The sequence below is a fragment of the Diadema setosum genome, chromosome 10 (assembly GCF_964275005.1).
Source record: "Diadema setosum chromosome 10, eeDiaSeto1, whole genome shotgun sequence".
Taxonomy (NCBI): Eukaryota; Metazoa; Echinodermata; class Echinoidea; order Diadematoida; family Diadematidae; genus Diadema; species Diadema setosum.
Window position 1 is genome coordinate 15022726 of NC_092694.1, and position 60948 is coordinate 15083673.

The following is a 60948-nucleotide window of genomic DNA, read 5'->3' on the forward strand; positions in this document are numbered from 1 at the left end:
GAAATGCACGGCTGAGAAGCCAACGATGCAGTCTCGGCAAATGTCTCGATATTTTACAATATTTCAGGTTTCCAGGTGTGACATTCCGTGCATGATACGATGTTTCGATTCAAGGTCACATCGCACATTTCTGTGCTGATTGTTAGGTAATACACTGTATTATCAATTCTCTACGACTACACAATGAATGATTCTGTCTCTCTGTCTACCTGTCTCTCTGTGTGTATGTCTTGTTTCTCTCCCTCTCAGGGTTTATCTTTTGCCATGCTATGATTTATTACATTAATTTTTGACATTGCAATAACATCTACAAAGAGTTGTTTTCGATTAGGAAAAAAAAAAACACGCACACTTTTTTCCAATACTCAAAGTCATTCTATTTTTGCTCCCCAACTTCACAGAATAGTGATTAATCAAAGTCCGGAACAATATCTGACATCATTCTATCACGAAGATCGGTTGATGTAAGTTCCGAATTATCTACGCAACTTATAGGTACAAAGTTAAATCATTGCATAGAAGGAATGAAAAGACACGGGAACTTGACCTCATGACCACTATAAAATAGAAAAAAAAATACCAGAAGTAGCATTAAACTTTGAAATGCGGTATTCCTAAAATCATGTTTTATTGAAATATCTGTCTCTCTATGCCTTTCAGACATGATTTGTTCCTGTCTCTAATTCCGCAAGGTAGAGAAAGAGAGAGAAAAAAAAAAATCAAGGGGGAAGTAATAGCGAGCATTTAGTTTACCATACATTAGATTGTCGTGTCTCTCCTTATACCTCGTGCGTTGATTGACCATGAAACTATACTCGGCCACTAATGACACTTTCTGCAGTATACGGTTAGCATATTCTGCGGACAGTCCACGTGTCACGTGATGGCCTTTCTGGGGTGCACGTGGCATTACTCTGCACTTTAACCTACTTTCTACTCGAAAACCTTCAATTCATGCGCGTGGTCCGATTCCTCCCTTGACCTTTCACGTCCTCCTGAATTGGCGATAACTTTTCTGCTCAGTAGGTAGAATATGTACGCCTCATTCTTGCACAAACTGTGCAAGACAGTCTTTTTTTTTTCTTTTGCCGTTTTACCTGCACTTTGAGTAATGCTCAAATAGACTTTTTATTGAGTGACCTTTCCAAATATACTATGTTTTTATGCTTGACCGGACGTAGGAAAGAAGTCATCAATGATATTATTCAATTACGATTTGACGAGGTTCACTCAGGTGACTGAACCCACGCTTAGCATTCTCGATTAGTCTTCGACATAGTTCTGTTGAGACAGAACGTACACTACCTGTAATCATAACATCCAGGAGAATTCCGCTTTCGAAAGAACAATATTTGTACCAGTGTGATGAATGCGGGTTTGACATGGAAAAAGATATCAGTGTGTGGTTTTTGACAGTTTTTCCTGTGATTGTCTTTTTCCCTCCTTTTTTTTTTTCATTATGATTATTTGAACTATTAAATTCCACGGCCCGAGTCATTTTCTACTTGAGAGTCTCTGAATCAAAGCCTACGTGTGCCGGACTGTTATTCGTCAATCGACACGAATAATCCCGCCTTTGGGCCGAGGCCTGATAAAAGCTTATCGAGCGACACGTTCACAAATTGTCATTGAACTATAGAGGGCGCACAACGTAATAAGCTGACTTCTTATCGAGGAAATGAAATAATCACCGGCCAGAGGCCAATTCTGCATCATCAACTTTTTTTTTCTCTCTCTCTCTTCACTTCAGTGATGTCATAATAGTTGAGAGGTGATGAATGGAAAACAAAAAGAGAAATGTTACCATTATCAACAACATGTTATTTTGTACATTTGTGCATTATTAGATAGAGAAATGCACTTTATGAAAATAATGCATACTTTTTTAACGAATTGATGCCGGGCTCTTGTCATACACACAGCTTTAAGCCAAGATTGATCACATTGTATTGGTAATGACGTCACTGATGTTGCTACGTCAGGTCGCCATTGGCTTAACACGTTTCGTCAACAAGTCTGGATTTGAATCGTACGGCAATGACACCACCCGTCGTGTTAGACTTTCTATGATTATTACTTTGACGGCACCATATTTTACTAACGTTCACTTCAGCGGCCGCTGCACAGACAGCTGCACGCAGATGACGTTCGAATATAAAAACCTTGCCCTTAGTCACGATTATTTCTTTGCTAATGGCGAAACACGTTCAACGCCCAAATTTCTCGGACAGGTCGGTAATTACGGAAGGAAGTCGAACGGAGAGTTGAGGGGAATTTCTGCGACTTTTCAGAGACCAGGGGGCGACTCTCGATTTTTGCCTTTAATCAGACCACGCAGGGGAGGGGCGCGAACGGGGGAGGTGACGGGATCGTCAATGACTAATTTGTGTTCCTTTCCCCGAGAGAGGAAATTGCACGCGTGACGACTTGAGAATTAAGCCTGTAAGCAATATGAACGGATGGAAGGGTGGGGGGCGGGGGGGGGGGGGAGGCAGTAATAAGTCTGTCATGTCTATGGTAGCTGACACTTTAACCATAACGCGTTCACTGTTTCCTTTAGTTGGCTTTATTTCTCTACTGCAATATAGATTTTTTTTTCCCCAACAATCACGTGAACCTTTAATGTTTAACATATTTAACATATTTTTGCACATTATATTCCAAAAGAGTTTGACATATTCTAGAAATACATTAACACCATCTTATATAAGGGGTAAATTGTATAGATATCAGATGATCTTATATATCGGTAGCGATCAGCAATGTATGTATTTGCCTCGGCAATTTGTTTCGCTGTTTTGCCAGTACCATTGGTTACAACATTGTATTTATGACACACTAGTCGTATACCTCAGAGGCTCAGGAATCTCGAAAGACATGATAGACTCTCAATAAGATCCCTTGGTCCAGTAGGCCTACCTAGCAAATGGAAATACGGAAAACGTACAGAAGTAATACAATGAGTGTTTGATGTGTTTCAGTAACCATTCTCTTTCTCACTCATACACACACAACCACACGCATACACAAAGACACACGCTCTCTATTTCTCGTCAATCTCTCTTCCTCTTTTCCCGTCATCATTTTTTCTTATCATCCTGTTGCAGGGGCGGATCCAGGAATTCCGTAAAGAGGGGGGGGGGGGGGGGGCGCCTTTACCAAATTAAAGGGGGCGCACGCGCTCCTCTATTTTCTTGGTATTTATTTTGTTTTAACAACAATTAAAGGGGCGCGCGCCCCTTGCACCACCCCCCCCCGTGTGGATCCGCCTCTGCTGTTGGGCAGACGGAAGACACTTGTGCTATAATTCTTTCGTATTTTGATGAGTTGTAACAGATGCTCATAATAAACACATTCCAAAACCAAATCTCCATAATCATGACTTTGACTTCAATGGCCTCACACGTTTCCCAACACTTCAAATCTTCCCTGTCCCAATATTATTCCCCCGCTCAGTCTCTGCATACCCCATCCATCCTTTACCCCCGGATGTCACGGCCCTTCAGTGCAGTAGGTAGAGACACACATTGTCTCAAGTAGAGTTAGTAATATGCCTGCTATCATGTGTAGATATGAATACCGTCACACATGTGTATCAAACATTTGACTTGTTCTAGGCCAATGCCTGTTTGTTCTATACCCTGTGGCCAAAACCGAACGCTAATTGCCGCTGAGACGGCTTTGGCCACACAACCGCAAAACCGCACACAAAGGTATGTGGCCGTTCTTTCCCTCTCTCCCTCCGCCTCTCCACCCCCCCCCCCGTCTCTCTCTCTCTTTCCTCTCACACTCTTTACCTCTTTCTCCATGTATCTTTCTCCATATATAATATTTCCTATACCCCTTTCAACAAGCATTCATTTGCAATTCTTTCCTCTTCTCTGAAAATGAATCTGCCATTTCCTTTTGTTTCGCTTTCTCGTTTTTCTTTTTTCCTTCGTTACAATCGTCATCACCATCTGCTCTTCTATACCTGCACTGCATTTTCTGTTCGTTGTTCCTTCTTTTTCGTATTCTGAGCAACCTGTCCTCATCAGCCTGTCCTCTGATTCCTCCTAAATAAACTTCATTTCCGATTCCCCGTTCCTGACCAGGGTTATACCGTAATTGATTTCGCTTACCCTGTGATTTCTCTTTCAGATTAATCTGATCTGATCACCAGTCCTAATCTAGCTTGAACGACAACTATGTGCTTGCAACTGATTGACAATTTGTCAATCAGTTGCAATGAACACATCTCGACGGGAGACTTTCATGAATTTGAATAACTATGTGTTTTTGTTTACTTTGTAGTGTGACTGAAGTTTGTCTTCCTCGGTTTCTAAGAATTTCAGGTATAGTTTGATATCCATCCGTAATAGAAGCTGCTCAGAGGAGTCATAAAGTAAACCAACCAACAAACCAACCAACCAATAAACAAACAAACAAACAAACAAACAAACAAACAAACAAACCAATCAATTAATCAATCAACCAACCAATAAGCAAACCAATCAATCAATCAACTAAGGCAGATAGTTACGGCCGATTATTACTCTTCAATACTTTTTTTTTTCTTTCTTGTGTTTTTGTGTGTCTATACTCTGCAGTCCTGCAGAACATGTCAGTAATTTTGTTTCAGTCACTCCTCTATGGTCAGTTACAGCACGTCACGCACCGATGCACCTCATCGTATACATCCCGTGTATACGATGTGCACTGCACTTCCCGTTGCACCATGATAGGCCCATATTGCGTAATGTCACTCATTGTAAATGGATTTTGATTTTGGAATAGATGACCACCAGCTAGTCAACCACACAAGCTAGTATTTCACTATCAATGAATTCAACAGTCAGTTTTTTTTTTAATAAGGCAAATCAGATTTGTGCTAATTTCAGTTTAATTCACCTTAATTCAAGAAGCTTAACTAAAAATTTTGATACGTTTGAATTATTTTTAAGTTCCCTCAATGATTTTCCATTCTCCGTTATAGGAGTCACCGAAACATGGTTGCACACCAATTCCCCGGACCTATTTGGCATTGAAAATTATAATTTTATTCGTAATGACAGAAAGCATGGCATAGGAGGTGGGGTTGCCATGTACGTTATTAATCAAATTAGATGTAAAATTCGAACTGATTTGGGTATTCAGGGAGCAGAAAGTTTATTTATTGAAATCTTAAATGATAATGAGAAAAATATTATAGTTGGTACCATTTACCGTCCTCCACAAAATGACGTTCAGTCTTTTATTGACAACTTCGACCAATGTGTTAACGAAATTTTTGGAGAAAGAAAATCCATTTTTTTGATGGGAGATTACAATATAGATTTATTACAACCCACCCATTTCCATGACATATTACTTTCCAACTCACTGCATCCCCACATCAATAAACCTACCAGAATAGATAACACCACCCATAGTAAAACAGTAATAGATAATATACTGTCTAATGTTATAACTGAAACCTGTACGAACGGTATTCTTTATTCAGATATATCTGATCATTTACCGATTTTTATGATTAATGATAAATCTGTAATAACTCCAATACGTTGTCAACCCAAACAATATTTGAAAATGTACCGAAATGAAACGCCACAAAATATTGATTCATTGAATCAAGATTTATTCGAAGAACAATGGAATGACGTCTTTGAACTCCAAGATGTTAATTCTTCCTACGAAACTTTTTTACAAAAACTATTAGATTATTATGATAAACACATTCCTTTAACTCCCAAAGTAAATGGGAGGAAAAGAGCTCGGCAACCGTGGATCACTCAAGGTCTTATACATTCCATTCTTAATCGAAACCGTCTTTATAAAATATCTCTGAGGAAACCTACTCCTGAAAACGTGAAAAGGTATAAAACATATAGAAATAGATTAACTTCTTTGATTCGAGTTTCACGTAAATCATATATTTCAAATAAACTCGAATCTAATAAGGATGATAAAAATGCTCTTTGGCGGATTGTTAATGAAATACTAAAAAAGAAACCTACGGAATGTCCTGATAGCATTACCCATAATGATAAAGTTATTACTAATCCTGATCAAATTGCAAATATTTTTAACAATTTTTTTGTTAATGTTGGTCCTTCTTTAGCTGCATCTATTCCCATAAATGATATCAAAAATTGTAAAGATTACTTACCTGAAAGTAATCAAAACTCCTTATTTTTTACTCCAATAAATGAATCAGAAATTATTGATATTGTTCGATCTCTGAAATGTAGTAATTCCTGTGGGCCTGACAACTTAAGGGTGAATTTTTTTGAAAAAAATAATTTACCCCTTAGCAGCCCCTCTCACCCATATATTTAATTTATCCTTACTTAACGGTGAGTTTCCAGACTCTTTTAAAATCGCCAAAGTTATCCCCATTTATAAAAGAGAAGATCCATCATTGGTGAAAAATTATAGACCCATCTCATTGTTACCTGCAATATCGAAAATTTTAGAAAAATTAGTTTATAAGCGTCTCTCCTCGTTCATGATTGAAAATGAAATATTAAATGTGAATCAGTTTGGTTTTAGGAAAGGATTTTCTACCGATTATGCTATAATCAAATCTGTTGATAATATTATTGATGCGCTTATCAAAAAGGAGCACATAATTGGAGTTTTTATGGATCTTAGTAAAGCATTCGACACTATTGATCATGACATTTTATTTGAAAAATTACATAATTATGGCGTGAGAGGGATTACTTTGTCATGGTTTAGAAGTTATCTAAGTCATCGAAAACAATATGTTGCATTTAAATCCAGTCATTCGTTCCATTTGAACGTGTCATGTGGTGTCCCTCAGGGATCTATCCTCGGGCCCCTACTTTTTTTGATTTATATTAATGATATCATTAATTCCTCTCCTTGTTTAAACTTCATTTTATTTGCAGATGACACCAACGTTTTTTATTCCCACAAGGATATTGTAACATTGGTTGATACATTCAACATGGAATTAAGTAATATTTCGAAATGGTTTAGAAGTAATAAGCTTTCATTGAATATTGATAAAACATGTTTTATACATTTTCATACGCTTCAATCCCAACCCACCCTTCCTCAAAGTATTTCTATTGATGATATAAACATTGCTGAGAAACATTCAACCAAGTTCCTAGGAGTGACCCTAGATAACAATCTAACTTGGAATACTCATGTCCAGAATATTATAACAGCAATATCTAAAGCAACTGGTGTGTTAAGGAGAATAAAATACTTAATTAATGATCAAACTTTAATGATGTTATATAACGCTTTATTTCTACCATATGTAATGTACTGTAATATTGTATGGGGCAACTGTAGCAAAACCAAATTGAACACAATTTTTCTTCTTCAGAAAAAGGCTCTTCGTATATGCACACATTCAAATTTTTTGGCTCACACTGATCCCATATTTTATCGCCTAAAAACTCTAAAGGCCCATGATATACATTCATACTTAACTGCTATATTTATGTATAAACATATTCGAAATTTATTACCATTTTTCCATAATGCCCTAGTAACTAATGATCACATTCACTTATACCCTACCCGTCGTTCCCATGATTTTCATTTAAGTAATCCAAAGCTTTTACTTGCTCAAAAGTCGATTAGACATCACGGTCCGGATACATGGAACACTCTTCCTCAGGAGTTGAAACAGTGTGCCTCCTTGTTTTCATTCAAAGCAAACTTAAAGAAGCATATTTTATCACAGTATACTTCAAATACGAATTAAGCACGAATAATTTATATGACTTATGTTGGTCTCCCGATAGTAGCAACATCGTAAGTCATTCCCTCTTCCAGCAAACCAATTTTATCACTCCAAATCCCAGCCTATCTGCCCCTGTGCACTCTCAAGCACTCGCACGCACATTCACCACCATCACACATCAGAGTTTATTTTCCCCTGCTATCTTCGCAGCAGAATTCGTATTGTTTACCAATTTACCTACCTACCTTTTCCTCGGGCCGGCCATCTTTTCAAGCAATGCTTACAATGGCGGCCCTCTGCATTATCATTTCTTAAATATAATATTGTTATTGTAATCCCAGCTGCATAGACAAGCATACTGTAATATCATTAATTTCCTTTTATATCGTTGTTTATGCAAGTCAAACGACTCTGTTTCAAATATACTTTGTATGTTTCCCATGTTCACGATTATTCAATTTATGTATATATTGATTTGCAGAAAATAAAGTATCTATCAAACAAACAAACCAACCAACCAACCAAACAACCCACCAACTAACAAACAAGCAAACCAATCAACCAACCAACCCACCAACCAACCCACCAACCAACCCACCAACCAACCCACCAACCAACCAACCAACAAACCAACAATTAAACAGACAAACAAACAAACAAGCAAACCAACAAACCAACCAACCAACCAACAAATAAACGAACAGATACACGAATAAACAGACAAACAAATAATCATATGCGAGCGTCCAGAGACCAATGACCTTTGTTTCACGTGTCAACAAACTTCTTTATCATTAGGCGAAGATTTTCTTCCAAGGCCAACGACTTTGAACTTTACCGACAGATAACAAGCAGTCCTTACACCGATCGAACTTGACCTTACTTTGTACTTGATTGTACATGGGTTGCAAGGGAGTATAAAGCACGAGGTGGTTTGCTATGGTTTATCATTTGCTGTTTATAATTCTCTCTCTTCCCCTTTCTCCTCCCTTCTTTCCTCCATCTCTTGCTTTTGCTCTTCTTTTCTTCCTTTCCTTTCTCTTTTCCCCTTTATAGTCTGTACTGCTAGTTCCATTCAAAGAATTACTTCATCTTTGTATCATTGCCTATAGGCCTACTTTCTTTCAGGTAGCATTCGCACACTCCACATCGGAGTGCTTCTATTAATTCTTTTTGTGTAGGGGGGGGGGGGGGGGCTTACCTGTACCTTTTGACAGAATGTTGATGATAATAGTCTTTAACGCACTTTCACACATAATAAACATTTCCGCGAGCATTGGATCACATATTTCCAAGTTCATATTCCAAAAAGTGTTTTTTTTTTTCCGCAAAATCTTCCTTTTTTTCCCTAAATATTTTCGTAAGTCGAGAGTCTATACTAGTTTGTATCAACAAAATAGATATTGTACTATACTTGCACTATCATGACTGTCTGTCAAGTTATTTTCCATTTTTCCTCTCCTTTCCACCTCCCAGCCCCCACCTCCCCTCCCATCCCCTCCCCCTCCCTCCCCCTTTCCCTCCCTCTCTAGCTCCCCCTCTCCCTCTCACTCTAGCTCCCCCTCTCCCTCTCACTATCTTACTGCTATGCACCTTTCCAGACAACACCACGGCAACAGACTATGTCTAGAATTTCCGCCGCCTTGCGAGCGCGCTGTTGGAGAAGGCGGTTCGCCGACACTCTGCCCGAAAAATGGGTAACGAGATAGAGAACCGAGCATTAACCCCCCTCCGAGAGCCTAGCGCCCCCACAGCGCCCTGCCGCCGTGACACACTTTGCTCGGCGCTTGGAACACCGCGAGCAGAATGTTTGTTATTGTTTGTTTAAAGAGTGAGAAGCTATCGGGAATACGCTCACACACTGTCGTTATCCTAAGTGGACTGGGCTATTGAAACACTACATGATACATTATTTAAAGCGAATAGAGAAACACATTATAAAAACACCTTACAAAGTGAAACAAAGGGCAGAATTAAGCTCGCGTTGTGCTTAAACTCAAAAGTAGGAAGCATAGCAAAGCAGACTGCACCTTTTCTTAAATGATTCTCCTTAAAGATATGTTTTCCAACAATGACTGTTTTTCATAGCTGTATAGCAACAATTACGCATTCTAATTCGTTGCACGTCTGTTGTTATAAAGCACACAAACATATAATTTTTCTTTGCAACTGATTGACAAATTGCTCTACATCAACGTAAATAAGTTGCAATGAAAACATCTCGACGGAAGAATTTCATGAATTTGAATATATTTTTCCTTTTATTGTATTAAATGCCCATGAAGACAAATCAATACAAAAGAACATTTTCCTCGATAAACTTTGTTAAAGCTTGGTTTTCTGGTTTTTTTTTCCATTTTCTTGCTTTCTCTTACATCTTTCCCGTTGTATTAAAACAAAATAATTCACTATGAAGACTAAAAGTGTAAACATCACAGTAGTAATCAAATATCTCATAATTGTCATCGCAGAATTTTCGTGATCGAACAGTCGAGTATTTTCTGGCGGCAGGAATGAAACAGAAACATGATCGGCGTATTGTTTAGACGAATTGATCTACTATTCTTCCAAAACTGGCTTTGATTTTCTGTGAGTCTACCGGATATAGTTCATCTTAACATTTGTGATAGCCACAGGAAATGTTACTGACAAATGACGGTAAAGAATGGTAGATCGAGGATTCTAAAGGCCGACGTAGTAATGTGTCGTAGATTCGTACAGGACATGCGTTGCATTCACGACAAGCTCAAGTGCCCCGCATGCACTGAGCAACTTAAAGGAAACGAAAGCAAAGCTAGCAACTATTTCAGGTCATTACATTTCATATCTTTCATTTCCAAAAAACAAAAATAGATTTTTAGTAAGATATTCAGATATTTCATATCACAACATTCAATATTACCAAATTAATGTTTTCCCTTCTTACATTCACCCAGGTTTGGTCGACCAATCCACAGAGGGTCAAAATGGAAAATAGCAGCCTGAACAGTGAAACCTTCTACCCTGACTCTGCGTCCTTCAATGGAACTTTCCACGAGGATCCTTACCAACTCTCTCCTCTTAGAGAGATCCTCATCACTATTTTCAGCGTCATCTTCGCTCTAAGTTTCTTCGGCAACATCCTCGTCGTCTACGTCATCGCGAGAAACAAGAGTATGCACACGGTGACGAATTTCTTCCTGGCCAATCTCGCCCTGGCCGACCTCCTCGTGGCCATTTTCTGCGTCATCCCCCAACTCCTTTGGTACGTGATGGAAAACTGGCCGCTCGGGGACGCCATGTGCAGACTCCACAAGTACATGATAAGCGCGGCCACGACGGCGTCGATACTCCTACTGACTGTGATTTCTGTAGAGCGGTACATCGCCATCCTGCACCCACTGGAGACGCGACGCGTCCTCACCACCCGACGCCTGACAGTCACCGTCATGCTTGTCTGGCTCCTCAGCGCAGTGGTCAACATCCCGTTGCTGCTGTTCTACCAGGCCGATACCTATGGGGAAATTGTGTACTGTATGACGGCTCCCAACCTGACGCTGCGTGCCGGTCGAATCCATGGCCTCACGTTCTTCGTCTTTTTCTACGCACTTCCTCTCACAATTATGTCGGTTCTGTACGGAATCATCTCGCGGAAACTGTGGACGACGAGCACCGGGAAGCGCGTCTTCACCAGCGGTGACGGCGGTGGCTTCCAGCGCGGAACAGGATCTCGATTCACCAGCCGCATCACGGGGAGGTTCTCTCGCGCGAAGACGAATTCGACGTCGACTGCCAACACAAACCACACGTCCGCCAACATCTACCGCCCGGACAACGAGAGGGAAGGGACGGTTATCTTAGAAATGAACAACGTTGGCAAAACCAAGGATGGCGTGGTCAAGTCAAAACTGGAGGAAGTAACGAAAGAGAGCGAGCCGCCTAAGAACCAGAAGATTGGGCCCTTCTTTGTGCATGAGCCCACATCAGAAGAAGACCCACCCGTGAACCCTGACCCTGATGTGAAGTTGCCTCTTATGAACGAAGGCAACAACAACGCAAACGGCCCAAAGGTCGACACAAAAGCCGTTGCTGTTGTTTCTTCGTCAAGCCCTAAGGAGAGTAAGCAACGGGACCACAAGCTGTCTCGTAACCAATCAAGTGCATCTGTCGTGAAAGGAGGCTCAAGCAAGCGTGGCAACGACGAAATCTCCAGCGGGCGCGCTCGAGGAAAAGGACGCGACAATGTGATGGCCGCACGAAAGAAGGTCATCCGTCTCCTTGTCATTATCGTGGCCTCTTTTGCTCTCTGCCTTTTCCCTGCACAGCTTCAGGTCCTCTTGCACTCCTTCGGGTACGATGAAATCTTAACTAGCCACGGTGGCATCATCTTTCTGCCATTTTCGCACGCACTGTACTTTGTGAACAGCGCCCTTAACCCGTTCCTTTACGCGTTCTTCTCCGACAATTTCCGCGCCAAATTCAAGCAGACCCTAAAGCCGAGAAGCCACAGTCACCGTATGAGCTCCTCCTCCAAGCCCGGTCTTCAGCGACTTCATAGCATGACGTCATACGCTCAAACGGAAGTCGTGTACGTTTCTTCGTGAGCATTTCATTTCCGTTGACTGATTCGGAGAGGAGCTGTGTTTACTTACTCGTCAATGACTTACGAAAATGAGGACTGGAAAAAAAAATTCTCTAGTTTTTTTTGTACGGGTAGTTTCCTACCAGTTGAGGAAAGACTGATTTGTTTGTTTGTTTGTTTCTTTTTTGTAATGACTCTTTGTAATCGACGAACGTTCAAAAGGCCAATCGCCTTTCTTGTCCAGATAAAGTACTTTGCATTCGAGAGACAGCTTGACGGCTTTTATGTGCATTATAATCTGTGGGTTGGAGTTGGAAATTATTACATGGTACCTGCGTAGCATCAAGAAGGTCTTCAAATAGAAATTGACGCCTGTAGAAGTAGCTAGATTTTTGTGAACATTCTTGAAGAGCATATGCCAATGAGTGTCATGCACTAACATTGAAGAAGCTTCAATTTTATCTCAGCTGTCAAACAAACATTTTTGTTATTGTTGTTGAAAAGTCAGATGATTCGTTTAGCAGTTATAGATGAGAAAGCGCAGGTTGACCTGAGATTTCCATATACCTGAACCTATGTAGTTTATTTTTTCTTTATACCGTTGGTCTCTCAACGTTAAAACCTTAATGGATATGCCTTTTACAGAGAATCTTTAACCACATGATATCGCGAGAAAAAAAAAATAAGGCTATTAAGAACATCATCATCATCATCATTAAGTGATGACTCATCCAAGAGACCATGGCTTTCTAAAATCTTTCTAAAGACAAAATGGTAATTTCTACCGTCGTGACCGTACCAGTGTCGCGTAGTTTTAATAGTTGCCTATTCTTGCTTTCAGGGCCCCTTTTAATTGCTTTAGTTCCGATTTATTTCCCTCTACATTTTGTTTCAATGCCTTTCCCCAACGGTAGTTAAAGTCCGCATGGCATGCGTGAAATACCTTGGCCGAAGGTTTAGCAAAGAAAACAGTTCGTAGAGTAATGCGAACATCTCGAATGAAGTTCGCATTTTTTTCTTGCGCTTTATTCATCTATCTATTTGTTTATCTACTTATTTACATTTTACTTCCTTGTCGCCATTAGGGTAGAAGCTATTTTGTCAGCAAACGCCACGTTATGTGGGGATGGGGGTGGAATCGCTCTCAACTTTCATTGCATAGATCACGTATGATGGTAACACTTAAGTCTGTATCGGGTAGTTTACAACAACCATGGTTAAAATGTTGTTTCTTTTCAGAAAATAGTTACCCTACATAGACATAGGAATATCACAGAGAAGTGCTCCTAAACTAGGATGTCGAAGATCTAATTACAGTGAAATAGATTCCGCTGACAAACAATGTCTCGTCTGTGTTAATAGTTTTCACGCAGTTGTATAAGTATGTATGTACACATAGTTGGTGACAATATGTCGTAAATGGGAATTAACCCCTAAAGACGAAGTGTTAAGGTACTTTCGTCCAAGCTAAATAAGAAGCCGTTTTCAAAACCATTTTTAATATCTCCTTCAAATTCTAGATATTTTGCACAACTGAGGACTTACGAAAAGCAAATGTGCTCATTAATTTGTCGGTACACACATCTCTAAAGACAGATGCTGCCTTAAAAGAAACAGATATAAATAGATCGCAGTCTATTCGTGCACTGCATTCATTAAAATATTTTGGTATTATTGTTGTAGTCACGAATGACTCCAAACTAGAGCTCAAAAACGTCTTTTTTAAAAATCTAATCTCTCAAAATGCCTAAGTGCATGAAAATCAGAGCTACAAACACACACATAGGAACCTACCAAGAAAATAAATCACAGTGTAGACTAAACAAAAATGAAAATCAAACTGGTGAAAAACTTTTGTATTCAGATTAAAAAAATGTTTGAACCCATGTGTGGTTTCGATTTTATGAAAAACAAAACAAAACATGTATTAGGCCTAAATTGCTTTAAGGTCTTCACCTGCCTAAAAAAAAAAAGAAGAATGAATAGAATTCGAGGTATGCAGAATGCGTGACTAACTGCTTTGTTTTGACTATTCAATGAGCAAATCGCTTTGTATTGCGACAGGTGACAACATTGATTTTGTGTAACTTTCGTTTCTTTACTCACTGTAAATATGATAAACATCACATACTCTGTGTTAGAATGGTGCCGTTCAATGAAGTGGCACAAAGTGCTTCTCATTGCACATCATCAGGTTGATGATGTTGTTCACGTTTTGATATTTGTCTATATACACATACAAAATCAAATTAATCGAATTACATTATATCAAGTAAAAAAACAAAACATCTCAAATTGAGCTCATATCCAACGTAACAGCCTGACTTTTGAATTGGAACCAACATGCCAAAAGTCAGTGTTTCATGCTATTACTATATCAGTACCTTTTGTACAATATGAGCAAGTGCACTCATCCTTTTCAACTTCATTCGAAAAGACGATTAATACACATCGCTCACACGTGCATTATTATACAGTACATACACACATATACATAGAGTATAATACAAATGAATCAATGTTGAAATACACGTGTGGATTTATTTACAATAAGGTTGTAACATGACCTTCAGACAACGAAAAAAAAAACAACAACAACAACCCCGACGTTCACATCAAGAAGATGTGAGCATAGATATTCATATTTCATCACAATATGATTGCAATGACGTTTCACTTTAGAAGAATCGTGGAAAATGGATTACATTAGGTGGGATTGGGCATTTTACGAAGTGCATTATTTAGCCCCTATCTCTACCGTCTCATATGTAGGTAGTAGCGACAATGAGGGCGTTATCAAATCAAGCATTTTGCAGCTCTCTTGTAACATAAAATGATGGCAGCTTTAGTTTAAAAGCTTTTGACTGCAGCAGCAGCTGCATCAATGTAAATAGAATCGTGTACATAATGTAAGGGAGAGTAGATATTTATTTCTGTATGTATTTGATATTGGAAATTGTATTCATTTCTTACGTCACATTTAGTGCACAGCATGATTAAGCCGATGATGTATGATGATATGTAAATAAAACTTCAAGGTACACAAGTCAACAAGAATACCCTTTTCCTCCTTGCTATGCATGAATCAACTTTTTTTTTTTTTTTTGTAGTGGTTCAATACATTTTAACAATTTTTTTTTTTCTGCGAAATTTTACGTAGGTTTTTGATCTTAGAGACAGCTGCTAGCCAGTGATTTCAGGTTATGATGTGTAGTATAAGTTTGAAAAAGAAACCACAGAATTATAGAGATATTTGAAGGAAACAGTGTATGGGAGGGGGGAGTGTGTGTGTGTGTGTGTGTGTGTGTGTGTGTGTGTGTCAGAGAGAGAGAGAGAGAGAGAAAGAAAGAAAGAGGAAAAGAAAAAGGCGCTGAGTGATGTGCATGGGAGCGTGATGGGATTGTTCGTTTTTGGTGATGGACATGGTCATACACTGGTTGGCCTCTTGACATCTTATCATAGCTCTCATTTACAAATTGCCCTACATCGACGTAAATTATTATTTACGTCGATGTAGGGCAATTTGTCAATGAAAACATCTCGACGGAAGAATTTCATGAATTTGAATAATCATCATAGCTCTGTGTCAAATTCGACGTTCTTATTATGACCTATTAACACTGACATTAGATATTTGTATAAACCGACACACAGACAAAAAAAAAAGAACACACACACACATACAATTGCATATAATTATATATATATATATATATATATATATATATATATATATATATATATTTATATAACATATATATTATACACATAAACACATGATAAACCAACACACACACACGCACACACACACACACACACACACACATATATATATATATATATATATGGGCATATCCACAGTAATGGGGTACATTTCAAAGACACTAGGTAATCTTATGTTTCCAATGTGAATAACCCACCAAACACTTTAGCACTGTATAAAGCTCACCTAAGAGAGATAACTTTGTCCAGATTTTGCTCCAAGCAAACTATCTTTAAAGATTTATTTAAAAAAAACATAAAAATAGTGAACGTATGTAACAGGTGGACAGACATTTGTGTACTAATGCATGACAGTCAAATTAAATACCTTATATGGTAAATGAGCTTTTCTTTACTAAAACAACTGATATGGATAAGAAGATACAATATCACCCCCAAAATTTAAATTAACTGTGCACTATAGTACACTTGTAGAAAAAACTAACGTATGTAACATGTGGACAGACGTGGACGTTACATTTTTGTCCGTCCATGTTACATACGTTCAGCCTAAACTCTAGAAATGTACAGTACCTTAATGCACAGGTAATTTGATTTCTGTGGATGATGTTATCTCTTATCATCCATATCGGTTCATTTAGTAAAGAAAGGATCATTTTCCATGGAAGATACTTAATTTGACTGTCATACATTAGTACACCAATGTCTGTCCACCTGTTACATACGTTCACATGAAATTTTCATCTTCAATTTGGAAAAAAAAAAGATATAAGTGACTCATTTAAAGAACAAAATATTCAGGAATCACAATAAAGCCATTGTATTTCATTTAGAATGTAAAGCACTGTGGATATGTCCGAAACACCAAATGTAACGTTGGTGGGTCCCATTACCTTGGATATGCCCATATATGAAACTTCAAGTCACATGACAAATTCATGCATATAAATGAAATAATATCATAAAAATCATAATGCTAATATACCATTTTCAGTCATAATATAAAGACATATATCAAGCGGTATATATATATATATATATATATATATATATATATATATATATATATATATGTATAATAATTTTCACTGCTCACGAGGGGACTGCATTTTACAAGCTTGGCTTTTTAGCAGTCCCCTCCATTTCCGACCTTTTCTTTATTATGATTCAGTCACATTTTGTCCATGTATCTCTTCAACTAAAGTATGTTTATTGTTTCATGTAAACAAATGACGTGTATTTAAGTTTCATTTGGATATGCACAAGTTACATTGTACTTAATTTGTTTACATGCAATTGTCATATTATATGCTTTGGCCGGAAATGAAATAAAATGAAATGAAATGAAATATAGGCTATTCTATACACTATTCCTATGATTAATAAAGCGGAAAACGTGATTTGGGCTTGCATGGGTTTCCCTAAAAATTGCTCTTTTTATTCCCCCAATTCCGGTCATGACAACTCATTAATAAACGGCCATCGTGCCTAAGAAGTAATATCAACATGGAAGACGAGAAAAAAAAAATCGTTGCAGATACACGATCGTCGTGGCCCCATGACCCTGAAGCGACATGACCTTCGACCTCATACTGTTTAAAAGAGTTTCACGCGATTCGCTCAGTGGATTACATGACGCCCTCGGAGCTTTATTATCTTAAGTAGTCGTCTGGAATCCAATCCATGGAGCTATCACTGCTATACGATCGATGGAGAGAAAGAGTTTAAAATAATGATGCTACATGCCTAGCGGCACATCGCAATCTAACACTTGCCCAGCGTAGCATTAATCAAGGCCCGCTCGGGATAGTTTGGCGATAATTAGATCCTATGCTCGTCGTCGATCGATCGAACACCTACTGTGAGCGAGATTTCGAAACACAGCACACCTGGGGTCACGAGTGCGCCTTACGTGAATGTGGTCTTCACTTCGCATTGTGACAGGAATACGAATGAAGAAAGAAAGAAGTAAAGAAATGAAGGAAGGAAGGAAGGAAAGAAGAAAGAAAGAAAGAAAGAAAGAAGAAAGAAAGAAAGAGAGAGAAAGAAAGAAAGAAAGGAACAAAGAAACAAAGAAAAGAAAGAAAGAAATAATGGGATAAAGAAGACAGAAGGAAAAAGAGGGAGAGCTTGAAAGGAAAGAAAGGAACGAAAAAGAGAGGTTCAAAACAGAGAGCGATGGGGGGGGGGGGGAGGGGTCAGAGCATTCAAAGGTGTCTTTATGTTAAATTAGCACCAACCTAAATATTGACTTTCACAGTTTACCATGATTTTCACAATTGTGATTGAATGAAGACACCGAATCGTGTCCAAGAAATGTTGCCCTTGCCTAAGGACGCGATTACCGTGACGTTCCAAAGTAACAACATACATTCCAAAAGACACACACATACAAACACACACACATACACACACTTTAAACTCGCATAGACCTATAAACGCAACATACATACACGCTAACTTTAATCTTGATCCCTCTCCATATTAGCGCGTGCGTTAAACAAAAAACCAAGAGCAAAGACTGATAATGATTCGAATCCAGAAAATAGCATAATGTATTGATATTCTGTCTGATCACTACTGTGATTTTTTGTAAAGATTCCATTCAATTCACTGGACCACCTAAATAACTCACACTATCTTACTAGACAAATAGAACGTCATGCTTTACTATTAATCTATTGGAAGATTAAAGATTCATCAATCGAACCTCACATTTGTGAATCAAACCATGCAAAGTCGCACAATCTGGCGTTGCATTATCACTGACTAGTTTCTGTCACAAGGGGGCAGTCAACTACCTTCGATATTCGCGGTGCGGCAAAATCGACCCGAGCCGATTGAAGTTCATGAATACTACAAGTTGCTGCCGTACCGCTCAAAGTTCAATCTAATTAGAAAAGGTAATTTGGGGACACCGTTGACTGAATATCATAGGCTGCCACTCATAAATCTCGCGGTCACATTATCTCTTCTCATTGTCTGCCCTTACAAACTGGAAGAAGGAGGCAGGGAAAAAAAAATGGATGGCCGCTGCTTGGCTTCGTTTTGGAAATCCATTTGGTGAGGAATATACTAGTACGCTGTACCTGGTCCAGCTCTCGGTCCGTCGTCTGTCGATACGTCTTTTTGCTTGTCTGTCCCCCCTTCCCCCTTCCTCTCTGTCTGTCGTTGTTTCTTACTCTCTCTCTCTCTCTCTCTCTCTCTCATGAGACATGACTCTGTGGAAACTGTCGGAAACGGATGATGAGGTAAGTGCATGGTACATTGTCGACCAATGACATTCCTTGAGTTTATTTGTTGAGCTCTGAGGTTCAAAACATGTTTACTCAATTTTTCTTAGTTTGAGATACTTGCAATGAAACCTGCTAGAAAACATAAAATAAGTAAAAGATGATATGAACTATTTCTATTATAACTTCAAGAATATTCCTTGTTATGTAACAAGTGAGGTGCTATTAGTAAGGTTTTATTTTGAGTTATATTACTTAAGAATGTTTTAAAATGGCACTAAATCCGTTTTCGGATCAATCTCTTCCTATTTTATGGAGCGCTTAATAGTGTAAATTATCTATGTCCGTTTCTTCACTTTCAGCATTTATTTCTTTTTTTCTTTTTTTTTCTTTTGTTTTGCTAGTTGCATAGCTAGAACTATAGTCTACAACTTCTTACACTATAGTTGATATGCACATTGCCAACAACTATCGTCCACAAATTGTTAGCATTTCCTTGAAGCCATGCAACATACCTACAGCTTTAGGACTGATATTAACATTCATCTAACCATCTAAACAATTAAACAGTATTGGAGAGTATTATTTATATGATGATTATGCACATTATTGCTGTCTGTTTGGTTTTTTTTTGGGTTCTTCAATCAAATATGCAGAACTAATTTGTTCAACTGATTTTCTAAAAACAGATTTTGTTATCAAAACTGTAAACTTTACTCGAGAGACAAACAAAAACGCGATAAAGATAAGATCTCTCAGAAGGGATCAAGGCAATGTACATAGTCATATCATATATATATATTTTTTTTCATATAAATGTCTTAGATGTCACATTATTGATTTGTATTTTATTAGTGCCCTGAAATGTTCACTACTTTAGGGCATAAATAGACCAATACAAAACAATATGTTAAAAGCCAGCTACACAGTAACTGCAATATCAAACATCCAGAATTAAAATAAACCATACATAAATTACTATCTAATTAATCACTACCTCTCTGTAATCTCCGTAGAGGTTAAACACTAGGGCAAAAAGGAAAAGAAGCAAATACGGAAACAGAGATAAGTTATGATAATCATGATCTGAGTACAAAGGTCAAAACCTATCTTTATTTTGCCCTTCCTTCCCTTGTGATATTAGGATATTCTAGTTCACAGGCACTGTAAAAATGAGAATGCGTAATTTCTATTTTTGTAATGTGATATTACAATTCTTGGCAATTCATATGTGTTTTCAAATGCCTAGTTAGGCTTCAGAACAATCAATATGTTACTACAAGGCTTGTTCAAAGATTCCTGAACATCCCTGAACATTCCTGAACGTACGTATTTATATGTATAAGAGTGGACATATTATGCATGTAAATTTGTGCATAATCTCTGTGTGCATACGTTTATGTAAAGAAAAAACAAACAAACAAAAAACCCGCAAAACTAAAAAACTTCCCTGTCGAATCAAATAGATACTTCAATGTCGAATCAAATAGATACTTCAATGTCGAATCAAATAGATACTTCAATGTCTCGGATTCGATACCATGCATGGCGGTTATAATGTTTGCAATTATTATTCTACATCTTAGTCAAAATGCACGCAGCAATTTTACGAAGAACATGCGGATCCATGTATAATAGATGTTAATTGTTCATTGTATATCTTTTAGATTTATTTGATAACGAAATTTACTTCGATATATTCGGGCTATGATAATAATGTACATTTAATATCATGACAGTCTTTGTCATCTTGGAAAACTTGCAAAAAACTTTGCTCTACTGGTCTCGCATTAAAAAATGATGGGGCAACTAGTTTTATTCGTCAATACTCTTGTTTCCATGCTTACCACCACCTTTAGTTAGGTAGTGCAGTGTATACGCATAGTACATTAGGGGCAACTAGGACTATAACATGAATACACATAGACATCATCAACGTAATAATGTTGGACTAAATCTGAAACCCCTTCGTTTCCCCCTGTCTACCCCATCTCTCTTTTACTCCTACAAGTTGCTACTCACTTTACAAGTTGCCTCCTGTCAAGCAACTGCCTAACAACATTGTACTTGTCATCGCCGCTGCAGTCATTGGCAGTTGAGCGTTGTTTCTTACTGCAGTATCTGACGAACATCATCATCGCATCAATGTATTATTGTTTTGTTTTGTTTTTCTCACACTTTGAGGCGTTGCCTCTCACCGTCGACGACTTCTCCCAGAAACCCAGGGGTAAAGAGAGCAGCAACCGACTGATCCTACGTCATAAGGTATGCTACGGCCTGGGGAGTATGCCGTACCAGCTGACCAACACGGTGGTCGGTTTCTACATCTCCGTCTTTCTTCTGGACACCGCGCAGGTAGAAAAACAACGTACTGTTAATGATTCTTTGTCTGTTTGTGTGTGTGTGTGTGTGTGTGTGTGTGTGTGTGTATGTGTGTGTGTCTTCAAGATAGACAAAGCGAGTAAATAAACAAGTAATACAAAAATAAACATTCGATTATTGATAAATCCTTTGTATATGAAATATCAGGTGCTCAGGAATAGAGAGTATACCAGCACATACAATTACTCATGCGAAATTTGCTTCGACACATCTTTGGTAAAGGTATTTTCCGTTTGCCAAAAATCCACGTCCATATTGACACAAAATCAACACTTTTTGATTTCGGGATAATTGCAAAGATGACATGTAAAATTCTGAGAAGAATAATGCAAAGAACCAAAGAACAAAAGAATAAAATCAACTTGAAACGGTAGTGTATACTCTCTGTTACCTCAATTATTCTTCTGTCATATTTTCTTTACACTAGTAACATATCCTATACTGTTCATATTTCACTTTCACTTCATTTTCAGTTTTAGATTCAGTTTAATGATATTTGTCCACGTGTAGAAATACACAGGATGCGAGAGATTAACACCAAAATAGATAAAATGTCATCTGAGTATTCAAAAATTGTAATTCTTAAAGGAGACCTCCGGATGATTTTCAGACTTTTACATTTGAACAACTATTAATAATATTGGTTATACTGAGTACAGAGCTACAGAATTTATAGTTATCGGGATGAGGAATAAGAATGTTTTGGCAAAATTTATAACAAATTGCAATGAACAAGGATGATGACATGGCAGCCTCACCATAAGAATGCATGACTTGGGGCTCAAAGAAGCAGAACAAAATAAGAAGGCACGCATAGGTTCTACACAGGTGAACTTGTTAAGCAAGCATTATTGTAATGGAATTACACTGCTACATTTCTTAAATATGAGAGGCTCCCACGTCACCAATACTGTTCAGTGTAATTTGTTTAAGCTTTTTCAAAGTATTGATTTCTCTGCTCAAGGACCACAATAAATTCCACAAATCTATACATGGAACTGTCGATTTATGTACTGCTGTACATAATGTGAATTTATGAAAATCGTCTGGAATGCCCCTTTAAAACGAACAGATAGAACCAGTTAAGTCATCAATTTGTCACCCCGTTTGTTTCTTCATATCTATTCAATGTACTCATCCACTCATAAGTTTGCATTATAAGTATTATGACATTTACCTCGTTGCAGCCTTTTTTTTCAATATTGAATATCGCCCAGCCACCCTGCAAAAATAGAATGTAATGATGCTTTTGATTCTATTTGCTAAAATTTGAAATGCTTCGGTTCCTGTAATGTCATCTCGTCTCGACCTTTACGCTTCGTCAGCCGTCACTTCCTGTTTGTTTAAACCTGCGAAGGTCGTCGTTTGACAAGTATGTACCTATGATTATATTTTCTGCAGATAACTCCTGCGTCCGCCAGTGCCGTCATTTTTGCCGGCAGAATATGGGACGCCATCACCGACCCGTTCGTAGGTTATGTTGTCATGAAGACGGACACCCGGTTCGGCAAGCTGAAACCATGGTAACAAACTGATCGATTTTATTTCAATACAATAGTTGCTTCGACGGTGAAGTTAACAGCAAAAAAATTGGGCAGGAACCACGGTCTATTTCTCCATGTAAATATACAGCTTGATATGGCATGGAGCAGTGTCCTTTGATATGATTGTAGTACATTGTATTCTCCTATTTTTTTTTTTCCGATTACAAACTGATTTGAAAATGCCAGTATCTTTTATACATTTGATTGCTATAAAAAAAACAACAACAAATGCATAACATCCTTGTTGATGTCTAATATAGCAATAATCCTTACTATTTGCATGCAAATCATTGGTAGAAATCGTTCTTTGTAACAGTCATGAAAACAAAGATCGACTTGTGTGTATTAATCTGAGTTGATTGTCATAGTTTCTTCAAACAGCAAAATATATAGTAATCATCACACGATAATAGTTGGTTGGTCGTCAATACTCATTTACCATATTCGTTGTCAGTTAGCTGTCGTTCACAAAAGCTACAAAGATAAGGAGATAATAAGACTTTAAAACTTTTTCTTCTCCTTAACCATTATCCTAAACAGGATGGTGTTTGGCTCTCTTTTTGCGTCTGTGACGTATTTCTTCCTGTGGTACGTTCCTGATTTCACTGAAAATGGCTACCTCTTGGCCTGGTATCTTCTGTTCTACTGTGCTTTCCAAACGGCGTTATCGGTAACAGACAATATTTCATATATTTTCCCTACACCTCACTTGGTTTTCCCCCTTCCTCTCTCATACTGACTTTCATCTCCCCCCCCCCCCCCCCATCTCTCTAACTTCTTTTACTTAAAGGACAAGTTCACCTTCATAAACATAAGGATTGAGAAAATGTAGCAATATTAGTAGAACACATCAGTGAAAGTTTGAGGAAAATTGGACAATCGATGCAAAAGTTATGAATTTTTAAAATTTTTGTGTTGGAACCGCTGGATGAGGAGACTACTAAGGCTCATGATGTCATATGAGTACAACAGTATAAAGAAAATGTAAAGAAAATTCAACATATTTTCACTTTTTTCGCATAATAAAAGAGCACTTGACTTGCCTCTTTCTAAAGGCAATGGGAATATTATTACCCATAACATATGTCAGTAACGAGTCAAGGGAATGTGTATTTTTTTTTTTCAAAAGATGACATTTTGTGAAATTCTCTTTATATTTTCCCTATATTGTTGTACGCATGTGACATCATACACTGCAGTAGTCTTCTCATCCAGCGGTGACTGCACAAAAACTTCAAAAATTCATAACTTTTGAACGGATTGTCCAATTTTCCTCAAACTTTCAATGATGTGTTCTATTAAATGATATTGCTACATTCTCTCAATCCTTATGTTAATGAAGGTGAACCTGTCCTTTAATATAATTCCTTCCTCATCCAGTTTTACCACATGCCGTACACAACGCTAACGATGTACTTGAGTGAAGACCAGTTAGAGCGAGATTCCGCCACATTCTTCAGTGAGTTACACCTCTTCCTTAGCCAATGTTCTTGTTTTGTCTTTTTAATAAGTGATTGGACAGAAGGCGTCTTTTATCAAAATGTTATTTTAGTCATTTTAGATAGTCCAGTCAGTTTTGGTGACAACCACCGTAAACATAAAGACTAACCCTAAAACAGGGTATGGTCTGATGGTTGAAAGTAATATTGCAATTTGCTGATCAGGAAAGAAAGTAACACTGAGAAAAGGAAACAACTGTTTCTATGTATGTCACCTTCGTGTGCAGTCGCACAGTCCAGATATTCAGTTTTGTTTTGATTCAATATTGTAATCATGTTAATCAAAGTTTCTAATAACAATAAACGTCGCAATAAGTAAGTTTGTGGATGTCGGAATAATCATGCTTTTTTTTTTTTCTTCCAAGAATTCTTTGTGGCGTCCTCGGACGTCAGGGGACGAGCATAATCAATATTGCTTCACTTATTCCCTAGCATACGCATTGTGTATTTGAGGCCAATGTGCTTAAGTTGTCATGAGATTCCTTAGGTGATATATTTTTTAAATCATGGTTACTTACAATTCGCTACGTTGGAATGGATAATTTACCAATACTCTACACAAAGTTAACTCTAAGGTAGTAATTGGAAGCACGGTACTTTTCATAAAACCGCCAAAGAGGTTACTAGTTTTTGCCGGTAGTTACTTGTTTACCTGGCTGTTAATAGCAATGTTATGCGACAAATTATAAACATAATCTGAGGAATCTTTCAAGACAGGTGCGTTGTTGTAAGAGGTAAGGGGCAATCAGGTTTTAAAGACGATCCGGATAACCCCCCTGCCACCATCCAGGATTTTATTTTTAAGTTTCTATGCCATTAGCGACTTAATAGTCTTGTTTGAGAACTGCATTCTCCACGAGTGCCTCCCATTTGATTTTATGAGTATTGTAAAGTGTGGCTGTCAACTGTGTCTTTACAGGAATGACGTGCGAGGTAATGGCAAACGTGATAGGAAACTTAGTGATGGGGCAGTCGGTGGCCGGATTCACACGGGGCTACGACGGGCCAAACTGCGAGAACGGATCGTCCAATGCCACCGATCCCGACTACTTGGAGCGTGAGGTAGAACAAAATCTTAATCTCCCTAAAAACAAAAACTGAAACAAAATACAAAGTATTATTACACAATTATCATTTGATCATTTTGTAGAAAATACGCGATAAAAGTATCATGAAGTGTAATGAACCATACCTACATACAATTTCATTGAATAACCAAAAATATCAGTATACACTTGGAAGATTGACTTTAAAGTATAGTGCAGAAAGAGGTACTATACATAAAGTGAACAGATAAACAAACACCATTAGGCACAGGATACGTTTATGGTTGATGCAATGTTTTCATCTGCCACCCGATTTTGACGATGTTAAGTAAAATTTTGCATAGAACAATTTGTGTATTATGGAAGCCTCTGCATTATAATGTTTATATATAGTTGATCTGTGTCTTTATGAATAAACACAACATAATGATAAACATTGAGGTGACAGGAAATACTGGTAGACAGGTATTGTTGTGAAGCCATATTTTAGGACAATAATTATGGTTAACAATTTAAGGTTAATGACACCCATTTGAAAAATACAAAATCACGTCCGAAACTCAATGAAGGTATCATACAGCTTGTGCCAAAACAGTGGAGATTCCTAAGTCCGCTGCTACCTGTTTCGTGAGGTAAATGTGGTCAAGGAATATGATTATCATATAAATACATTCAGCGTTATCATTATGAGCTCGAATGACGCAAATCAGACTGCCTATCAACAGTTCAATATAGCAAACCATTGCCAGTTTCAAGACATTATCCCATTAAACGATGGCAACGGTAACCATAATGGTGACTATCTACGCTTCAGCTATGCACACAGTCTTTACAAGGGTGCTTTGATCGGACACTTGACACCATTCGTGGAGAATTATCAAGACATCAAATGGCCCTAGACATCTCCTACAGAGTGGTGTAATGACCACAATTGAGTGCTCTTATTGTAACGCTTATATTTTATAAGTCTGGAATTCAGGGTCTTTTGTTTAGTCTACTTCGCTGTCTTTGCCCCTTCCTTTTTCTTCTCATCTCTCTCTCTCTCTCTCTCTCTCTTCTCTCTCTCTCTCTCTCTCTCTATATATATATATATATATATATATATATATATATGTTTGTGTGTGTGTGTGTGTTCGTGCATTATATTTCTATGTGTATGATTTTTTAGCAACCTAAATTTCTCGTCTTTATGGACAATTATGCGTCACCGACACTCACTGTGGGGTGTCATTTTGAAAGTGCTTGGACATATTAGCACCCCACTGAGTCCTCGTTTCTCGAAGGTCAGAGTGGCGATGCGTGCTCTCAGTATATTGCAAAACATTAGAAATAAAAACAAAACAAAACAAAACAAATCGACGTTACGAACAGCGTACACAATTATGTACTATACTATTGTGCGATTCTTTTAATTCAGACGCTGTGAGACAGTGTCAACACAATGTGAGTCGTCAATTCAAAGTGTGAAACAAAATATTACTATGTGAACACTGTGAAAACCACACCACAGTGTGAAATCATCTTCATACTGTTAAATTCGAGCGTTTTTAGATAGTAGACTATAATGAACATACTGTGAACACACTGCCGATACACTGTGTTCTTTCCAATAGGGTATGCGCATAATTATTATCATGGATCGTCCTTTACCTCCAATTTTCCAACAGCCTTTGTCGATTTTATTATATCGCACGTTCTTCTCTATGACCATTTATGTTATTGGGTTTTTTTTTTCTTCAGAAACTGGGATACAGCGTTGGAGCACTTACCATCAGCGTCATCATCCTCCTCAGCGCCTCCAGTGCACTCTTTGGCACTAAAGAAAAGAAGAGTAAGTTCTGATAGTAACAACATTTGCAGATACTAATCCTAAGCCAATCCACATACAAAATTCTCAACTATCCATACACTTTCATTATTGTTCAAAATCCACCGTGTGCTTCCGTGTTCCGTGGGTTTCTTTAATAGTAATGTATCAATTATAAACACACTTCATGAGTTCAGAGAAGGAATGAATAAAACTCATTTAAAACCTACAAGAAGTTAACTCAATGCAAGCTGAACACTTAAGTTGTTAAGTCATGCAAGCAGAAAGTTCTTATACTTTTTTTGCATGTTTTCTGCCGAATCAATTCTTTTCGACACTGCAACAGTTCAAATAAGAAGAGATTATTTGATTTAATTGAAATTTACTCAGATTTCATCCAAGCAAAGTGATATGAGCCGAGAACCGAAAAATTATGTAAAAAACATACCATTATCGATACATAACAAATATTGTTTTCGCCTTCAACAGTAAAGAAAAAGGATCGTGCAGACGAGATGGATTTTGGCGCCGGAGTGAAGAAAGTCTTGACCTTTAAACCCTACGTCATGCTGATGTTAGCATTCGTCTTTCTCATGCTTGCCGGAATGGTAAGTAATATCAATATTCAACAGTGGTATGACATTGATCCTATATAGAGTCAATGATAATTGTGATTGTACCATGAATAGTAAGTAGAGAGGAAGAAAATAAAATGATGTAAACCTATAATTACACAGCAATAACAACATCATGATACAACAACAAACGCAAACATGGGAAGTCATTATTTAAGTAAAGAAGAACTAGGGATTCTATTGCCATGTTCGTCTACTTCAACCGAAGTTAGAATTACACTGGAGAAGAAGTGTTTATTCTGCAAAATGCAGTAAAAAAATGGCCTTGAAAAATTCAAAATGTATATTGTGAAGGGGCGGGAAGGGGACAATATGGATGGCTGGTGGGTCTAGACAGCTAGAAGTTGCTTTTGTTTGTCTTCTTTGACTTTATAACAACAGACAAACATTTTTCTTCCTTAAAACGAAAGTATATCACGATTAGAATAAAAAGACATCGTGACGGCGGCAATATTCATTTATTCTAGAGGCTCTCGAACTCTTTTCTTCCAACAGACAGCTCAAGGAAGTTTCGCGCTCTTTTACAAATACGTCATGCACATCGACGACTACCAGACGTTCATCCTTCTTATCATGGTGAGTCTTGGGATACCTCTCTTACCTGGCGATGTAGGACGACGATATAAATGAATTTTCACGGTGGAGTTAAAAAGGAATCTGGAGAGTACTGGTATACAATTCTAGACCTATAAATGTAACACTTATAATTCCAAGACTCCTTAAAAACAATTTTTTTCCATCGTCACCATTTTTCACCATTTTCACAATTTCCTTTGCCATGGCATAATAATCATTTTAGTGACAACAACAACAACAACAAGGAAATTAGAATCAACATTATCTAGACGCAAAGGCATAATAGATAGTGGTTACATTCTAATGTTATTGTACGTTTAAGACAGGAGTTTGGGCTTTTAATTTGTTTCGTACATTGAATTGAATTGAATTGAATTTATTGCCACTACATGGGGTGGAACACCCTGATCGGCAAAAGCTGGTTCTCATATAGGGGTCCACAAGGGTCTACATTCTAGATTCTCTTGATCAAATGACGTACGATATCTAAATCATGACATAAATCAATTACCATAACTTAATTCACTCTAGCCATGCGAAACATTCAGACTAAATACAGTGTAGTCATCGGAAGACGGAAGCTGTGTAGTCAATATTCGTTAAAACCTAAAGTGCGCCGTGTTCACGTCACCGTGCCATTCGTCAATAAAAAGTTGAAGTTCATGAAAAACAACGAAAGACGAGGCAATGGGAATCTGATGATCCATTACCTACGACTGCGTAGGAAGGATCATTGACTTGGAGTAAACGTTCTCCATCAATTAGAGAATGTCGTTTATTATGTTAACTCTTTGAAGATTAATATGTATGAAAGAAAACTTATCAATAATTCTTACATTTGCCTATATTCCCGCGCCCCTCCCTCATTCTCTCTCTCTCTCTCTCTCTCTCTCTTTCTTTCTCTCTAACTGTCTGTCTGTCTGTCCTTCTCTCTCTCTCTCTCTTGTTTTTACTTATATATGTGTCGGCAATTTCTAACCGCGCATTGAAAAATCTTTTCAGATGGAATGTAGTGATGCGACCCCAAACCATCATTGTCACTTCAGCGTACCAATAATTGATTATTAATCATTAGCTATCATCTATAATTTGCAAATCTGTCTGTCGCTTACGCAGTATGAATATGCAGTGTATCAGATGATATGCTGACTCACTTGTCTGGTAAATATTGAGAGGTGGACTGCTGAGAGTCGGAATGACGTCCCAAACGGGATGTTGCTCAACTTCTTGCACAAACCAATCAATTTGTTTGTTTGTAAATTTTCGTTTGTTTGTTTATTTGTTTATTTTACCCTTTGTTGTCTCCAATTACAGGTTTTTGGCGTGCTTCTTATACCAATTTGGAATCAGATAATGCTGCGATTTGGAAAGAAGCCAGCATTTCTCGTTGGAGGCTTGGTAAGTCACAGGAATTATTGGAAACATTCGGGGATGTTGTGAAATGTGAAGGGAAAACTGTAAGCATGTAGGTATGGCTAGAAAGAGTGAGTGAGAAAGAGAAATACGTAGAGAAAGAGGAATATATAGAGAAAGAGAAATACATAGAGAAAGAGGAATATATAGATAAAGAGGAATACATAGGGAAAGAGAAAAATAGAGAAAGAGAAACGTTTATACATGTAGATAAACAGGAATATATAGGGAAAGAGAAAAATATATAGAGAAAGAGGGAGGGAAAGTGATCTAGAAAAAAGATTGAAATCTTACTTTTCATTTTAAAATCTGATTGCCAAGAAGTATCATCGCAATAGAATCAGATTTGATCGTAATAGTTTACAAATTACTGTGATGATAGTTACAATTACAGTCATTTAAAGTTACGTACATCCGCAAGTGTCTTGTTATTGACAAAACAATTAGTATAGTCGATACAAATTCCTCGTAGAGTTTGACACAAATACTATAAGGAGCTATAATGCCATTTCGTTTCGTTTCGTTTTATTCTATTTCCAACACATATGATAACAATATTTGAACACACATAATAATGATACAACAATGCAATAAATAAAATGAACAGTGATACAATTTTGTAAATATTAAGACAAGTACAATAATATGAATATGATTCGGAGAACGTTAAACAATCGTGATTATTTGTTTATTTATCTATTTATTTGTTTACTTATTTGTTTATTTATTTATTTATTTATTTATTATAACAACAATCCCTAAAGAACAAGGAACAAACCCATGAATATAGGCTGAGAGGGATTACATTTTTCATATTTCTTGGTGCACGAAAAAAAACATAAACCAAAAATTAAACAAATAAACAAACAAACAAACAAACATTTCAGCATTGCTCTCTCAGAGTAGTCATTGCAGTGCCACATGATATGCAGCTCTTAGTAGACATGAAGAAACTTTAATGTCATATTTTTCATCTCTTTTCAGCTATTTCTGCCCCTATTTATCATACACGGCGTTTTACCCGAGGGTTACGATTGGGTGCTCTACCTAACATGTATTTTGGCAGGAAACATGTTAGCTGTGATAATGCTGCTTCCATGGTGAGTAACAGAATATGCTGTAAGACTTTCTTCTTCGTCTTATTCTCCCTTGTTTCCACTATATTTTTTTTTTGTCGTCATGTTCTTCAATGTTATGAAATATTTGTGTCATTACTAATATTGCTGCATCTACAACTACTCTACTACTACTACTACTTAACTACTACTGGTACTTCTTCTTCTTCTTCTTCTTCTTCTTCTTCTACTACTACTACTACTACTACTGCTACTGCTACTACTACTACTACTGCTACTTATGTTTTCTTACACCTATGACTCACGTGACACACCACAAAATAATGATACATATCATCAGATTTGTATAGAAGTGCATGCCAGTACTGGATTCAGTGAAAAATAACGATTTATTTTATAGAAAATGATCGGGGAATGTCCACGATTTTTAATGCATGGTAATCTCTGTAGTTGATCGTAGCAACTAGCTAATCACAATAATAATACAGACTAGCAAAAACCTGTAGCATACTCGGATGTCATTTAGTTTTCACATAGATATTATCTTCATGTTTGTAGAACCAATACGCTCACGTACTTTGGAGTAACGTCCTGTGCAAAATAACCTGTCAGCGGAGTTTATCGTTTTTAATTAAACTGGCGCGCAGACTAAAGCACGTTAATGGGTCACTATGTTATTGCTCAGTATGTTTTGTTATTGTTTCATTTTGCTTGTTTTTCCCCCCAAAGGTCGATGGTGCCAGACGTGATTGACGATTTCTTATTGAAGACAGACAATACGTACGAGGCGGTGTTCTACGCATTTTTCGTCATGTTCATGAAATTTGGGACAGGCTTCGCCCTGGCCATATCAAACCTTGCGCTTGGGTAAGAACACGGTACCCCCATCCCTCCTTTGTAAACGTCATTTCTTGTGTTCGGGACTTGGGTTGGGGACTCTTCCTCCCCATTCCTTATGTATCTGTCCTTCTATCTGTCTATCCATCTATCTATCTACCCATTTATCTATTTATTTGTTTATCTATCTTTCTATCAGAATGTAAAGGTTTGTATCTATGTATATCTATATTTCTATCTGACTATATGCATTATCTTATTCTCTATTTTTTTTTTTGCCCTCTTTCACACCGCACTGCACACCGCACTGCACCGCACGCCCTTCGCACAATTACTTCCCACTCAGTGAGTGGCAAGATTTTCTTTATGTATCTCTATTGTGCCCAATTACCCCCCCCCCCCCATTCAGTGAGTGGCAAGATTTTCTTTATGTATCTCTTTACCTGGGGCCATCTTCCTCGTCAAGCTTAGCTTATGATGATAGTCCCCTGCATTTCATTTTTATCATTTCCTATTGCTTCCTTTTATATATAATATTCGTTCTTGAAAAAAAAAATGTATGTATGATCCAAACGTTACGAATATTAGCTCTGTAAATGACTATGTAAGTATTTTGTTGATTTGTTGATTTGTATTGATTTTGAAATGCAGAAATAAAAACTGAACTGAAAAAAAGACGTCATTCAACTTCTAAATTCTTTGACAACATTAATACGAAACACTTTAATTCAATGATTTTTGCTGCCGAGAATGCAGAAGCGAACAAAGAATTACAAATACGTTTGAACATTCGTTAAGAAACTGTACCTGCTGAGTTTCAACAACTCTCAGCGTAGCTGTAATATCAATGAAACAAGGCACAGCATTCCCTTCTAGCTCATTTCATATTAAGAACAAAGGTGTATTTACGGTGAAATAGGCGTTAATATTCTTCCTCGACCTTGTTACTTCTACAGCGCTGCTGGCTACGTGGCGGCGGCCTGTGAGCAGCCAAGCAGCGTCACTCTCACGCTTCGCCTTCTTGTCTCCGCTGTTCCGCTGGGGATCAGTCTGATTGGTCTGGTCTTCGTCTTCTTTTATCCAATCACGGAGGAGATCAGGAAAAGAAACAAGACCATCCTCGAAATCTGGCGGTAAGTAAAATATGATTTGCAGTGTGTGTAATTGGGCGCCGTTTAACGATGTCATCTGTTTAAGAAATAATTAATTGTATCTTCTTGGTCTCGAATACTGACAGTGGTACTTATTTTATGTGTAGAGATGAAGTTATGAAAAAAAAAAATCTGTGAAATGAATGCATAGAAACTCAGAATGTGCGCATCACCGGATGTAACATACTCGACTGTTCCTACACACAGAAGATTAGAATTCAGTGGAGTTTATAAGCGCTGGAGCATGAAATGTATGCGCTTTAATATCATGTTTATAGTGATTGTATCTTTTTCTTGCCGGTATATGTATTTTCCTTCAGTTTCTTTTTTTTAATCCTTAGTCCATTTGAACATCAATGTAAAGTCCAATTGCTCAACATCCTCCCCATATTCATTCAATTCGAGGAACAGCAATGTTAAACAGTGTATCCCCAATGCGTTATCTTACTTGCCATTTTCAAAGCGCATCGAACTTACAACGAATACACGACCTTGAAAGGATATCGTATCACGCCCCTACGGTATTCATTCTTATCTGCCACATATGAACACAAAGGTTTAGTAAACTTTAAGCAACTTAACGTGTATACTATGCCGCGGGTACAAATTTGCTTTGATGTTGTTTTACAGGAATGACAAGGATGTCCGCAGACGTACAACAGTCTTGAAATCAAAGGAGCAACGGTCGAGAACAAGATCCTACCGCACGCCCTCAACGACGGTTATGTAAAGCTTATCTGAGGTATCCGACGCTTTCGTCGTCTGAGAGAATGGGATATCCATAACCGTAATGAGGGAATGTAACTGGAATAGACTGTGGTTTGTGTTGCAGAACCTCGGATTGTTCACTGATTCAGCGTACTTTGTATCTACACGCCCGTCTGCAGCATTAATCCGCATCCTCGTTTCGGACACGTTTAAATAGAGAGTCAACACCTTTGCCTACTAGTGCATTAACCATGACTTTACAAACCTTTTCGTCAACCTTACATGTTTTCGCCTGTTAAACGAACCTGAGAAAGGACGCGTTATAGCACCTGTTACTGTCAATTTTTTATCAACACCATGTCTCCACGACTTTCATCATGATTACGAGTCAGCACATAATAACGAACACTCGCTGAAATGTGCACATGGAAAAAAGATGGCTCGGAAATAACAACGAGGAGGAACGGAATACTATGACACAAAGATTGATTCGTATATTCTCACAAAAATCGATACTGCATGATGTCTAGAGCTATTTATCGCTTTTAATAGGAAATAAACATGCTTTTATTGTTATATTGATATAATTATTTTGTTGCATTATTCTACAGTTGCATCAATCGAGAATCTTAAAAATTGATTTCGTAAGCACGTTGATGTTATATCCAGACGTGAGTTGAGTTCAGTTTCTTCGATCTTAGATTTGATTTCGGTGAAAATATTGAGGTTACCTCACTACAATGTAATCATGAAATAGTCAATTAGATGTCAGTACGAGACACAGATCCACGCAATACATCATACATTCCACCCATTCCATGTACTCAATGATATTTTTTTCTTAATTTGGATGCGCTACTTAAATATGACCCGGCGACATTCAAATGTATTGTAAAAGAATCATTTTTGTAGTCGTATACACATATTATTATGCGTGACCTTTTTTTTTTTTTTTTTTTTTTTTTTACAGAGAAACAGTACAACCGAATCAGGGTGTTATCTCTTATAAAATCTTAGGAGATCGAATTAACATCTGCATTTGGATTGATAGCTTTGAATGCTTCTGCACATCAATCGAAGGAAACTGTTAAAGCTTCATTGGAATATCACATAATTATGCGATGTAAACAACAATGTCAGAGAATTCTGGATTTTCTCTGTGATATCGGTAATTTAGGATGGGGTTGTTGCGTTGCTTCAATACTATCCTAAAATCCCAAGGATGGTATGCACCAAGCAAGACATAGAATCATTAAATCCTTACTGTTTCTGCATAATGATTTTGCAGCGTTTGTTATGCTCCTCCCCAAACAATATACTCTGTTTTCCATACAGACATAGCAGTTTGATTAGATTTCATACAGATTTATGTGTAAAACAGTCACTGACATTGGGGGGGGGGGGGCTTGGGAGTGGTATCACCACTTCACCTGATTTTTACTTGCGTAATTGCGCAAATGTGACCAATTGTCACTGTTTCATTCGAAAGATGCAAAAAAAATCTAAGTTCAGCACCTTTCCTACTTTAAGAAAATTTATTGTTGCGTCTTGTATATAACCTTGTGTATTCTACTACAGTTGTATTGAACAAGAAGCGAAATATCACCTGGAATAGGTTTTTATATACTATATTTTCCACGGACGACTATTTTGTAATAAATCCCTAGCGTTGTATGTAAACTGCTAGAGATTGCCTGACTCGAATAACAGAAAGACAGGAAAATAACAACAAAATTACATGGTAAAATAAGTAATGACTAACATTACTTGTTAACATTTGTTGTGTCATACACTTGGTACTACTGTGCCATTGAATATTATAATAAAGTTACCGCTTCATGCGACGAATGCCATAACTGCGTGTCATGACATTCCACGACATAAATTCTTCTTTGATAAATATGTTTCTGCGCATTGTTCCAATAATTGTCTATGATATCAACTTAATAAATATACCTTTGAAAAGACGACAAAAGTTGTATAGAGTACTGGCATCACCAGAAATATTCCCAGTTGTCATGTATGCCATTTTAGACTCGTGATACAGTTTAAAGATTGAGCCATTCTTACCTTCAGATTTACTGCTTTTCGGCCCACAGCAACTCAAGACCTCTGTCACCCACTGAAGTTGGGAATGTTAGGCTTTACACTTGGCTCCACCATATCAATACATACTAATGCCGTGCTTTATATACCCGACAGCATAATTTGAGTACATTTCCAGACACAAATATTATCTCGTTAATAGTAATCGCCGGACATTATTAGTGATCATTTGCAGATTTAACTGTCGACAGCCCACACACACACAAAACTGCTTTGATTCTTTAACTCTTTATTGTTCTCTTGCTTTACTCATATAAAGCGTACAAACCACAACCTACTAGTACAAAAGACATTACACCATTTAGAAATGGACATCCAATTGACAGATTCCGAATTTTACAAGTCTCCCTAAAGAGGAAGGAAGACAGTCTATCAAATTAATCATCGTCTTTAATTGTATCTCCGTTTGCTTTCTTGTTGGCCGCACTGTCTCTGCATTCCCACAGATGACCACAGACCAAAGGTCGAGTTACGACTACGACTTAATGTGAGTCTGTTTCCATGGCGACGAGGAAAGAATTCTGACGATCAAAGTCAGTGGGTCGTTCGCCATGTTTGGTTAACACTCGATTCATCATTAACTAGGGATTACAGTTCTTTCTCTCGCAAGATCGGGATGGGTCCTTTACTCACATCGAACTAAACAATGGTGCGATGCAAGGGTCCTGCAAGGTCCCCCACAGTACGCAGCAAATTCTTCCTCAAAGATAGGATTTCGACACTGCGCTTTTCGGACACTATGCCGTGTGGCGTCATAACTCTTCATCACACACGGAATCCCGAGGGTCCTTGCGTTGGAGTAGTCGTTCTTCTACGGGGGCTTGCATTCACCACTATTCAGGAGGTGCGATATACCGTTTCCTACGGAGAACCACTGGGAGGAAAACATTACAATTAGTGCTAGACCAGGTCCAGGAGCTACTGGTCCTCGTAACTTATATCTTCCTTTAAGAGTCAAGTTTATTCGCTTATCCATTACAAAGGCATCTCTAGGAAGATTATAAAGTACATTGTGTTGTTCGAGTTTATTAATGTCAGCAAACATGAAGAAGTCATTGAAATTCATCGACGAGGAACCGATACTCGAGGAGGAACCGGCGAAGGAGGTAAGGTATCACATACATCAATATTCTACAGATGTCCCAGATTCTGTTGATATAGCCATACATGAAATCATCCCTCAAAATGACATGTTTCTTTTAGTTCTGTTTTCAGCGGTTATTTTGTATCATTTTGATGGAGGAGCGGGCGCGGGGTTTTAGTTTCAAATGTTTGGCTGTTATCATGGAAAATCTGATCAATGGGAAACGGTAGAAGCGGATGTATCATTTATATTTTGAGATCGATATTTGATACAAGTACAACATGTACATAATATTATGTTTTGTGTGCAAAGTTCTTGTTTTACAACGAACATTAGAGGTATTTCTTTCCTCAATTTGACAATACAGTGGTTATGTATTGCCTTTGATTTTATTTCATATTTAAGAACAAAATTCATGTTTTCTTTGACTCTACTAATCAGAGCAAGATAAAACAAGCAAAACTGTAGGAGTTTCAGTAAAAATCAGACAGGACAGGGAAAAATCGTTTTATGATTATTTCACATAAATGTTAGTCGCAATATCGCATAACAAAAAGATTTCACCACGTGATGATATAGGCTAAAGTTGCCAACTGACCTGCGCACAAATCTCAGCTATCTCTGCAATCGATTGTCCTTTATCGACGCGAATGCATAGGGATCATTCAATGTGTTAGTAGTGATCAAAAAAAAAGAAAGAAAAGAAGAAATGAGGTGCATGTATAATCGGTTGGGATTCTAACCCATGGCCTACTGATTGCTATGGTTGGCATACGCCATATCTACTATAATAGTGGATAAGACTCTCGACTCCCAATCGGAGGACCCGAGTTCGAATCCCGCCCAGTGCTTACGTCCTTCGACAAGATGTTTTTACCCACAATGTCCCTCTCGACCCAGGTGTATAAATGGGTACCTGGCAACGCTGGGGCAATAATAATGGCAGGGCCCTCTGGTGCAGCAGTGGCAACACTGAAGAGGCTACCATGGATAAATAAGCCGTTATTATTATCATTATATCGAACTTCTGCTAGATAGCCTGTACTGCGTATTCATTAAAAGTCACGAATCTTGCGTCGACTTCTTTTTGATACACTGATATAGATATTATATATATATATATATATATATATATATATATATATATATATATATATATATATATACAAATTGCTTTTCATCTATAGCCGATTCCCAAAGAAAAACAGCCTTGTATAAACTGTCCCTGGCCCAGAAAGATTTGTTAAGGCAAATCACGAATGAATCTGAGATGACATATGCTTAAACTTTTCAGGGCCAGGGACTTCGTTTTGTGCTGTTTCCTTGACATCTTAAGATTTTTATACTTAATGTAATATTTCACGTATTAATAAAGCCGTGAAAAGAAAACATCATGACTAAATTTGCATAATGACACTTATTGATGTTTCATTTATTTAAACATGGGGTATTGGTGCTGTGGCATAGTGAATATAAGGCTCCCGACTCCCGATCCGAGGACCCGAGTTCTATTCCCTTGTACGTACTTGGACAAGATGTTTTTACTTACCTTCGACCCAAGTGTTATAGTATAAATGGGTACAATTGGCAAGGTTAATGTAATACTGATGACAGACCCTCTGGTAGAGCAGTGGCAACACTGAAGAGGCTATACCCTTGGTAGATAATACCATATTATTAATCAATGCCTCTTCATTTTAAATCATTTTCTTTAATCATCTGTCGTTTGTGCTTATTTTGTGTCACTCTTTTTGTCAAGCTCAACTCAGGCGGAAACATTAAGTGATATTCACTTTAAGCATCCACTTAAGACAGCGTTTAGCTGCCTAGAGATATTGATAACAATAGTTTATTTGTTGCCTTAGCGTCATGATCCGTGGAGGTGAAATCTTGTTTTCAACCAAAGCAGAAACAACAACAACAACAACAACCAGAAAACATACGGAAGCGGATGATTCAAACACAAGTCACAAGGTCACGTCAGTCTGGTAAAAAATGATGACACTTTGACAGTTTGTTCAGACAATGAATTATGACGGTATATGGCAGTGCAAAGTACGTCTAATAGTATAATAGACCTTTTTCAGGAAAGACGGGAAATAAAGCGATATCTTTTTTTTTATGACCCACAAGCAATTTAGTGCGACGTTTATACATAGCTGGTCGCAGTTCTATTCACGGGTCCGAGAGGCTGATATTTGCCCATGTTAGGTCTGATTTTGAGTAGATGGTGATTCAGTTCAGGTGTCTAGACTGCTAAAATCAACAGGCGACATAACCACACATGGAGGTTGAGGTAAGATTACAATTTTTGTGTTGAAATACCCGTTTTCGATATAGAAAAATTACCGATATCGATACCATAGCGAAGATTTCAAGCTTTTGTCAACCAGGAAATTGCCCAAAGTATATCAGTTCCTTGTAGAGTGTAATCTTGGGAACTGTAATAGTCCTGTCATGGAAAATGCCTCTGAATCTCACAAGCATTGCACGAGTTGCGCAGTATATTGCTCCGTGGATCTATGGATGTAGCCATAAGTTGCAGATCCCCTCACTACCCATTCTTCTTGAGTTTTCTTTAAGGACAAGCTCACTTTACATGTGGATTGATTAAATGCAGCAATATTACCAGAACACATCAGTGAAAGTTTGGGGAAAATCGTACAATCCGTTCACAAGTTATGAATTTTTAAAGTATCTGCGCAGTCACTGCTGGATGAGAAGACGACTATACGGTGTATGATGTCATATGCGTACAACGATATAAAGAAAATTTCACAAAATTTCATTTTTTTTGAAAAAGTGCCCATTTCCTCGACTTGTCACTGACGCATGTTAAGGGTGATATTATTCCGCCTGTTTTCTGAAAGAGGCAAGTCAAGCGTTCTTTTATTATGCGAGAAAAGTGAAAATATGTTCAATCTTCTTCATGTTTTCTTTATATCGTTGTACACATGTGACCTTCACAAGCTGAAGTGGTCTTCTCATCCAGCAGTGACTGAGTGGAAACTAAAAAAAAAAAAAAAAAAATCATAACTTTTGAACGGGTAGTCCAATTTTCCTCAAACTTTCACTATTATTATTTTTTATTATTATTATTACTATTATTATCATTATTGTTATCATTATTATTAGTAGTAGTAGTAGTACTTGCAGTAGTATCATTATCATTATTATTTTTATTTTTTATTCGGCAATTCAACATACAATACAGGCGAAGATACAATACAAACAGAAAATGGTATACATGATATAGAGAATGTGGTGATTCCAGGTGCATACCGCTGGTTGCCAGGGGAGGAAGAGGCAAACTTAATCACCAAGGCTCGAGGCCTTCCTCCCCGACACTGATGTGTTCTACTAATATTGCTGCATTCACTCAATCCACATGCCTATGAAGGTGGACTTGTCCTTTAAGGTACATGTCGCCTGATACTTATGCGTTGGTGAAAACAACTGGCATGTATCATGTATATCGACAAGTCAATAATCGTCATCAGTCACATCTTATAGTGATATGTGCAAGAACGGCGAAAGACAGTTTGTTCGGAACGATGCGGTCCTTTGCGTTTGAAACTTACTTCTCCATTTATAGTCGAACTGATATCATCTGCTGTAATGGTTAGATGGCTATACCTAGTGACATGATCGAGGGGCCAAGTTTCGTGGAATAGACTTTATTGTACTTTTCTTCACCAACTTATCAACTGAGGCACTATGGGGCTATTATTCCGAAGAATAATCCAATCACACTCTCCGGATTAAACAAAGACAGTGAAAGGGGTATCGCAGTATGATGGTAGACCTATAGTTTCACACATGCTTTTCAGGGTGTCTGAAGACTATAGACCCACGAAAACTCACCACGTTCCGTCAGGTGTAGACCCTGTAATATTGAGACATCTATAAGCTATTTTCAAAAAGCTATATGGGTTCGCGGAGGCAACCGTTTGTTCAGAGTCGAAATAGAGAGAGAAATGGAGGGTTGGGAAAGGTAGCGACTCTTGAATACATGTTTTGCATGATATACTGCTCATAATTCATGGCCATAGTTGATCCCAACTTACCATCTTCGGGTGAGTTTTTTTTCCCTTGTTGACAGGAGTTACTCAAACGTAAGAATACACATCTTGTCAGTGGCGTATTTATTTCGCAGTTGCATCAAGTCGACAACAATCGGATCACTTCGGTATGATGTACTTAATTCGGTCTTTTCCTTCCCCCTAGCCGGTAATTCACAGATGTTGTGTCCTTTTCAACTATTTACAAAACACCTCGACGTAAAGCACACGTTTTCGGCTGAGAGACTGACACTAAATAGGAGAATCAATGTGTTCTACTTATGCGTTCGGCCATGCTGAAAGCAGGCCTTAATTAGGTCGCTCTCAATGGCATAGAAACGAGGAAATGATTGATGAATTGAATAGGTGTGGAGGTCAGATACCTCCCTGATTGAATGCATGATGTTGGTAAATAGCTGAATACTGTATGTAGGCTGCACAGGGCAGACTGAAAGAGCCGATAGCATGTTGCATACAGCTTTGATTCAAAACTGATTCGGAATGTGAAATCACTGTCTAATGCAACGCGACAGTATTTACAACTCAACCCGTCCGTGTTCTTGAATCGGAAGTGATTGATAAGTGAATTGAGAATATCAGAACGTTTTACACGAACAGTTCTCTAAAATTTAATATAACAGTTATGGAACTTTGTCGAAGCTTTTAAAACTTAATGTGCTGTCACGAAATATATTGGAAACATAATTGGTCTAACAATGTGAGGATGCATGATGATGTTGTCACCTTTGACCTGTACATATTAATGCATTTTCACTAGTTTTCCGTTGTCGACAAGAAAACGTTCAGAATAAGATATGTCCTTCCAATCATAAATTATTCTTTTGTTCTCGTAATTCCTGGTATCAATTTTACTTCTAGAGGGAAAGCTTTTGCAGTTGCAGCATTATCGACCAAGCACATGCATGACATGATTTCTGTAATATTTCGGTGTACAAACCTGACATCATTGTCTCTTCTGATTTGTGTGCCACTGTTTAGGGTTGTGATAGATCATCACTGTTCAGTGAAAATATTTAATGTGAACGTTTCAACATTTTTATAGTTGACAATAAAGTCAACTGAAAAGAAGATCGGTGTGAAGCTGCCCTCGAAACCATGACTTCACACCCAAATCATCATCCCTTCGTTCGTTCTTTATCTATAGAGACCGCTGTTCGCACACGCAGAATCCAGTTATTATAATGATCTCGAGCCAATAAAGACAAACGTTTGGGTCTTTGAAGGGGATTCCATACTCACCTTATGTTGTCTTGTATATAAAACAGAAAATCAGAGAAGAACATTTAGTGAAAATTTGGGGAAAATTGAACACAGAAAAACAAAGTTATACGTTGCAAAAGTTTAGAGAGTGAGAACAAATTTGCAACTCTGTGTAATTTATAGTGTTTAGCAGCTCTCCATTCTGTTAATTGTACACATTTCACTGATTTCATTTTGCTCAAAACTTGAGCACCGACAAACTTATCCACTGACGAAGACACACATCAGCCTATTACTCTTGTCATATACCAAGAACAAATGAGGAGAACACTTTTTTTTTCTTAGGAAAAAAATTGTGAATTTTATGTACCGAACCGAATGGAAAACTGTTCCACACCTGCGTCAGACAGAGTTGTCAGTTATCTTATTTCCTAAATTTTAACAATCCATTACACTCTTGTGTCTCTGATTTATTGCTATTTTACTTTTCATACAAAACAGCATAATATCAGGCTCCATGGAATTTCCCTTTAACTTTGTATAGCTCATACTATACGCACCTCATTCCCACCTCAACAATCCCATGTATGATGTCGCACTACATTCGAGAAGTAGTACAGGCCACAGCTGTGTTGTTTCGTAGTGTTTATGTTTACTCTTGTTTGTTGGTGCGTTGGTTAACTGTCCTTCATGTTTATCTTTTTTAATGCTCTGTTTGTTCGTCTGTCTTATCTATTTATGCTCATTGAGTGCATGCTTTTGTTTTGCTTGTTTTGTTTTCGTCTTTGTCTTTGTTTTGTTAGGGCATAGGTGTACAATTGTAGTTATGTGTGTAACAAAAATTGGTGAGTCCATTATAATAATCGTGTTGCCCTTGAAGATTGATTCGGACGTGGTATTTGTGGAACTGGGGAAGGTTAAGCCAGTTTTTCGAGCATATTTGATTTAGCGATAAGATCAGACCGAAGTTCGAATCACTGAGACCGATTTTCTACATAAATACACAGAGGTTTAGTGAACAAGCCCTCGCAAGATCAAAGCGTGAAAACCGCAGCAAGTGGCAAATTACGTGGTCCTATTGACCTGTCGCCTGAGTCTATTGCGAAGAATGAAATTATAGCTACACTAAAATCAATGATGGTAATGGTAAATGATAGCCGCAATAATACCATTACAGAAGGATACAAAATAAATCATACAATCATGATGATAACATCACGTACACTATACTATGCAACGAGGAGTATGATATTAGACAATAATCATGCGTCAGCATTATTTCATCGTAGAGATAGAAAGGGACACAATTAAAGGGATGGTACAGTATTGGTGGAGATGAGAATTAGGTTTTTAATTTTTTTGTGAGATACCAAGAAAACACTTATGAAATAGTACAGAGCATACCATTTTAAGAGGAATTCAAAGTTTATATGATGAAAATCGGGTTTGGAATGACTGAAACATCCAAAAACAAAGTAAAACAAAGCTCTTTTTTTGGATGTCTCAGCCATTTCAAAACCAATTTTCATCAAATAAACGTTGACTTCTTCATAGAATATCGTGCTCTTTCATATTTCATAAGAGGTTTCTCATTATTTCACCAAAAAATGTTAGAAACTCGAAATTACGTCTCAACCAAAACCGGCGATCCCTTTCAAGGTAACAGTGAATGGTGATGATAATTAAATGTCAATGATTGCTTATAATTCTGAGAGTGTTTTTTGAAGCATTGCGCATGTGTTTTCTGTCAGCCTTGCTCAAAGTAACTTCCAAACACACATAAGCACACACTCTCACAAACAAACAGACAGTGATATTATAGTGCACACTCGGCCTAACACACTGCCGTCACAACGTGACAGGCGTACGCAAGCTTCTTTTTTCATAAATTCATTTTTAGATGCTAAGAGGCTACTTCTATATTGCAGCAAAATAATTATCTGTAATGTGAAATTGAATGATCTTTGGAATAATCTTTGTAAGCGCTGCAGCCAGTTACGGATGAACTTTGAATATTGAACTGGTCGGAATTATAGTCCATCATAAACCCGTCTTTGCGACGCAAAGGTGGTTGCCCTTTTTACTGCAAATTTGTGTCAGATCTCTAACAGAATTGTTGGGTAGGGGGCTGCAGATTCAATAAAAAACAAATAATAATAGATAAAGGAAGGATCCAAGCAAAAGTCATCAAACCACTCCCTCTCTTTTTCTCTCTCTTTATCTATCTATCTATCTATCTGTCTGTCTATCTATCTATCTATCTATCTATCTGTCTATCTATCTTTCTATCTATCTATCCATCTATCTATCCATCTATCTATCTATCTATCTATCTATCTATCTATCTATCTATCTATCTATCTATCTATTTATCTATCTATCTATCCATCTATCTATCTATCTGTCTACCATTGGTTAGCAAAACAAGGTGAGTGAAGGGTAGCATGAAGTGACTGGGAGGTGAGTCTAGCTCAGTCGTTGGCGCGTCTGCCTCACGATTTAAAGGACCCCAGTTCGATTTCCGGGTCCCACTGAGCAATGTTGTGTGCCATCATACTGCCTCTCTTAAGTAAGAGGCAAAACACTCTGTCCCTCGGATAGGACATAGTACTGTAATATAAAATGGAGGTCCTGGTGTTTTAGATCCCGCTTCATTCATTCAGAGCAGGGTGTTTAGCCTGGTAAAGTGGTCCTGCCTTACATCTATAACTGGACCTCATGGAAGACCAGCTAAATATGGGCTTTCCAGCCATCATCTTCTCAGATGGAAATGAAACAAACAAACAAACAAACAAACAAATAAACAAACAAACAAACAAACAAACAAACAAACAAACAAACAAACAAATAGACAATCTGTCCATCCATCCATCCCTCTGTCTTTGCACGCAGTCAACCCCTCTTGTCCCGACCTCGCCGCCCCTACCGACCAGGAAAAGGAGCTCTAGTCGGGTGATGCTGCGACACAAGGTATGTTACGGACTCGGGGGCATGCCTTACCAACTGACCAACACTGTCATCGGTTTCTACATCTCCGTGTTCCTTCTCGACACGGCACAGGTGTGTTTCATCATTTCGTTGCCATGGAAACAGAGAACAGAATCTAATGATGATAGTGGAGACGAGGATAACGGGAACACTGGATAAGAATGATAATATAACTACTACTACTACTACTACTACTACTACTACTAGTGATAATAATGATACTGAGAATGGTAATTTTGAGAGGAATGTCAATAGGAAACACGAGAAGTACAAATGACAGAGAGTAAAATGAGAGTATAGGCTTTGCGGTAAAGCAGTCGCAGTGGAGGTAGTTAAGTAGCTGCGATAATGGGAAAACGATGACTGAAGCTATAATTCAGTTTTAAGTTTCAGTAAGTTTTGTTTCTCCACTTGTACATAACAGAAAATAAGTATAACAATATCAAACATATTATTCACAAGTCATGAAAATACAAACAAGATTTCACATTACAAGTATATAATCTTGTGAAATAATACATGAATTTCATAACAGATCTTTAAGTGAACAGGTGGGGGAGACCGTTATCATAATAGCTTGACTTGGACAACGGCCTCTGAACATATAGGCCTAGTAACAATCTTTTTACTTAAACTAAAGGAACAGAACATACACACGTAAAACAAAAACGTACATCTTTAAAGTATCTTAAATGTCATTTGACCAAAAAGGCCAACACAAGGTGGAATGAATAAAGACGAAAACACACACACACACACACACACACACACACACACACACACACACACACACACACACACACACACACACACACACACACACACACACACACAACAAAAACACGAGAATAAGGGACCCGAATAGGAAGAGTAGAGGAATGAGAGAAGAGCAGAAAAGCGATGAGATACAGTGTTCAGGAGTTGGGAGCTAACAAAAGCGTAATTTCTAATGATGATAATGTTCTAACAATTACAATAAAGGATATCAAGTGCGCACCTTTTTTTTTTTTTTTTGTCATTGCTGTCAAGGCTCATAAAATCAGTATAAATGCCTGGAAAGTAAAGTATACAGAAAGAAGACACTATAAGTGACCCTGCATAACAAAACCAACAAAAGGTCGCCAAAAATGGATTTTCAGTTAAGGACAGATTCTGAAAAAGCAGACTCTATGCTTTAAAGTGATGTATAACTCAATTCAAATGGACTCCCCTAACCTACCTAAATACTGGAAAGAAAGCATACACTTAAGTGTGAACTGAGAAAAGAGGCTCTGAAGTACATGGTCTATTCAAGCGCTTAATCTTTCACCAAGCTGCGCTGTCCGTGCGATGGAAGGGACAAAACACAGGGTGTCAACCATCGGAGCAACAACTTTGAAGCGACTATCAGATGAAGCTGAAATTGAGCATGTTCTATTAACACATTCTATCCATGACTATTGCCAACTTTCAAAACAGTAGCATTATCCTGTCTAAAGTAATTAAACTTGAAAGTGAAGAGTGTACAAAGAATTTTCAAGACATAAAAGTGGGCCTCTAACACACACCTGATCATTCTACTTTCCCCCAAAAAGGGGTTGTACAAAAACTTCTGAAAACACACTTTCCCATTCGTGTTATGATCCCGAACTAAAGAATAATGTAGAAGAAAGATAGCTCTTTCAGAAAATAAGAAAAACTCAAGATTGACTTAGTTGACCAATTTCACTTGTTTTGAGTCCTCACGTAAAATCAAGGGGTGCGACTTTTTGTTTGTTTTGTGATGCACGGTTATTAAGGTGGCGCATTATTTCGAGTAGATACAAGAGACAAAAACGAGCAAAAAATAGAACTTTGCAAAGACAAGCGCTGTGATAATTCAACTGCTCTTCGTAGAATATATCAATTTGTTCAAACATGGCGAAATATCCAACGAAACATGGATATATTCTAGCGTATAAAAAGATAGGTCGGTGATGTACGGATGAGTAGATTGGAAGATAGATGACGAATATGGGTAAATGGAAAGACAAACAGACAGCGAGAGATAGACGGGGGGGGGGGGGGTTGAAATGCATAACGCAGGAAACCGTATTACTATACACATTTGGAATAAACATATATTTTTATCTCCCTCTCTCTCTTGTGTAATGATATGTCTCTTAAGATTAGCCCGTCGTCTGCCAGTGCCGTGATTTTTGCCGGTCGTTTCTGGGACGCCATCACTGATCCTTTCTGCGGCTATTTAGTCATGAAGACGGACACTCGATTCGGCAAACTGAAACCATGGTAAAGTCCCAACACAATATCATAAATGTGTGTGTGCGCGCGATTGCATGTGTTTGTGGGAATGAATGAGTAAAATACATGAGAACATTTGAATGTCTGATTTCAATTAACATATGATGTCGTTATATTCTTTGCAAAAATCGTTGCTGTTGATGAGTAAAAAGAAAGAGAGAAAACAAAAATAATGCACGTACAACGCACTAATACAAACGGATTTCTATGGCAAACAAACTTTTTAAACAGTTCCAACTGCATAAAATCGTTTGCTTGCAATTTGATTGAATATATTTGCATGGTCGTTTGGATAAAAATGCAATGTAATGCTTGAAAAAATGTTTAATTTTCAGTTATATGGTATTTTGGTTACATTTCGATGACTTTTTATCATGTTTCTAACCCTGTGTTGTGGTCATTCAATTGTGGCGTATCTTGGTGAACATTATTCAAACTGCTTTTCTGAAATCTACTTGACTTTGTATTTCCCCTTTGTCTCCAATGCCCTGTGATACACCAGAACGGTAGGAGTTCATCTTTCCATAATATTCTTGTTCACAGGATGTTCTTTGGTGCGCCCGCAGCGGCGGGAATGTATTTCTTCATCTGGTATGTTCCTGGGTTCGAGGATGAGGGATCCTTGCTCGCGTGGTATCTGTTATTCTACTGCGGTTTTCAAACTATGTTAACTGTAAGTAGTTCTTGGCTGCCTCTAGTGTTTTTTCCAGTAAGACTCATAACCAATTCTTATTAAATCTGAAAAATATACAAGTGATAATTTGACCAAAGTTTGATTGTTACCTCTAAAACATATGAATTCAAATTTACAGAAAAGCAGACCTGCAATTGATAGTAAAAAAAAAAAAAGGAAAAAAAAACTTTTAACAAAAATTCTTGTTCCATCATAAAGAGCAATTCTTGTTCATTTTGTTTTTGTTGGTATGTGGCAGATAAAAGGGTTCATGCACCTAGAGGTGCTGGAGCCGAAACCAAACCAGGATTTGCGTCCTGATCCCAATAGAGTCGTACAGTTACATGTTGGTAAGATTATAGCTTCTTTTTTAAGATCACTGGAAAGACTTGAAGAGTTTGTTTGCAAAAACCGATAAGTCCATTTTTGAAGATTTTGAAGTACAGTCTCTGTCATAAAGTACAAAATAATACCTTTTAAATAATATATTGGTCACTACATATTAAGGTACATTTTTGAAGTTATGGTCAAAAGAAGCAAAAATTTTCTTATTATTCTCTTTATTTTTCTTGACCTTTAATCGCAAATATCTCCATTTGACAAATATGGACTTATCGGTTTTTGCGAACAAACTCTTCACTGATAGTGAACTACGTTCTGGCTTAATGCACTAAGCTCATATTTACTCACAGCACTGGAAAAGGCAGTATAAACTACCCAATACGTGTCTACCCACGTGTGTTTCGTAAATCGTGACGATGGATTGTGATGTCCCGATTACTGACCGCATGCTCCAAGCTGAATGAATCTACCTCATTTTCTCATTTTTTATTATTGTTTATATGCAGCTGTATCATATGCCGTATTCGACGTTGACGCTGTATCTGTCTGAAAATCAGGCAGATAGAGACTCGGCGACACTTTACCGTAAGTCAGAATGTAGACTGTTTTTTTTTTTTTTTTTTTTTTTTTTTTTTTTTTTTTTTTTTTTAACGCACCCACGCACACATGCTGCATACACACACAGATAAACCGGCATTGCAAAACAGTTTAACAAAGAACAGTTTAATATTCATTTTCATCTTTCATAATTGCTTGTGAAGTAGATTACGCCCTTAGCCTATGTCGTCTTTGAGTGATTACCTCATTAATCCTCCGTGTGCCACATGCATTACATGCCCATAAGTTGTGTGTGAACTTTGTGCAAATCTCATTCACTGGCACGAAATGTATCAAAAGAGGCTTGAGGTAGCAATGGCAGCAGCAAGAAATCAGCAAATTATTTTGGAGAAAGTTATTATCTTGCAGCTGCAGAAACTATAATTTCTGCAGATACAAATTAATAAATAAATTATGCAAACATCCTTACGAAATAATTAACTCCAAAGCCGTAGTAATCTAATTGCTCTCTGTATATTAAAGGCATGGCATGCGAAGTTGCAGCGAATCTACTGGGAAACCTCATAATGGGCCAAACGGTGGCGGGCTTCACGCGAGGCTACGAGCGGCCTGGCTGTGACGTCAACGGCACAACGAGCAATGTGTCCGACGAAACGTATATACAACAAGAGGTAGGGACAGTCACCAATTTAGTAGCTGTTAAATAAGAGAGAAGACAGAAACACAATAAAGGACAAGAGAATATTACACGTTGCATTCTAAACCGCATTAGGCCTTTAGAATGCTGTATCTGCGTTAGTCAAATTTATATATATTTGGACTTCTTATGCATATAATTATTAAAAATTAAGTAAACAAAAATGAACGACTTGACAGTTTCTACAAAAGGAAAATTTAACAAATATGTTGCAATATGATTATGATGTATTCAAGATTAAAAATGTCGAAGCTAAATTGGTAAAAAAAAAAAATAATGTTTTAATGTCCAATGTAAATAAATAACAGAAATGTTTATGACCAATATAGTTAAATGTCTAAAACTCAGATACTGATGTCGAATCTAAAGATGAGAGCAACTTAGATGATAATGTCCATCCTAAACTCGAAGTCAGATTTGGGTATCCAATCTAAAAAAAGACAACTACTCAAATTTGGAGATCTAGCCTCAATAATGGCAATAACTAAGATTCGGACGTCGAGACAAAAAAAGTCAATAACGCACATAGGGTGTAAAATATAAGTATAGCATTATACCAAAGATTAATGTCCATTCAAAATGTGCTAATAATTAAGAATTGGTTGCTAGTAGACAAAATCAGTTACTAAAAGATTTCGAAGCCCAATCTAAACATGTCAATAATTCAGATTTTGATGTCCGATGTGCGTCCAATGTTTCAACTGAGATGTGTATTCTTTCATATTTCAGATGCAGCATGCAAGAAAACTTTGAATAAGCAATGCACACTAATGCCTCCTCAAATGAACAAAGTGATGCATATATAATATATATATGAAGAGTTTGTTCGCAAAAACCGATAAGTCCATATTTGCCAAATGGAGATATTTGCGATTAAAGGTCAAGAAAAATAAAGAGAATAATGAGAAATTTTTTGCTTCTTTTGAACATAACTTCAAAAATATACCTCTTTATTCGCAGTGACCACTATATCATTTAAAAGGTATTATTTTTTACTTTATGACAGAGACCGAACTTCAAAATCTTCAAAAATGGACTTATCGGTTTTTGCGAACAAACCCTTCATATTCTATATATATATATATATATATATATATATATATATATATATATATATATATATATATATATATATTTATATTTTGACCCTTGATTTTGGAGTGAGAATCAAGGGATTATTTCTTTTGTTTTTTTCTAACACATCTGAGTAATGTTTCATGTTTGTTTGTTTGTTTTTTTTTTTTCAGAAAAAGGGCTACAGTATTGGGGCCTTTGTAATATGCGTGGTCCTTCTCTTAAGTGCAAGCAGCGCCTTGTTTGGAACAACGGAAAAGAAGAGTGAGTAAACACAGAAGATGGCTGAAGTTATTTCGTTCATAATAAAAATAATCGCAAGTTAAAGAGATGAGGGCCTTATAATTACAGCTTAATTAATGCAATGAATAGGTTTCAACAAACATTACAGCACGTGACAAAGCGTGCCTAAGGGCAGATATAGTTCCATTTTTAATGATATGTATAAACCAAAAAAAAAAACAAACAAAAAGAAAAATAAAGCAGTTTCATGTTGCAAACGTGTACCTCAAATTTCCAAAGATTTGTTCCAATTCCCATTTGTTCGCCATTTCAGAGTTTGAAAATTTCAACTTCCACGAACTTCTGAGAATTTAAAAGAAGACTGACTGCAGAACGAGTCAGCTCCGTTAACACCAGCTTGAGATATTTGCGATTGAACCTGCTAGAAAACAGGAAAGAATAAGAAAACATTATATACTTTTTATCATAACTTCAAGAATAATTCCTCTTGTGCAACAAAGTGAGGTGTCATTGAAGCAGTTTTATTTTGCATTATCTGATGATAGAGTCACTTTGAAGTCTTTAAAAAAATGTTGTTTAAACCCGTTTTTCACTAATCTCTCTATTAAATTACTCTCCTCCCTTTCACCTGCAGTAAAGAAGAAAGATAACGAAGAGGAAATGAACTTCTCTGTGGCATTGAAGAAAGTGCTAACCTTCAAACCTTACGTCACACTGATGCTCTCATTTCTCTTCCTGATGTTGGCTGTCATGGTATGACGTCATCCTGTTCGCCTCTTTTTTCATTTTTTTTTTATATTACTACACATTATTGATTCATGAAATTGTATACATATATATCATTATTGATTATTTTATCTCTTTATCAATTCATACAGATATGATACATTAAAACATGCATGTGGATTTGAATGCGAGAATTTGCTGGTGGCATTTTGGAAATGCATGCCAGAAGACATTGAATCATGAATATCTGACTTTATACTGTAGAATATATCGATTCGGGGAATATAAACAAAATCATGATTATGCTACTTTAATTCTCTTTGAGTGACGTGGAAGTATATTATTATTATTATTATTATTATTATTATTATTATTATTATTATTATTATTATTATTATTATTATTATTATTATTATTATTATTATTATTATCATTTATTCTGCAATTCAACATACAATACAAGCGGACATAAAATACAAACAGAAAATCGTATTACATGATATAAAAGTTGTGGTGATTCCAGGTGCATGCTGCTGGTTGCCAGGGGAGGAAAAGGCAAACTTAATCGCCGAGGCTCGAGACCTTCCACCCCTTATCACGATGGGTGTGCTGCCATATCACACTAATCTACGAGCTTTCTTTTTATTGCATTGAAGTATATTATCAATAGTCGTAGCAAACAGCGTTCAGTTTAAAACTTGATTTCTGAACTTTGTGTATGTGTGTGTATGTGTGTGTGTGTGTGTGTGTGTGTGTGTGTGTGTGTGTGTGAAAGTAACTACGTATTTATCGTTTGATTTTTTTTTTCAGAGTTTGTCTTTTCTTCTACCAAGGATTTTATCATTATTTGCTTCCATTCCAGACTATTCAAGGAAACTACGCGCTATTTATAAAGTATTCCATGGAAGAAGATGGCTACCAGAATTACATCATCGTTATCATCGTAAGCATTAAAACTACCGAGCAGCATCGTTCTAGATATCTAGCAACAATTTACTTAAGATGATAATCCCTTCATAATTTAATATTCTCTCCTTGTAACAAATTTAACAAAAGAAGTTAAAATGAATTTTCAATGATTTGAGGAAAAATTCACATATCATAAATAAACACATACAGAAATGGCATATTCAAGTTTAGGTATGAGTGCATGTGCTTCTATTTTGGAAGAGAAGAAGTTATAATAAATCTAATCTGATAACAAAAAATATTGATTTTGAGGTAAAGTTCACACTGCGCTAAATTCTGGTTTAGTGATACAGCAAAGTCGATTCTGTTTGATATTAAATGCTTAACAGCAATAAATGATTCTACGTTTTGCCCTGAAACCTGTTGATTATTTTTTTCTTACTGTAACCGGGGCTGTAATAAAGCCAACAAAAGCTTGACTCAAATTCCAATAACTGCATTGATTTCTTGTAACAGAAGAAATCAACTAAAAAAAAAGAAGTTGAAGATTAGGAGGAAGAAGAAGAAGGGAGACGTTGAATTTGTAAAATATTTTCTGAGGAAAAGAAGCTTTATGTTCACAGTCTTTACCAAGTTTCTTGTGTGTTCTAACGTCACCTTGCACTTCTCTCCGTCACTGCCAGTTTTGTGGATTCGCGCTGATGCCCTTATGGCAGATGTTTCTCCTGAAATTCGGAAAGAAGGCCGCCCTCTTTGTTGGAACGTTGGTAAGCATTATACGCGCTCTCCTAAATTTTGCGAAAAATCTCACTAGGAAATAATGTTGTCCGGACTTCTTCAGACAAAGTGTCGAAAGTATGCAATAAAAGTATGCAGATTATACTGCAGGACCGAAATATCGTCGACAACATTTCGTATTAGAGAGACTAGAAGTTGACACAGAAATACGTAGAAGCGTTAGAAGCACTAGAATAAAATGTAACCAAAATGAACATTAACTTAATTTTCACATGATGTTAATGGCATGATACAGGTCATTTGGTTGTAAAAGAAAATAGGAAAACGTGAATGTGAGTATGAGTATGAAATCAATCGCATATCTTGAGTCAACATTGCATTAGTTCATTGCATAAAACGGATACCAAATAAGTAATACTTTGAACCAAGATCCTGAGCCTCGTTACCATACTTATCTATTTTGTAAGGGAAAGTTTTATGACCAATGGTACCAAAGACCTAATTTTATTCATTGATTTCACTCATTGAATAATTATGAATAATTATGTTAATAAAAACATATTATTTTTGTGTGCACTACGGAGTCGGACTGGTCATAATCAGCTGCTTTCGTAGGTCCCTGGCAAACCACTTTTGGTTGGGTGCAGCCATTTGTCTGCATTACTGTGTACCCTTGCACGCATGATAGATATAAAGATATTATGAATAGTCTTCGGCATGATATCCATCGGATAGCATTCATAATGAGTATGTTTTGTGCATTGATGGTAGAAAACATAATAATTATAGTATATCCATTCATTGTAAATTTGCTAGTAAGGAGTAACTTGAATATAAAAAAGCACAGATATTTCTTTAAATTGCATGTTCCAAAGAAATGACTTTATTGTGTTGAAGTAATAATCATGTATTTCATCTATCCTCTGTATGATTATGTTACTTCGAGAAATCTTCAATAAATTCTATCATATGAAAAAAAGACCTAATTTCAAGCTACAAACATTGCGAAAGCGTATTTTTTTTTCTTAAAATGACAGTTGTTTTGATTTAGACTTCTATTTAAATAATGGCATATAGTAGCTGAAAAAGTGACCCCTGTCCCCTCTTTATTTCCTATAGGCCAACATCCCGATGTTTTTTGCTCACGCTTTCCTTCCGACGGGATACCCGTGGGCACTTTACATTTTCTGCGTGTTTGCTGGAAACGCCATTTCAGTAGCCATGCTTGTACCCTGGTACGTCAATTTCATATTTCGTTCCCCCGAACGAAACGCTATCCCTGTAATAATAAGCAAATCAATTGCGTGGATTAATATCTACAAGAGTATAGATATAGGGTACGCGGAAGTGTCTGTTTACGATGAAATCAATTTGTGAGAGTCAATGAAGCAAAACAGTGGTTTCTAATCAAACGAGAAAAGCAATAGATACCATTGATTTAGTTACTTATTTCGGTATAATGTCTGCCTGTCTATTTCTCTCTTTTACTTTCTCCCCTTTCCTTATCTGTCCCCTCCTCATGCCCGTCTCTGTTTATCTATGTATAAGCATTAGTGATATACCTATATTCCAAGAAACCTTTAGCAAGATGATAATCATTTCTCTTACATTATCATGTCTCTTACATTCAAGGACAAGATAATATTATGAAGAGCAATATGTCCTCTATCTAACATTTGAAGGCAGTCTCTTAGAACGCATTAACAACAAGAACAACAATAACGACAACAACAAAACAGTTTTATTAGCTATACCTATATTACGATATTAGAAACAATTACATTGATAGTATTCGTGGGTAGTTTCTTTAGTGAAATGAGAGTAAGTTGTCGACAAAAATCTGAATTTCAACTCACTGAAAAATACTTTCTTACCTTTGATTTAAGGTCTATGGTACCGGATGTAATCGACGACTTCTTGATTAAGACTGGGAATACCTACGAAGCCGTTTTCTACTCGTTTTTTGTTATGTTCACAAAATTTTCTGCCGGGGTGGCCTTGGCTGTTTCGACACTTGCTCTAGGGTAAGTAAGACCGAAATATAGAGTGAGATTGTTAATATTCATTTTGTTCTTATTCAGTTTACATTCATAAGACTACTATAGTACCAAGCCCTGGTTTGTTGCAAATCACATTGTGCAATGCTAACCTAATGAGTAGGTGTTCTACAGTATGAAACATAATGACGTTTTTGATACTGTTATATGATTAACAATTATCTTAAAAAAGTTTTTGGGACAGAAGAAAAGACTGCTTATCACTTTGTATTCATTTGTGGGTGGTACAAACTACGTGGATAATAACTTAAATATATCACATTGAATTAAAATTCATTTGAAATATATTTCGAAATCATCAGCGAAAAAAGACGTGAACTGTCAAAATGGAAAAAAAAATAGAGTGCCTCAAGCATGAAACAGTCGAACATTAATCAATAAACTGTTCGAAATGAAGAATAAATAGAATGGAAATTTACAGAAGCAACTATCTGACTGACTATCATTTCATCGTGTGATGATTTGATGCTGAAAACATGTAACATAACATTTATTTGCTCTGCTTCGCTGCGTCTGATTTCAGAGCATCTGGTTACGTGTCGGCAGCCTGCGAGCAGCCGGACGCGGTATCGAGGACTCTTCGTATCCTGGTGTCGGCCGCTCCTCTCGGCTGCACCATCGTCGGTCTAGTCTTCCTGCTCTTTTACCCCATCACCGAAGAGATCAGAAAGAAGAATAAGACATTATTAGAAATCTGGCGGTGAGATGATTTCGTCTTTGCTTTTCGATATCGTTATAAATAACAGCATTATCATCATCACTATTATCATAACAGCTATAATCACCGGCATTGCTGTCATTTTCATTCTATGTTATTTGTGGTTGTGTCATCGCTTTCTTGATTCTTATTATTTCTATTACTTTTATTACCATTATCATTTTCATCGTTGAAACATGTTGTGGCTCAGTGGTTTTGACCAGAAACTGTCAATCTCAAGGCCTCTAGTTCGACTCCACAGCTACAATGGATGTGCCTGCTCTTAGGGGCAAATTTACTGTTTATTTTTGTTTCCTCACAATATCCTTCGGAGGGGTCTCCAAGCACTCTGTCTCGTGGTCGCTTGCTCACAAGAAAATACGAAAAATTTCTCATAACACACTTAAATTAGACATTTTAAAATAAATTCGAAACCCAAACGTATTCTATATCATCATTGAATAATCACGTTACAACATTGTTTATAGCTTTCATTTCTTAATCGTGTTTTAATAATTATCAGTATCATTGTCACTAACATAATTCTTAATTTCATGTGGATGATTGTTGCTGCAATAATCATCATTATGATTTTATTGTCTTTTAACAGATCCTGGTTATTGTTTGATAACACGTTGCGTTTGCTTTTATTATCTCCTGGGCTCCTCATTGCAATGCAGCTGTCGTGTAACTACATTTCAGTTAGACAAAACAATACAGATACGTCATTTTAATTGTATCCATTCGCCAGAAGTTATCAATTGCTGCCATTTCTTTCATTTACAACTGGAAGGAGGGGCTGAGATCTAGGAATCTACCTATAACTAGCCAATGTATTATTCACAACATCTCTCTTACTAATGATACTATAGTTTTATTGTTGTAAAACATTGTTAGCATTGTTTTTATTTTGCATTAGTTGCTGTGTATTTGTTATGTCCCTGAGCAAATTACAATCATATCAAACTGTTTATTTGTTACCCATAGGGACTAGTCTATTCAAATGTCATTGTGTTTTTTCTCCAGTTAACTTGCTCACTCAATTCCTCTTTTATTACTGTGTCTATTCCCATACAGTGACGACAGAGATGTACGAAGACGAACGACTGTACTCAGATCCAAGGAGCAGAGACAAAGGACACGATCAATGCGTACGCCCTCAACGTCGATTATATGAAAACTTTAACACGTTACTGTGCTATGGGCGTTCCTTTCATAGCATACAAAACTCTCTCAGAGATCATGACGTTTTGATCTGGTTTGTCGTGCTTTTTTTTTTTTTCACACCGTATGAGCCTCATCTTCTTTCGTCTGCGGGAATCATAAAGAACCTCACAAAAGTCCGTTTCCACTCTGTTGGTCGAGCAACACGTTGTGACGCAAAAAAAGCGATAAAAGGAAGTCAAGTGGGCATAATGAATGACATGTGTTCTTTTCTTGTACAAAAATTCATTGTTGTTGGCAATTACTATTCAATGACATAGTTTCGTTATTCTTTGACTTACCGCTCAAGTACTGAATGAAAAATATATAACTCATGATGAATACGAACTGATGTACAAAGCGGCTCGACAAGAACTGTGATGGTGTTTATATCAAGCTGGGCGTCAATGTATTTCTACTTGCATATCTCTTGGTTTCTCTTCTGATTTTCTTGTGTATGTGTGTGTGTGTATGTGTTTGTATGTTTGTGCGTGTGTGTGTGTGTGTGTGTGTGTGTGTGTATGTGCGTGTATGTAGTTTCTCTGAGGCAGCCACATATTGATATGTTATTAATAGGAAAAGTGAAATTAAAGAGTACGGAAATAATGATATCGATTTTAATTGGGAGTGTGGAGATCCCAATCGAACACCAGAGATATTAATCTCCGAATACAAAATAATGGTCATTAATTGAACATTACAGGCTGTCTGACCTCTGTCCATGTGATCAAATCCCAGATTCCTGAAGATGTTATCAATAACTGTCGTGTGACAGGTCCTCCCTGCTTATTCATTTTCATTCGAACTTGATACTTCTCTTGTGGTGACTTATATTTCTTGACGCGCAGGTTTTGACTGTGGAGAGGTTTTCATACAAAACGTGATAAGTTTTGGCGTTATAAAAAAAAACACACAAAAAATTCCCACTTTTGATCCGTAGTATAGCTCAAAAACAATATACAGTGTATCAGATTACACTGACATTGATATGAGCAATAGCTGAATAGTGTACAGTTTTGCTGGAGGTAATTTAAAATTGAAAACATAATTCAGTGTCATCAAATTCAAGATTTATCTTTAAGTTAGGGTTCAGATTTTGCTTTATATTCTACGCTCTGTACAAATCTTGAACGTGGCACAGGGCTCGATTGGTGTGTATGCGAGTGTGTGGTTAACGCCGAGACAATGGTCCTACACAATGACCAGGGTTTGAATGCTCTAATGCACATTAATATAATGAGAAATTCCACTATCACAGCTACGATAGTTTTTATTCATCCTAAAATGTGGTGTGTGAAAACGTATGAAAACATGTGCTTGTATTTTTTTCATGTGCATGCATTTTTCCCTTAACCGTGGATTCAGATCAACAGTTCCCACGGCAACCCATCATGAATTATTCATTCATGTGCCTTGGAGCATCACACCAGAACCCCAGTCAGAAGAGCTCTGAAAAGGTGGTATTTGATGTTTATTGTTCAGGGTCATTTTAAGCACACACTCACATACACATCATTGGTACCCGATAAATTCTGTACAGAGGGTTCAAATATGACCTTAATCTGGAACTTAACTTTAAATTTAGTCATGGATTTAATGAAACTACATTGTACCCTATTGCTTATCTAGTAACAGTGTTATCTGATATGTAGTTTTCGAACTATTAAGGATCAAAAGTGGGAAAAGTTTTTGTAACACTTTGGCCAGAATTCACGACGAAATTACCATTTCGTTATAACGAAATGATCATTTTGTCCACGAAATGTTGTCATTTCGTAACGAACGATCATTTTGTCGACAAAATGACAGATTTCGTAAAGAAATAGGCCATGCAACACTTGGCGCTCCATACAGATTGTCCATGGTTTAAACCATGGTTTCAATATACCACCTACGTGAATCGGACCCTAGTGTACTTACATCACATTTCATGATGCAACTTAAAGAGTAAGACTAGTGAATAAAAGAGTGTGTTAATGTGTTTTCGTTTTACTTCTCTGTTTGTTTTGTGTTTGTTTTTGTGTGAGTGTGCGTGTGTGTTTGTTTGTTTATCCTTTGTTTGTTGACTGTCATAAAACCATACATGTGAGCATTCAATGTAGCAAATATGTAGGGAATATGTTATTGTCTTCCCTTTCGTAAGTTGAACGCTTAGTTTCCCATGCGTGCCCCGTTAACTCTTTGAGTCGGCTTCGAGTGCTGATTGGCACATAAAACTTAATCGTATTGTACATGATGCATACAAAATATCTGGCACAGAAAGAGTAAATTGACAGCCTGGCTGACTGCTTCCATCTCTCTTAGAGTAGAGTAGGCCCTAGACAATGTAGATACACAATGAGGGCAATGCCTTTGAATAGGGTATGGTTCATGACATTTGCTCCTGTGACAATTGCTCCCATGCTCTTAACCCTGAGGCAAATTCATATTCTACCCACAAACATAACACTAACACCTATCCTAATCCTCACATCACAATAAACATAAAACCCTATCACAAGCCTAACCCTAACCCGAAGATCATGGAGAAAATAAGACCGCAGTGATTATCGTCTAGGGGCAAATATCATTCCTATCTTTCTAAGATATATTTTGGTATTTCGAAAGGTAAACTGCAACCACTGTAGTTGAACATACACAAACAGCACCACATACACATTGTCTGAATTCATATCACATGGTGTATAATGAAAAATGATGACAGGTCAAATCTAGCGTAAAGACTATGAAATGTGGGCACAGACTGCATCCAAAACAATACAATGTATTCTCCAAAAATATACTTTAATTCATTGTACACCAATATCGTTCCATGTTTTAGACAAAATGCCTCACCCCCCCAAAAAAAAAGACCTGATAAACATGATAAAGACACCGTTACCGTGCATCGATTCTCAGATAATCATAAACATAATCACATGACGACTCCTAAGCTTTTCCAAGAGCCCAACAGTTATGTTGTTAGGATGCAGTCACAGTTATATTGATGAAACAGCGCCTGAAAAAAAGAAAAAACCGGAGCAATATATTATGTACGGTTTATGTAATCAGATACAGAGTGGATCGACTCCGTTATAACAAGGTAAATTTACTCTGGACCAGTAGTTTTCTTTCGCTGTATCGAAATTTGGTTATAGTCGAATAAAATTAACTATAAAATCATATTGAGCAGACTGAATTTTAATTTCCCTGTAATCGTGTTCGTTGTCAGAGGAGTTCACTGTAATAATGAAAAATAAACATAACCAAGTAGTCTTGTTATGGTGTAAGTAGGCTTGGTACTTCCTATTTCTTTATGATTTTTATAGTGCATTCCCATACGCGCACGGTTTTTGAGACACTACGGAAACAACGACAAGGGCTTCGTTATAACGGGAGTCCCCTGTTTAACCGGT

At 37.1% G+C, this 60948-nt stretch overlaps 3 protein-coding genes across 3 annotated transcripts; all 3 read left to right on the forward strand.

Moving 5' to 3' along the window:
• The first annotated feature begins 10716 nt into the window (after window positions 1-10716).
• LOC140234254 (uncharacterized) lies at window positions 10717-12288 on the forward strand. Its single transcript, XM_072314314.1, has one exon. It carries the CDS (start codon window positions 10861-10863, stop codon window positions 12286-12288), a length of 1428 nt encoding a protein of 475 aa, XP_072170415.1. The 5' UTR covers window positions 10717-10860.
• Window positions 12289-19204: 6916 nt separating this feature from the next.
• On the forward strand, window positions 19205-33918 carry LOC140233785 (sodium-dependent lysophosphatidylcholine symporter 1-like). Its single transcript, XM_072313879.1, has 14 exons — window positions 19205-19240; window positions 21407-21577; window positions 23006-23127; window positions 23689-23818; window positions 24529-24607; window positions 25567-25709; window positions 27434-27524; window positions 27990-28108; window positions 28631-28711; window positions 30026-30109; window positions 31109-31224; window positions 31930-32067; window positions 32994-33170; window positions 33819-33918. The coding sequence occupies exons 1-14, from the start codon at window positions 19205-19207 to the stop codon at window positions 33916-33918; spliced, it is 1587 nt and encodes a 528-aa protein (XP_072169980.1).
• A 3127-nt stretch (window positions 33919-37045) lies between these two features.
• Window positions 37046-57527, forward strand: LOC140233786 (sodium-dependent lysophosphatidylcholine symporter 1-B-like). The gene is made up of 14 exons (XM_072313880.1): window positions 37046-37108; window positions 45261-45428; window positions 47503-47624; window positions 48180-48309; window positions 49158-49236; window positions 49732-49880; window positions 51154-51244; window positions 51858-51976; window positions 52812-52892; window positions 53542-53625; window positions 54716-54831; window positions 55483-55620; window positions 56177-56353; window positions 57428-57527. Exons 1-14 carry the CDS (start codon window positions 37046-37048, stop codon window positions 57525-57527), a joined length of 1617 nt encoding a protein of 538 aa, XP_072169981.1.
• Window positions 57528-60948: the final 3421 nt, after the last annotated feature.

Excerpts from the sequence above, each read along its gene's own strand:
- LOC140234254 (XM_072314314.1), top strand. The coding sequence starts at position 10,861 with ATGCACACGGTGACGAATTTCTTCCTGGCCAATCTCGCCCTGGCCGAC.
- LOC140233786 (XM_072313880.1), top strand. The coding sequence starts at position 37,046 with ATGAAGAAGTCATTGAAATTCATCGACGAGGAACCGATACTCGAGGAG. Across the intron at positions 49,237-49,731 it reads AGACTCGGCGACACTTTACC|GCATGGCATGCGAAGTTGCA; the intron begins GTAAGTCAGAAT and ends TGTATATTAAAG. Across the intron at positions 52,893-53,541 it reads ATTACATCATCGTTATCATC|TTTTGTGGATTCGCGCTGAT; the intron begins GTAAGCATTAAA and ends CGTCACTGCCAG.
- LOC140233785 (XM_072313879.1), top strand. The coding sequence starts at position 19,205 with ATGACTCTGTGGAAACTGTCGGAAACGGATGATGAG. Across the intron at positions 19,241-21,406 it reads TGTCGGAAACGGATGATGAG|GCGTTGCCTCTCACCGTCGA; the intron begins GTAAGTGCATGG and ends TCACACTTTGAG. Across the intron at positions 21,578-23,005 it reads TTCTTCTGGACACCGCGCAG|ATAACTCCTGCGTCCGCCAG; the intron begins GTAGAAAAACAA and ends TATTTTCTGCAG.